This window comes from Apium graveolens, chromosome 9 (genome assembly GCF_009905375.1).
Source record: "Apium graveolens cultivar Ventura chromosome 9, ASM990537v1, whole genome shotgun sequence".
Taxonomy (NCBI): domain Eukaryota; kingdom Viridiplantae; phylum Streptophyta; class Magnoliopsida; order Apiales; family Apiaceae; genus Apium; species Apium graveolens.
The window spans coordinates 255,490,913-255,563,001 of record NC_133655.1 but is presented as its reverse complement, the minus strand read 5'-3'; the positions used below and the strand labels follow the sequence as shown (position 1 = coordinate 255,563,001).

Below are 72,089 nucleotides of genomic sequence, written 5' to 3'. Positions count from 1 at the left end.
CTCGAAACGGAGAAGAGAGACATACGCTTTTGTTCAAGGAGCGAGGGTTCTTGCTCTTTTTCAACACACTTTATTTTTTGCTTTGTTCTTTATTAATAAAATTATTTGAGGGACTCCTTTCTTCTCTATCTTTAGTAGTTTATGTTTATTATGTCTAATTTCAGTTAATTTTTAATTAATTAATTGGTCAATTAATTCGAAAATTAATTGATTAATTAATTTAATTAATTATTAATTGATTATTAATCAATTATTTAATTAGATTTAATTATTTAAAAATGATTTAAAAATTCCGAAAAATAGTTTCGAGCTTTAAAATATTATTCTAAATTATTTCCAAAGCTCGATAATTATTATAAAATTGTTTCGAAGCCAGAATTGGCCAACCGAACCCTGTTTATTAACCCAAAATTGATCCAACGACCCGTTTTAATTCCGAAAAATGTTTTAAAAATCATTTTAAATACCCGAAAGCCTATTTATGACCCGAGACTTCTTTATACATGACATATCATTGATTACGTGATATATTATGTGTTATATGTGACTTTTTGATTGACTATTGATCTATATATTCAGTGTTTACTTGATTATTGCGTAACTTTCAATCCGATTAATCGGATTTGGGTAAAACGAAGGGTAGATAGAAGTATGTGTTGAATAGAATCCTATGAGTTGATGATTGATAGATGCTTATGATATGTGAGCAGAAGAGGCAAGACGTATGAAAGGGAAACAGGTAGTTGAGGAGTAAGACGATTGTGATTGGAAGCGAGTGCAGAATAGTAAGCTAGTATCAGGCAAGTGTTCTGAACTTTCTCGAGATATTGTAGTACTTGATAATCCTGTGATATTGCAAGTGCTTTGAAGCAGAGAAACCTAAACCCTGATTCCAATTATTGTTCTTGAGCCAGGAACCATATTCTTTCTAAGCCATTGATTATTGTATACCCAAACACGAACCACAAATCTACGATACTACTCCACAAATACATACAAACTAAATACCAAACACTGAACTGAATTACTTATATACTCAGCCCATGATATCTTATGCTTTGAAAGACCAAATCCTTGAAACCTTGAAACATTGATTCCTTTGTTATTTAATTCTTTCATTACCCAGCATCCAAGCTTTAAAATTACCTTGTTGATCCATACAAGTATTGAAATCCTTTCATTGTTAAGTACTCACTGTTGTTAATAATTCTGGTTATTGTTTATTATTGTTCATTTTGTTATTATGTTAGAATTGGATTGTTTTTATAAAATTGTGGACCAGATTCGTGGTCAGACCATATAATGGTCAAGTTAGGCCAATGTGTGCCTTGGATCCAGTAGTTAGAGCAATGCTGTGTGCTTTGCCCGGGGTTAGTGCGTGACTGATCAGCAGCCTAACCTTGGTTTTTAAAGTAAAAGTATAATATCCAATTCTAAATCATAATCCATTGTTCACTTGATATCATAACCATATTCACTTGATGATCATTATTCTCAGTTTTGTCATTGTGACTTGCTGAGCTAGTTAGCTCATTTGTGCAATATTGTTTATATTCTTTCCAGTTAAAAATGAACCAGTTGGTAGCAAGGATCCCCAGTCCAGCGTGAGAGCTAGGGATTAAGGTTGTTGAAGCTGAGCTAGTAGGCTTCTCTTGGAATAATTTAAGTTTGTAAAAGTTTGTAATATGTTTAATACTTAGTTGAGTTTGACTAGTTGGGATTTGATCGGTATGTAATATATTAGATGTGTTTGGCTTGTGTGCATATTTTAACCTGTTGCGATCCGTGGTAGTTGGTAAGTAGGGTCATTGCATATTATTATTTTCTTTATTATTGTTAGAAGCAGGTTATAAATGAGGTGTGTGTGTGGACCCCAAACTTCTGACCCGGGTTTGGAGGGTGCCACACTAGTGCCAAGACCAAAGAACAGATCTGTTGTTGGTACAAAATGGGTATTCAGAAACAAAACTGATAGTGATGGCATAATTACTAGGAATAAGGCAAGGCTGGTTGCAAAAGGATATTCTCAACAGGAGGGAATTGATTATGATGAAACATTTGCACCAGTTGCTAGATTGGAAGCCATAAGGATATTTTTGGCTTATGCTGCTCACAAAAAGTTTACTGTCTTTCAAATGGATGTGAAAAGTGCTTTTCTCAATGGAGAATTGGAGGAAGAAGTATATGTTGAACAACCTCCAGGCTTTGTAGATTCCAAATATCCAGATTATGTCTACAGGCTTGATAAAGCACTTTATGGACTTAAGCAAGCTCCTAGAGCATGGTATGAGACTTTAGCTCAGTTTCTTCTGGAAAGTGGATTTAACAGAGGAACTATAGACAAAACACTGTTCTACCTCAACCATGGAAAGGACTTACTTCTAGTCCAAATTTATGTTGATGATATCATTTTTGGGTTTACAAATGACAGACTTTGCAAGAAGTTTGCCAAACTGATGCAGTCAAGGTATCAGATGAGTATGATGGGGGAACTTAGCTATTTTCTGGGCCTTCAAGTCAAGCAGAATGAAGAAGGCACTTTTATTTGTCAAACTAAGTACACCAGAAACTTGCTGTAGAAATTTGGAATGCAAGATTGTTCAAGTGCATCCACTCCCATGGCCACTGCAACAAAACTGGACAAGGATACTGGTAAATCAGTAGATATTACTGATTACAGAGGTATGATTGGCTCTCTACTCTATCTAACTGCTAGTAGACCTGATATCATGTATGCTACCTGTCTTTGTGCAAGATTTCAAGCTGATCCAAGAGAACCTCACTTAACAGCTGTAAAAAGAATATTCAAGTATCTTAAGGGAACAGCTGATCTGGGATTGTGGTATCCCAGAGAATCAGATTTTAAACTAATAGGTTACTCAGATGCAGATTTTGCAGGTTGCAAAATTGACAAGAAAAGCACAAGTGGAAGCTGCCAATTTCTTGGAGGCAGATTGGTTTCTTGGTTTAGCAAGAAACAAAAGTCAATTTCCACATCAACTGCAGAAGCAGAGTACATTGCTGCAGGAAGCTGTTGTGCACAGATTCTTTGGATGAAGAATCAGTTACTGGATTATGGGTTAACATATTTCAAAATCCCTATTTACTGTGATAGTCAAAGTGCTATTGCTATGACAGGTAATCCAGTTCAACACTCAATGACAAAGCACATCAGCATCAGGTACCACTTCATCAGGGAACATGTGGATGAAGGTACAGTGGAATTGCACTTTGTTCCAACAGATCAACAACTAGCAGATATCTTCACCAAACCATTGTGTGAAGCCACTTTTACAAGATTGGTAAATGAACTTGGCATGGTTTCAGGTTCTTTTTCTAAATCTACTTAGTTTTATTCTGATGCATCAGACTTTTTGATCAGTATTTACAGAAATTACTCTCTTTGTGTATTATGTGCTTAATTGAAAACTTGCTTAAGTACTGACTATTTTCTGATGTAACTTTCTAAACTCTGTTAGTGATATGTCTGTTTATATAACTATTCAATCCTATGAGGATACCTGTGCTAGATACTGACCTAGTAGTCTTTAATAAACTAGGTATTCCATGTTAGAAGTAATTATTTTTGTGGAAATCTATTGACACAAGCAAATTCTGATATTGAGCTTAGTTGAGTTTACTTTGTCTATCTTATTACTAAGTCACAAACTAGAATAATGCTTCTCATCTGTTAAGTTCTGATGCTAGTAAATCTGTTGAATGTCCTAAGTGCTGATAAACATCTCTTATCAAAAGAAAAAGAAAAGAATCAAGGATTAAAATCAGGTACTCCTTTGAGATCTAGAGTAAATGTGGAAGGGACGACCCAAGTGCATTGCTGGTATTAAGTAAATATGCATCAGAAAAAGCAAATTTTCTTGGTGACTTTTCACACTCAATGATTACTGGAGAAATACTCTGATAATAGCATAAATTCTGATAAGCAGTCGTGACTCACTTACACTAAGAAGCCACTGTACAATGGAATTTAAAAAGATGCACAAAATTAGCACAAAATAGTTGAGGTGGACTCAAGCATGAACTCATTCAATAGTAGGTTTCAGAATAATGACAGGTTTTTAGTAAAGTTTTAGTTATGCCTTATTTCTAAGATGTACTAAAGTGAATCAGACTTTACTCTTTGTCTGATATCTAGCTTAATGCACACACTAAACACTCCATATGAATGATGAAAATTACTGTGGTGATCTATGTTATTTTAGATGAACAGTTTATGTGTCACATTGCACAAACTCTGAGGACAAGTTCTAATTGCACGTTCTGATGATTAAGTTCTGAAGAATCTATATCAGAATTTGTGTGAGGACTTACTAAGATAGGCATTCATTTTTCGAGTTAAGAAATCATGTTTTGATAACTGTTAGGTTCTGATATAAGTCTAAGTTCTGATATTAAAATCTGATCCTTTACTTGACTTATTTGTGGATAAAATCTAAAAACAGTCTCATTTTAAATCAGAACATGTTTGGGTAGAATATTAACAGTCAATATCATTAGGGATAGTGGTTCACGTACATGTACAGTAATGTTTACTTGTAACTTGTGCACATTAAACCCTGACTTACACTTCCAATGACTGTTTTTCGTCTTCCCAGTCTAGGGAGACGAGGTAGAATTAACTCTACCTGTTAGCATTAAATTTTCTTGCGTCTCCTGGCATTCTTTTGCTTATATAAACAACCACTTCACATCAACTCTTTTATCACAAACTCACCTTCATTCTCTTTATATCAAAAACACCATGGTCAATTACAACATATTTTTGAACTATGAAACATTCAACATGGAGCTGAGCTGTGAAGCCTGGCAGCAGGAATGGCACGTCACTGCTATTCCTGATGAGATATGGGATTCAGTTCCCCAGGAGATACTCCCCCACCTCCTGTTCTTCTACATGGATTACCATCGCCATCTGGAGCGATTGGAGGAGGAAAGGCTGGAAGCTCTCCGCTAGCAAGAGCGAATCATCAGACTCGCTATTCTGTTTATCGAGAGTAGGAAGAAGGAATGATTTATTTTCTTCTTCCTGTTTTTCTTCATCGTCAGCCTTGCCCTGCTTCTCGAGCTAGGACAAAGGCTGTTGACGTTAGGTGTAATATCCCGTATTTTCAGAATTATTATTATTAATATTTGAATATGTTTATGTGATTTTCTGATTTAGAAAGAATAAAATGGTGGATATTTTATTCCTATTTGACGAGTTTGTGTTATTAATTGGTAATGTGCTAATTGTTGAGTGTTATATCGGTCCTTGTTAATATCTGAAAATATTTCCTTAAATGTATTAATTTCAAAAGTTTATTTGAAAACCGATCATTTATTGATATCGGTAAATTGAGTTCGTTTAGTAATATTAGGGATTGAATGGATATTTTGTCTGCTATGTGTTATATGTAATATTAATTGTGTGGGACTCAGTTGTGATTGAGGATTATTTGTATTATTAATTACTGAGTCGTATCGTTTTGTTTTCGTCTTTAAAAGTGATTTTATTGAAAATCTAATTTCATAAATATTTAAATTATCTTTAAAAAATATTTTTATGACTTTATAATTACAATAATTATTTTTGGGATTTTATAAAATTTAGAAATCAATATTTCATCAATTATTTAGCCCTGTATGATTTTCTGATTGCATTTATTTGTAAAATCCATATTTAATTCCAAAATTCTTCAAAAATTATGAAACTCATATTTATTTAAGTTTGAAATATTCGGAGAATTTTAAAATTATTTTGGAAATTTTTGGGATTAATTTCACCGGCGCATTGATTCGTTTAATTGATAAAAGCGGGTATAAATTGCGTTTCAAAAATTATTTTAAAATTTTGAAATTTATGTTTTTATAAACTTCGGGATATTTGTAACATTTTAAGACTATTTTCGTGATTTTCTGAATTTGTTTCAAGTGCAGCTCGGTTCGTTAAATTGTATAATACGGGTATAAAGCGCAAGTCAAAAATATTTTAAAAATTATGAAAATTTTAATTTACTAGTTTTCTAATTATTCTGAGAATTTTAGAATTTGTTCGGTAATTTTTCTGATTTTATTTATCGGCGCGTTTATTCGATAATTTGAGAAATGCGGGGCAAAACAAATTTTAAAAAAAAAAAAAAAAAAAAAAAAAATAGAAAAACGTGTCAAATCCTAAAACTACCCAGCACCCCCACCCCTGCCACGCCCCCCCCCCCTATTTCCTTACGCATCAGACCCCCACCCCCTGTCTCTCTCTTCTCTGCTTCACTTCTATCTCCTCTGTATATACTTTTTAATTTTCAAAAATTCATATCTTACAAACCGTTCATCCAAATTTCAATTATTATATATATAAACGATCAGCGTTTCGATACCTACGCATAGGTATATATATTGCAAGGTTTTAAGAAGAAAATTTGCAGAGCATATTTCCGTTATATTTCCGTTTTAATTTATTTTCGGGGCGTAGAAAAAGAGTTTGGAGGTGGTGATTACTCCACATGGCATCTCAGCGTGTATATATCTATCGCTATTAATTTCGGATTTTTCTGGAGATATTTTCCGGACATCAGATTTTCTCTTCGGGGTGATCAGAATTTATTTTGGGTAACGATTCCGAAATTACGCCTTCGTACTTGTGTATATTATAGCATGTTAATGTTTATATATTTATTTCATAATTTTTAAAAATTGTTGGAGAAGTCACTTTTGGTCCGAGTTTTGGTTCAGGTGGCCGTGTTATTCATTTCTGGAGTGTTTATACGCGTAAATATAAATTATTGTGTTGATTGTTGTTGGTTGTGTCGATATGATATCGACTGGCAGTCCGAGAAATAGAGGAGGTGCTGTCCAATTTCCAAGAAAATATTATTTTAAATTATTTTACAGGCTTAATAATTCTTATAAAATTATTTCGAGTGTTCGAGCACTATTATTTAGTTATAAATGATTCGGAGACTTGTTTTAATTCCGAAAAATATTCAAAAATTCATATTAAATAAACCGTTCGTCCGTTTAATACGAAACAAACGCGTACAGACTCAGAAAAATATTCCGCTTTCATTAAAAATACTTTCGAGACCCAAATCCTTTTTGTTTCGAAAGGTCGTTTGTTTTACAAGTTATTCTGAGTCGATTATTGATCGAAAAATCATATTTTTAACCTGATTTCAGTTTTAAACATATCGAGTCGACCCTTTTGACGAACTGAGTCATATGTGATATGAATTAAGTGATACAAGAGTTATGTGCTTAGTGCTATGTGAATTATGTGTGTGTGTGGATTAAGAGTCCTGTGTTTGTCTGTTATATTTATATGTGGGCTATCGTATGGGTAGACGATAGGGTTTTGACGCGCCGTTCATCAAGTAATTATCATTTAGACAATTAAAGCTATATCTTTTAATTATAGATGCGGATCTCTCGAGTTGATCGGGACAAGACGTTGGATAAAGAATGAGATGGAATGATATTGGGTATCTGGCTTCTAGCAATCGCAGGAGCAGCATATCAGTCAAGTGTTGAAAAGAAGGACGGTGATGTTTTAAGACAGAATTTCAGAATAGATGCGTGTTTGCGAGTGTGACTAACTGCTAAAAACCCAAAGGCAAGTACCCCTGATTTCACTTATTGTTCAAGTGATGTTTATTTCGAATCACAGTATGCAAGTATCCCTATCATCACTTATTGTTCAAGTGATATTTATTTAAAATCTTATCATGCAAGTATTGCTTTTCCTATTCTCAGTTCAAGATAGATAAATGTTTTATATATCGCTGAATTAAATAATTCTGTTTATGCAAGTACCCTCTGCTATTCTATGTTTAGAATAGATTTACAAATGTTTTGGGTTTTGAGAAAAATGATTTTGTTGCAAGTATTCCTGCCCAAGTGAATGGGGGAATAAAATTATTTCGGGTGTCAAGTATTATGACCCCTTTTCAATAAAAGGTTTTGAGATTTGATGGTTACTGGTAGCGTAAGAGGCCGAGGCACCGGTCCAGCGTGAGCTATTATACAGAAGTGTAATACGGAAGTGTAATATCTTACAAGGCTTGTTATGCCTTTTCTGGCGCCCTATAGGTACCGTATGTCTTCGGGATACGGGTAGTACCTATATTTACGGTATACTGCGGGATACCGGTGCTGTTTCATGACTGATCATCAGGAACAACATAGTGCATAATTTGGTTCCAATCGAAATTATTATATTGATTTTGACATCTTACAAGGAATGATTTATTGAGTATTTTATTTTTGGATAAAAGATGAAATGTGGTTTTGATTCAGTTTCTTATTTTGCTTATACTTACGTTATTGTTAAATATCAAAGGTGGTATTAGTATAGATGATTGATGTTGACTTCAGTATGGGTGTTGTGAGCATCAAAGTTCGTATTGATATCTAATTTGATATAACATCAAAGTAAGTATTAATTTGAAGAGTTCGGTTTTGAATGAGTTTATGATCCACTCTATAATCATTGTTTCATGTTATTGTTGTTTACGATATTTCCGTAAACACTGTTTTACGAGTTTTATTCTCGTCAAGATTCAAAGTAGTGCTGAAGCGTTTCGCTCACAAATATCAAAATGGTTTTGAATACGATTAAGGAATCAATTCTGGGATTCCTCAACTAAAATTTTATGATTCAGCAATTATGATTTCTAAATGATCTGCACTGATGCAGATGTTAGTTTTTTTTATCAAAATGACCCGATATTTACTATAATGAACTTGCTGAGCATTTCTTTCGCTCATACTTGCCTGTTTTTAAATTTAACCTCCAGTGAGGATTAGCTTGCGCTGTTTAGCTGTGTAAATCGAGGAAACAAAGACGAAGCTTTTTGGAAGGTGATTGATCCAGGGTTGCGGGCTAGTGTAAGTTTTATTTTGTAAAGTTGTTTATTATATTATATTATAGTTGTGTATTTTATTTGGGCCTAGTATACTTCATTTCGAAGTTATACTAGTGGGTTTAGTTTTGAGTTGGTATTTGTTGAAAAGAGTTTTAAAAGAAAGTGAAAAATTATTTGTGGAATTTTGATTTCTTATTTCTAGAACTGTAACCTTAAAAGATCTTGGATTAGTTTGGGGTCATAAATGTTAAATATCTTCCGCTGGCATTTATTTATTGATTTAAAAGATTATTTTGGATTGAGGTTTTATAGTGACGACCAAATCCTCTGACCCCGGATTTGGGGGGCGTTACAGGTTGGTATCAGAGCTGAGGTTATAGTAAACTAGAAACGAGAGTGTGTAGGAGTGTGTATAGCTATGTGAGGACGTTTGAGCTCATATCGAGTTCCTGTTGGACTATCAGATATAGTGCCAACGAGTAAGTTAAGATAGGCGCATTCGTTCGAGATGGTTGTGTTGAGCTGGACGGAACTCCGGGAAGCTACAAACTTCTATTGTGGAATCTTCCGAGGCTACTACGATTCGACGACGATGAAGATTATCGATATCCTTGGAACATGAAGAAGCGTCTAGAATCAGATGGCGAGTCAACTGGAGAGTTCAAATTGAAGATAAATATTAAGACTTTGGCAATACCTTTTCTTTCTATAATTCCTTTTGACATCTCTCAAAAGAAGTGATTGTTAGAGGATATATTCCCTAACACTCATTTTCAATCCTATCTGTGTTTTAAATGTGTCAGAGGCTGTCATGAAGCCTATTTTTCAGGTTTTGATAGCTCTGCCAAGTTATGATAATTTAACTTCCACTTTTCTTATTTGGTGGATGGTTTCTTGGTGATGTGACACCACTTGCTCATTTGGTGCCATAATTTTTTTCTCTGGATTTCATTCCTTCAGAAATATCAGCTTTGAAATCTTTTCAGTTTTATTCATTTGATTTTCGATCACTTTGATATTCTTTTATTCTGACTGGGATGAACAACCCTAACTATAGGGGACACAAGGTATCCCTGTCTGTGTGATAGGAGTTGGATGGGATGCCATCACTTGTGTGTGTTGTGAATACATGAAGGTTAACAACCTTTAGTAGTGTCTTAATTTGGACACGCAATACCAAGTTCGTTTGATCATATTGATCTCTCAGTTATTCTTTTATTTCAACAATACTTTTTTTCAAATTCAGATTTTGGTTCCGTTATGGTATCAAATTCTTTTCTTTTTGAAATTCCATGATTTTGTCATCCCAAACATTCGAAGTTATGCCAATCAAGTTAAGCTGAGTTATCCTGGTCAAGTCAAAGCAGGGTTATGTGATGGGATTATCAAGAGCAATACTGGATTGCAATGCGATTAAAATATCAGGGGTGTATAGCAAAGTCAATCTGTTTCTTTATTTCTCTATCTCTCTCTTTCTTTTCTTCCCTCTATCTTTCTCTCTATTCTTCTTTCTCGCAATCAGTAAAGCGATTCTATTGAGGAATTGGTCAAAGGATGTAGACGGAACAGTGGTACACAGTGAAGCTCCTGTAAAAGTTTTATTATACCAGGAATACAAGATTTGTTTAAGATTATGGAAAATTGAGGTTATTTGGAAATGGAAAGTTGGTTAGAAAACCCTAAGTGCTGTCTTCTGCTGATTCCGAGGACGGAATCCTTATAAGGAGGGTAGATTGTAATATCCCGTATTTTCAGAATTATTATTATTAATATTTGAATATGTTTATGTGATTTTCTGATTTAGAAAGAATAAAATGGTGGATATTTTATTCCTATTTGACGAGTTTGTGTTATTAATTGGTAATGTGCTAATTGTTGAGTGTTATATCGGTCCTTGTTAATATCTGAAAATATTTCCTTAAATGTATTAATTTCAAAAGTTTATTTGAAAACCGATCATTTATTGATATCGGTAAATTGAGTTCGTTTAGTAATATTAGGGATTGAATGGATATTTTGTCTGCTATGTGTTATATGTAATATTAATTGTGTGGGACTCAGTTGTGATTGAGGATTATTTGTATTATTAATTACTGAGTCGTATCGTTTTGTTTTCGTCTTTAAAAGTGATTTTATTGAAAATCTAATTTCATAAATATTTAAATTATCTTTAAAAAATATTTTTATGACTTTATAATTACAATAATTATTTTTGGGATTTTATAAAATTTAGAAATCAATATTTCATCAATTATTTAGCCCTGTATGATTTTCTGATTGCATTTATTTGTAAAATCCATATTTAATTCCAAAATTCTTCAAAAATTATGAAACTCATATTTATCTAAGTTTGAAATATTCGGAGAATTTTAAAATTATTTTGGAAATTTTTGGGATTAATTTCACCGGCGCATTGATTCGTTTAATTGATAAAAGCGGGTATAAATTGCGTTTCAAAAATTATTTTAAAATTTCGAAATTTATGTTTTTATAAACTTCGGGATATTTGTAACATTTTAAGACTATTTTCGTGATTTTCTGAATTTGTTTCAAGTGCAGCTCGGTTCGTTAAATTGTATAATACGGGTATAAAGCGCAAGTCAAAAATATTTTAAAAATTATGAAAATTTTAATTTACTAGTTTTCTAATTATTCTGAGAATTTTAGAATTTGTTCGGTAATTTTTCTGATTTTATTTACCGGCGCGTTTATTCGATAATTTGAGAAATGCGGGGCAAAACAAATTTAAAAAAAAAAAAAAAAAAAAAATAATAGAAAAACGTGTCAAATCCTAAAACTACCCAGCACCCCCACCCCTGCCACGCCCCCCCCCCTTATTTCCCTACGCATCAGACCCCCACCCCCTGTCTCTCTCTTCTCTGCTTCACTTCTATCTCCTCTGTATATACTTTTTAATTTTCAAAAATTCATATCTTACAAACCGTTCATCCAAATTTCAATTATTATATATATAAACGATCAGCGTTTCGATACCTACGCATAGGTATATATATTGCAAGGTTTTAAGAAGAAAATTTGCAGGGCATATTTCCGTTATATTTCCGTTTTAATTTATTTTCGGGGCGTAGAAAAAGAGTTTGGAGGTGGTGATTACTCCACATGGCATCTCAGCGTGTATATATCTATCGCTATTAATTTCGGATTTTTCTGGAGATATTTTCCGGACATCAGATTTTCTCTTCGGGGTGATCAGAATTTATTTTGGGTAACGATTCCGAAATTACGCCTTCGTACTTGTGTATATTATAGCATGTTAATGTTTATATATTTATTTCATAATTTTTAGAAATTGTTGGAGAAGTCACTTTTGGTCCGAGTTTTGGTTCAGGTGGCCGTGTTATTCATTTCTGGAGTGTTTATACGCGTAAATATAAATTATTGTGTTGATTGTTGTTGGTTGTGTCGATATGATATCGACTGGCAGTCCGAGAAATAGAGGAGGTGCTGTCCAATTTCCAAGAAAATATTATTTTAAATTATTTTACAGGCTCAATAATTCTTATAAAATTATTTCGAGTGTTCGAGCACTATTATTTAGTTATAAATGATTCGGAGACTTGTTTTAATTCCGAAAAATATTCAAAAATTCATATTAAATAAACCGTTCGTCCGTTTAATACGAAACAAACGCGTACAGACTCAGAAAAATATTCCGCTTTCATTAAAAATACTTTCGAGACCCAAATCCTTTTTGTTTCGAAAGGTCGTTTGTTTTACAAGTTATTCTGAGTCGATTATTGATCGAAAAATCATATTTTTAACCTGATTTCAGTTTTAAACATATCGAGTCGACCCTTTTGACGAACTGAGTCATATGTGATATGAATTAAGTGATACAAGAGTTATGTGCTTATGTGCTATGTGAATTATGTGTGTGTGTGGATTAAGAGTCCTGTGTTTGTCTGTTATATTTATATGTGGGCTATCGTATGGGTAGACGATAGGGTTTTGACGCGCCGTTCATCAAGTAATTATCATTTAGACAATTAAAGCTATATCTTTTAATTATAGATGCGGATCTCTCGAGTTGATCGGGACAAGACGTTGGATAAAGAATGAGATGGAATGATATTGGGTATCTGGCTTCTAGCAATCGCAGGAGCAGCATATCAGTCAAGTGTTGAAAAGAAGGACGGTGATGTTTTAAGACAGAATTTCAGAATAGATGCGTGTTTGCGAGTGTGACTAACTGCTAAAAACCCAAAGGCAAGTACCCCTGATTTCACTTATTGTTCAAGTGATGTTTATTTCGAATCACAGTATGCAAGTATCCCTATCATCACTTATTGTTCAAGTGATATTTATTTAAAATCTTATCATGCAAGTATTGCTTTTCCTATTCTCAGTTCAAGATAGATAAATGTTTTATATATCGCTGAATTAAATAATTCTGTTTATGCAAGTACCCTCTGCTATTCTATGTTTAGAATAGATTTACAAATGTTTTGGGTTTTGAGAAAAATGATTTTGTTGCAAGTATTCCTGCCCAAGTGAATGGGGGAATAAAATTATTTCGGGTGTCAAGTATTATGACCCCTTTTCAATAAAAGGTTTTGAGATTTGATGGTTACTGGTAGCGTAAGAGGCCGAGGCACCGGTCCAGCGTGAGCTATTATACAGAAGTGTAATACGGAAGTGTAATATCTTACAAGGCTTGTTATGCCTTTTCTGGCGCCCTATAGGTACCGTATGTCTTCGGGATACGGGTAGTACCTATATTTACGGTATACTGCGGGATACCGGTGCTGTTTCATGACTGATCATCAGGAACAACATAGTGCATAATTTGGTTCCAATCGAAATTATTATATTGATTTTGACATCTTACAAGGAATGATTTATTGAGTATTTTATTTTTGGATAAAAGATGAAATGTGGTTTTGATTCAGTTTCTTATTTTGCTTATACTTACGTTATTGTTAAATATCAAAGGTGGTATTAGTATAGATGATTGATGTTGACTTCAGTATGGGTGTTGTGAGCATCAAAGTTCGTATTGATATCTAATTTGATATAACAGCAAAGTAAGTATTAATTTGAAGAGTTCGGTTTTGAATGAGTTTATGATCCACTCTATAATCATTGTTTCATGTTATTGTTGTTTACGATATTTCCGTAAACACTGTTTTACGAGTTTTATTCTCGTCAAGATTCAAAGTAGTGCTGAAGCGTTTCGCTCACAAATATCAAAATGGTTTTGAATACGATTAAGGAATCAATTCTGGGATTCCTCAACTAAAATTTTATGATTCAGCAATTATGATTTCTAAATGATCTGCACTGATGCAGATGTTAGTTTTTTTTATCAAAATGACCCGATATTTACTATAATGAACTTGCTGAGCATTTCTTTCGCTCATACTTGCCTGTTTTTAAATTTAACCTCCAGTGAGGATTAGCTTGCGCTGTTTAGCTGTGTAAATCGAGGAAACAAAGACGAAGCTTTTTGGAAGGTGATTGATCCAGGGTTGCGGGCTAGTGTAAGTTTTATTTTGTAAAGTTGTTTATATTATATTATATTATAGTTGTGTATTTTATTTGGGCCTAGTATACTTCATTTCGAAGTTATACTAGTGGGTTTAGTTTTGAGTTGGTATTTGTTGAAAAGAGTTTTAAAAGAAAGTGAAAAATTATTTGTGGAATTTTGATTTCTTGTTTCTAGAACTGTAACCTTAAAAGATCTTGGATTAGTTTGGGGTCATAAATGTTAAATATCTTCCGCTGGCATTTATTTATTGATTTAAAAGATTATTTTGGATTGAGGTTTTATAGTGACGACCAAATCCTCTGACCCCGGATTTGGGGGCGTTACATTAGGTTTAGCAGTTTAGGACAATCTTGTAAAAGTTTTGATGTAATTTAAATTTCATGAATGTATTCTATTAATATATTAATGAAATTTCTTTTTTTTGCAAGTTCTTGTCTCTGAGATGTTCTGTAATGCATTGATAAATCCTGATAAATATTCATATTCTGATGACCATTTCATATTTTGATTTAAATTAAGTTCTGATTTTACATTATCAGTACTTGTTCACTTGATTTATTTTGGTCATTCACACTCGAATTTTTTTTGAATATTGGTGTTGCAGTGAAAAATAATTGAATAAGTGGGAACAGGTTCAATTTTGAATTAAAACTGATTTACCTTGATTAATGGAATTACTTGGTAAGTGGAACGGTTTTTCCTTGAAAAACTGCAAGGGGGTAAGTAATGATTACTATTTTCCCGTGCCCATTAACTATTCATTATTACTGCATGTCTGGCAGGTGTCCAACGGTTACATTTTTTTAAAAGCATAAGTAAGACAGAGAGAGGATTTTCTAATTTTTTATTCACTTTTATACTTTATCTCTATATTTGCTTTTACTCTCTTTCTTCTCCTGACATTGGTTTTTCATGTAGGCATTTTATCAAACACCTAACAGGCACTCTTAAATCTCGATTATTTTCATGGCACCTAAGGATTTGATCATTGATGGAGCTAAATTTGTTCCAAATAACTATGCTGCAATTCTTGATAATGCTGAAGCTCCGTCTGAGTTGCATTTTGTGCAAGATCTTCTTGCACACAGTGAAATTGGGTATGCATTGACCCAACCTTCGACCATTTCGAGCCAACAAGTTCTGACATTTTGGAGGACTGGAAACTTTGATAATGGTGGTCCAAATGGTACTCCTAGTATTGTTTTCGAAGTGGATGATTCTACATATGGGGTAACTCCTGGTACAATTCGCAAGGCCCTACATCTACCAGAAGGATGTACTTTTTCAACCCCGGAGGAATCAGCTCTTAAAGAGTTCATGGCTAGTTTGGGGTATGAGCAGAGTTTGGCAAAACTTGGGCAGTTGAAACGGGCTCATATCAAAAAGGAATGGAGCTTCTTCTTTGACTGCATCACTAAAGCTTTTGGGAATAAGTGTTCAAATTTTGATGTTATCCCTATAATGAGTCAGCACATCGGGTATGCTATCATTAACCAAACTCATTTTGATTTTGCAAATGCTGTGATAGGTTTTATTGGGGATAGGATGACAGAAGATAGGAATGTTGTCTACTTTGCTAGATTTTGTCAGCTTATTTTTAACCATTGTTGTGCTGATGAACCCCAACCTACCACTGACTTAACTCCATCTTTCATAATTGCAAAACGAGCCTTTAATGATTTGGTAAATGCTGATGTTAAGAAAAAGGTTGTTAGACCTTTACAGATTCCTCAATCTGTAAAACAGATCTTAGTAAATGCTGATCCTGACATCTACAGATCTGTTTATCCTGATGTGCAACCAACCACCACATCTCAAACACCACAACAACCATCAGAACATACCACTCATACTACTCAACCTACCCTCAGGACATATCTCAAATCATATCTTTCCACTTCACAGACATCACAACCTTCATCCTCAGCACCTACCGTGAAGCCTTCATCTTCCAAGCCTAAGAGGACAAAGACTGTTCCCCAAACACCTCAGAAGAGAAGGAGGATTGTTTTGAGAGATGAATCTGATAGTGAGGAACAGGTTCCTACTTCAGAACCTGTTGATAAAGAAGCTGAGAAAGTTCCTTCTCAGAAAGATTCTGTAATTGGGGGATCTAAGCTTCTCAAAAGGCTTAGAATAATGACTATTGATGAAACTCCAAAGAAATCCATACCTTCAAAGAGATTCAAGAAAAAGAGGGCAAATAGGCCAGTTTCAGATGATGAGGAAGCAGCAGCTAAGAAAGGAGATCAGGAATCTCTGATCTCACAAGAACCAGAATCTGCTAAAGCCACTACTTCTCCATTAACTCCAACTGAGGAAGCTGCTACTGAAAAGGCCAACACACCATCTGTGTCTCCTAAGACTGTATCTCCTGTTGATTCAGGCACAAGTGCTGATATTGATATCCAGAACTTGGTTGTGCCTGAAGTACTTTACTTAGAAGCTCCAACAACAACTAATCCATCAACAACACCTGTTACTGATGCTGCTCAAACTCCAGAATTATCTACTACACCTTCTCTGCATCTAGATGATGATGATCAGAATATAGGTGAGCATCAGGATATGGCTGTTGATCAGAACTTAGATCCATATCAGCAATTAGAGGATGATGCTGAAGCCTCCATTGCTACTCATACTGTTGTTTTATCAGAAGATACTGATTTTGTAAGTTCTGATGCTGCAAATGCTGGAGATACTGGTGATGCTGTTCCAAATGCAGATGCTGATGAAGCACGTCCTTCAGGACATGCACCTCAACAAACTGTTCTTAAATCTGAACTTGTTAAGAAGTTTGTTACAAGAGAAGCACCAGTGCCTTGGAGCGAAACTCCTGCAGGACAGGAGTGGACTAAGGAATGGAACTCGGTTACATGTGCTCCAACTGCACAACATCTGGCTGAGCACTTGACAAAAGCTGATGAGATGTTAAATACTGATGATTTCAAAACACAGCTTAGAGTCACTGCATTGAGTACTAAACATTTACAAGGTCTCCATTCAACTACTCATGCAGAGTTATATCACTTACGGGAAGAATTAATGAAGCAAGAACAAGTTCAGAAGATTGACAAGAAAAAATTCTTCCAACCTACCTTTGACAGAGTTGCTTATATTGAGAAGACTCAAGAGTCACAACAAGCTCAGATTGATGATATTCTGAAAAATCAAGCTTCTCAGCAATCTCAACTTAATGAAATCCAAGCCTCAGTGGAATTGCTTGTCTCGCTTCTCTTACCTGCTGATGCCAAAAAGGGGGAGAAAGTAATTAAGTCCAAATGCAAAACTGATTGGACACTGAAGGGGAAGGATGATGAAAAGGATGATCAAGGAAACCCTGGAATGGGTAGAGGTCATAGTCGAGGTAGAGGTTTCTCATCAAGAAAAGATGAAATCACAAGTCACAGGACAAGTTCTGATACTGGAAAAAGAATTAGTTCTGCTACTGGTAAAATGATAAGTTCTGATGAACTTTTAGATCTTGATGAAGAAATGTCAAGACAGTTATTTCTTCAGGAAAATCCAGGAATGGACTTGGAGAGTTTAATGGAAGAAGAAGCTAGACTGAAATCAGAAAAAGTCACATCTAAATCTGAAGCTTCTGGTAAAAAGACTCTTCCAAAACTCAAGGCCATTGTGATAAAAGAAAGGACAAATTCTGAAGCAACCATGGCTGAATCACAACCGCAGATAGATCCAAGATCCAAGGGTAAAGAAAAAGTTATTGAACCTATCAAGGTTTATGTGCCTCCTGTGGATGAAGAAATTACTGATGAAAAGGATGATCTTGCTCTGACTTCAAGAAAAGTTTTTAAGACAACCTCTGACATGGCTCAAGTTGTTCAGAGTCAAGAGACAGTAAGTTCTGATATTTCAAAGAAGCAAGTAACCTCTGACATAGCTCAAGTTAACTTGATATCAGAAGATAAATCAAAGAAACTCCTACTAGGATTCACTAAAGCAAAACGGACTCAACCTTTGAAGACTGGTGCAAGTGGTTTTGAAGCAAGAGTAGTTACTGGAAAGGAAGCAAGAGATAAAACTGGATTGGGAAGTGCTGATGAAAGAAGAATACAGAACAGTACCAATGATCCAACTTCCTTAAGTGAACCAGGTATTGGAGCAACTCTAGAGAGATTGAATCAACTGGAATCTGTACAAATGGTTTACCATACCTACTTGAAAGAACACATCTTGTTGTACTTCATGACAGATGGTAGGGTTTATCATATAAGGCAAAATGACATTCCATTGAAGTATTTTGAAGAACTGGAGCATGTACTATTCTTACTTCAAGTGAATGACAGATTAACAGAAAGTGTTGCAAACTATTTGAAGGATCAGATTCAGAGACAGAAAAGGCTTTATTCTGTTAAGTCTGACAACACATATCTTCCAAAGTACAGAGATCACAAGGGTGATATAGTTGAAATGAAGCCCAACACTGCTAAGATTATAACTACCTTTCTGGGTTACAGGGCTGTGGAATTCAATCTTGAGTCTGATAAGGCATATTTGATCAGACTGGATCAGGATATAAGAAAAGCTAAGATTAATGATCTCAGGGCTGCAATCTTTCAAATTGGTGAAGATACTGCAGAACTTAAAGATGCTAAAAGGAGGATGATTGATGAACTCAGATATGCTGAGAGATGTTTGTTGAAGAACTATCTCAGAACAACTCCTGACATCAGAGAGATCAGAAGATGAAGCCAAGTCAAGATCTACAAATGCTTAAATTCTGATATTTGTACAGACTGAAGTTGTTATCAGAAGTTAAAGATTGGTAAAGCTTTAAGGACTGTAAGTTGTAGTTATCTAGTCTAATTCTCATGCATTTGTACTTAATGTTTTTGACATCATCAAATATCTGTTAAACTTGTATATTATGCTAATTTACAAGTTGGGGGAGATTGTTAGATATATTTGATAATGTCATGGCTAATATGATTTATGTTTAGTTTTCAGATCTTATTTAAACAGGATAAATCAGTACTTACTGGAAGTCAGGACTTAAGGATATCAGTACTTATATTATCAGGAGATAATCATCAGAAGATGGATATCAGAACTTAAGTACTAAAGGACGTTCAGATAAGGACATCAGCTGATTAAAGGAAAGAAGATCGAGACAAACATAAGAACAGATATGCATGAAGAAGGAATTCTATGAAAAATAGAATACTTGGAAGAAAAGATATCAGATTGATATATTTTAAGAAGCAGAATTATATTCCATATCAATTAGAAATTATCTTGTAACTGTGTAGTATATAAACACAGACATAGGGTTTACACTATAAGAGTTATCATCATCGAAAATATTATTCATTGTAACCCTAGCAGCTCTCGTGATATTGGTTCATCACTGAGAGGTAACAGTTCCACACTGTAACAGAGTTTATTGTTTCAATAAAGTTTGTTTTCTGTTATTTGAGTTATTCAAGTTCGATTTGATTGTACTTTACACTGTATTCACCCCCTCTACAGTGTGTGTGTGACCTAACAAAGGTTATCTCTGTTCAAGTGGTACTGGATGCTCATGACAAGCACAATGTCAAGGAAAATCTGATTCTATTTCTTGAAGATGGAAGGACTATCAGATGTCAGAATCAGATGTGCTAAATAAATCACTGAAAGAACTTCAATTATTTCATTACCTTTTAGAGGTAAAGTCTGATATTACCAGGAGATGGTCAGAATTTATAATGAAGACTATAAGAGATAAAGCTAGAATTTCTGGTTCAAGAGTTACAAAATTCATTCTGAATATTGTTGAAGATGATGGAAGTGAGATTCCAATAAAGAAGGATTCTGCTAAGCTTGAAGTGTTACTGAATGAGAAATGTCTATGCTACAATGAAGATTCTTCTCATCCTAGGGTAATAAGACTGGGTGATGGTATAGAAAGAAACCATATCTCTGCTTTAAGGACTGCAATCTACCAGATTGGAAGTCAAGATGAAGAGATAAAGCAAGTTAAAGCTACAATGTCTCAATTCCTGAGGATTAAAGAAGAAAAGCTGATATCAAGCTTTGTCAAGAATCATTATGGATTCAGATTGACTTAATGAGATTGGTAAAAGCTACAAGGACTGTAAGTTGTAGTTAGTTATCTAGTTAAACTCTTATATGCATTTGTACTTAAATGTTTTTGACATAATCAAATCTATTAACTTGTATATTTTGCATAATTTACAAGTTGGGGGAGATTGTTATATATATTTGAGATGTCATGTCTAATATGATTTGTGTTTAGTTTTCAGAACTTAACAATAGGACAAATCAGGACTTACTGGAAGTCAGAACTTAATATCAAAATTTAAGGTCATATCAGAACTTAAGTACGGGAAGACTTTCATATAAGGAAGGAAGCTGATTTACAGTAGAAGATCGAGACTAAAACAAAAGAAGATATGCATGGAAAGAGTTAGAAGACTGGATGTAGAAGATATCTGATTGATATATTTTAGGAGACAGAATTGTATTCCATATCAATTAGAAGTTATCTTGTAACTGTGTACTATATAAACACAGACTTAGGGTTTACACTATATGTGTTGTTAGGTCACACACACTGTAGAGGGGGTGAAAACAGTGTATAATACAATCAAATCGAACTTTAAAATCTTAAGTAACAGAAAACAAACTTTATTGAAACAATAAACTCTGTTACAGTATGGAACTGTTACCTCTCAGTGATGAACAAATATCACGAGAGCTGCTAGGGTTACAATGAATAATCTTCTCGAATATGATAACACTTATAGTGTAAACCCTATGTCTGTGTTTATATACTACACAGTTACAAGATAATCGCTAATTGATATGGAATATAATTCTGCCTTCCTAAAATATATCAATCAGATATCTTTTCTTCCAAGTATTCCATTCTTCACGGAACTCCTTCTTTATGCATATCTCTTCTTATGTTTATCTCGATCTTCTTTCCTTTAGTCAGCTATTGTCCTTATCTGAACGTCCTTCAACACTTAAGTTCTGATATCTAACTTCTGATGATTATCTCCTGATAATATAAATACTGATATCCTTAAGTCCCGACTTCCAGTATAAGTACTGATCAACGGTTAAGTACTGATTTGTCATGTTAAGTAAGATCTGAAATCTAAACATAAATTATATTAGCCATGACATTATCAAATAAATCTAACAATCTCCCCCAACTTGTAAATTAGCATAATATACAAGTTTAACAGATATTTGATGATGTCAAAAACATTAAGTACAAATGCATGAGAATTAGACTAGATAACTACAACTTACAGTCCTTAAAGCTTTACCAATATTCAACTTCTGATAACAACTTCAGTCTGTACAAATATCAGAATTTAAGCAGTTGTAGATCTTCGACTTGGCTTCATCATCTGATCTCTCTGATGTCAGGAGTTGTTCTGAGATAATTCTTCAACAAACATCTCTCAGCATATCTAAGTTCATCAATCATTCTTCTTTGGCATCTTTAAGCTCTGCAGTATCTTCACCAATTTGAAAGATTGCAGCTCTGAGATCATTGATCTTTGCTATTCTTATATCCTGATCTAGTCTGATCAAATAAGCTTTATCAGACTCAAGATTGAATTCAATAGCCCTGTACCCCAGAAAGGTAGTTATAATCTTAGCAGTGTTGGGCTTCATTTCAACTATATCACCATTATGATCTCTGTACTTTGGAACGTATGTGCTGTCAGACTTAACAGAATAAAGCCTTTTCTGTCTCTGAATCTGTTCTTTCAAATAGTTTGCAGCAGTTCCTGTTATTCTGTCATCCATTTGAAGTAAGAATAGTACATGCTCCAATTCTTTAAAATACTTCAATGGAATGGCATTTTGTCTTATATGATAAACCCTACCATCTGTCATGAAATACAACAAGATGTATTCTTTCAAGTAGGTATGGTAAACCATCTGTACAGATTCCAGTTGATTCAATCTCTCAGGAGTTGCTCCGATACCTGGTTCACTCAAGGAAGTTGGATCATTGGTAGTGTTCTGTATTCTCCTTTCATCAGCACTTCCCAATCCAGTTTTATCTCTTGCTTCCTTTCCAGTAACTACTCTTGCTTCAAAACCACTTGCAGTAGTCTTCAAAGGTTGAGTCTGTTTTGCTTTAGTGAATCCTGGTAGGAGTGTCTTTGGTCTATTTCTGATATCAAGTTAACTTGAGCTATGTCAGAGGTTACTTGCTTCTTCTGAATATCAGAACTTACAATTTCTTGACTCTGAACAACTTGAGCCATGTCAGAGGTTGTTTTAAGAACTTTTCTTGAAGTCAGAGCAATATTATCCTTTTGATCAGTAATTTCTTCATCCTCAGGAGGCACATAAACCTTGATAGGTTCACCAACCTTTTCTTTACCCTTAGATCTTGGATCTATTTGCGGTTGTGATCTAGCCAATGTTGCTTCAGTATGTGTCCTTTCTTTGATCACAATGCCTTTGAGTTTTGGAAGTGGCTTTTTACCAGAAGCTTCAGATTTAGATGTGACTTTCTCTGATTTAAGCCCGGCTTCTTCTTCCATTAAACTTTCCAAGTCCATTCCTGGATTTTCCTGAAGAAATAACTGTCTTGACATTTCCTCATCAAGATCTAAAAGTTCATCAGAACTTATCCTTTTACCAGCAGCAGAACTTATTCTTTTCCCAGTATCAGAACTTGTCCTGTGACTTGTGATTTCAGCTTTTCTTGATGTGAATCTTCTACCTTGACTATGACCTCTACCCATTCCAGGGTTTCCTTGATCATCGTTTCCATCATCCTTCCCTTTCAGTGTCTTGTCAGTCTTGCATTTGGACTTAATTACTTTCTCCCCCTTTTTGGCATCAGCAGGTAGTAGAAGAGAGATAAGCAATTCCACTGAGGTCTAGATTTCATTAAGTTGTGATTGCTGAGAAGCTTGATTTTGCATAATATCATTAATCTGAGCTTGTTGTTTCTCTTAAGTCTTCTCAATATCAGCAATCCTGTCAAAGGTAGGTTGGAAGAACTTTTTCTTATCAATCTTTTGAACTTGTTCCTATTTGATGAATTCTTCCTGAATCTTGTGTAGCGCTGCATGAGTAGTTGAATGAAGACCTTGTAGATGTTTAGTACTCAATGCAGTGACTCTAAGCTGGGTTTTGAAATCATCAGAATTTAACATTTCATCAGCTTTAGTCAAGTGCTCAGCAAGATGCTTTTCAGTTGGAACACAAGAAACTGAATTCCATTCCTTAGTCCACTCCTGTCCTGCAGGAGTTTCACTCCAAGGCACTGGTGCTTCTCTGGTAACAAACTTCTTAATAAGTTCAGACTTAAGAATTTTTTGTTGAGGAACATGTCCTGAAGGACCTGCTGCATCAGCATCTGCAGTTGGAGCAGCATCACCAGTATCTCCAGCATTTGCAGCATTAGAACTTACAGAATCAGTATCTTCTGATAAAACAATAGTGTGAGTAGCAATGGAGGCTTCAACATCCTCTAGTTGCAGATCTGTTCTAAGTTCTGATCAACAGCCAAATCCTGATGCTCACCTAAAGTCTGATCAGCAACATCATGATGCAGAGAAGGTGTTGTTGATAACTCTGGAGTTTGAACAGCATCAGTAACAGGTGTTGTGGAAGGATTAGTTGCTGTTGGAGCTTCTAAGAGAATTACTTCAGGCACAACCAAGTTTTGAACATCAATATCAGCACTTGTGCCTGGATGAACAGGAGACACAGAAGGTGTGTTAGCCTTTTCAGAAACAGCTTCCTTAGATGGAGTTGATGGAGAAGAAGTGACTGGAGCAAATTCCTTGTCTTGTGAGATCAAAGATTCCTGATCCCCTTCCTTAGCTGCTTCCTCTTCATCATCTGAAACTGGCCTTTTTGCCCTCTGTTTCTTGTATCTCGTTGTTGATTTGGATTCCTTGGGAGTTTCAGGAACTGTCATTCTTCTAATCCTTTTGAGAAGCCTAGATCCCCCAATTCCAGAATCCTTTTGAGAAGTCTCTTTCTCAGCTTCACCTACAACAGGTTCTGAAGAAGGAACCTGGTCCTTAGTATCAGATTCATCTCTCAAGGCAATCCTCCTTCTCTTTTGAGGTGTTTGAGGAACAGTCTTTGTCCTCTTTGGCTTGGAGGATGAAGGCTTCACAGTAGGTGCTGAGGATGAGGGTTGATCAGTCTATGAAGTGGAGAGATAGGATTTGAGATATTTCCTGAGGGTAGGTTGAGTAGAATGAGTGGTAGGTGCTGAGGATGATGGTTTTTGAGTGTTTGTTGTTGGTTGGACATCAGAGTAAACATATCTATAAGTATCAGGATCAGCATTTACTAGGATCTGTTTTACAGACTGAGGAATCTATAATGGTCTAACCACTGATTTCTTAGTGTCAGCATTTACCAGGTCATTAAAGTAGCGTTTTGCAACTTTAAAAGGTGGGGTTGAGGAACTGACTGATTGAGGTTCATCAGTACAAAAAGTATAAATAAGTTGACAGAATCTAGCAAAATAGAGAACATTCCTATCCTATGTCATCCTATCCCCAATAAAACCAATTATACCAGTTGCAAAATCAAAATGAGTTTGATGTAAAATAGCATACCTGATGTGCTGACTCAGAATTGGGATAGCATCAAAATTCGAACATTTGTTCCCAAAAGCTTTAGTGATGCAGTGGAAGAAGAAGCTCCATTCTCGTCTGATATGAGCCCGTTTCAACTGCCCAAGTTTTGCCAAACTCTTTTCATACCCCAAATTTGCCATTAACTCCTGAAGAGCTGATTCTTCTGGAATTGAAAAGGTGCAACCTTCTGGGAGATGTAGAGCCTTGCGTATTGTACCAGGAGTAACTGCATAAGAAGAATCACCCACTTCGAAAACAATACTAGGAGTGTCATGTCTACCACCATCATCAAAGTGCCCAGTCCGCCAAAATGTCAGAACTTGTTGGCTCGAAAAGACTGAAGGCTGAGTTAATGCATACCCAATCTCACTGTGTGCAAGAAGATCTTGCACAAAATGCAATTCAGATGGAGCTTCAGCATGATCAAGAATTGCAGCATAGTTGTTTGGAATAAACTTAGCTCCATCAATGATTAAATCCTTAGGTGCCATGTGAAAAATTGAGATTTAAAAGTGCCTGTTAGGTGTTTGATAAAATGTCTATATGAAAAACCAACGTGAGAAGAAGAGAGAAAGAGAGTAAAAGCAAGTAGAGAGAAAAAGTATGAAGGAAATAAAAGATTAAAGAAATCCTCTCTCTGTCGTACTTATACTCTGGAAAAAAAAATGTTACCGTTGGACACCTGTCAGACATGCAGTAATAACGGATAGTTACTGGGCGCGAGAAAACAGTAATCATTACTTGCCCACTTGCCTGTTTTCAAGGAAAAAACCGTTCCACTTACCCAGATATTCCATTAATTAAGGTGAAACAGTTTTAATTCAAAATTGAAACCGTTCCCACTGATTTAATTAATTTTCACTGCAACATTAATATTCTGAAAAGAAATCAAGTTAAAGTGACCAAGATAAATTATATGAGTAAGTACTGATAAAGGAAAATCAGAACTTAAATTAAAACATAATTTATATGGTCTTCAGAATATGAATAATTATCAGGATTTATCAATGCATTACAAAATAACTTAGAGACAAAATCTTGAAACAAAAATAAATTTCATTAATATATCAAAAGAATACATTCATGAAATTGAAATTACATCAGTACTTATACAAGATTTCCCTAAGCCACTAAACCTAACATCAACAGCCTTAGTCCTAGCTCAAGAAGCAGGGCAAGGCTGATGATGAAGAAAAACAGGAAGAAGAAAATAAATCATTTCTTCTTCCTACTCTCGACAAACAGAATGGCGAGTCGGATGATTCGCTCTTGCTGGCGGAGAGCTTCCAGCCTTTCCTCCTCCAATCGCTCCAGATGGCGATGGTAATCCATATAGAAGAACAGAAGGTGGGCCAGTACCTCCTGTGGGACAGAGTCCCATATCTCCTCAGGAATGGTCGTGACGTGCCATTCCTGCTGCCAGTCGGCACAGCTTAGCTCCATATTGAAGTTTTGGTAGTTCAAAAACATGTTGTATCTGACCATTGTGTTTTTGAAATAAAAAGTATGAAGGTAAGTTTGTGAGAAAGAATTTGATGGGAAGGCTGATGTGAAGTGGCTGCTTATATAGGCAAGAGAATGCCAGGAGACGTAAAAGTATTTAATGCTGACAGGTAGAATTAATTCTACCTCGTCTCCCCAGACTTGGAAAAAGAATAACATTCATTGGAAGGAGAAAACATGGTTGAATGCGCACAAGAAACAAGTAAAAGTGGACTGTTCAAGTACGAATACCATTAACCCTAACCATAGTGACTATTAATCTTCCACTTCAACATATTCTAGTTTGAACCGAGACTGTTATCAAATTTTATCCACAGATAAGTCAAGTAAAGAATTAGACTGAATATCAGAACTTAGACTTATATCAGAACTTAACAGTCATCAGAACATAATTTCTTAACTCGAAAAAGGAATGCCTATCTGAGTAAATCCTCATACAAGTTCTGAGTTATACTCTTCAGAACTTAATCGTCAAAATATGCAACCAGAACTTGTCCTCAGAGTTAGTGCAAAATGACACAATGACTGTTTATCTAAAACAACATAGACCACCTCAGTAATTTTCATCATTCAGATGGAGTGATTAGTGTGTGCATTAAGCTAAATTTCAGACAAGGAGTAAAGTCTGATTCACTTCAGTACATCTTAGAAATAAGGCATAACTAAAATTTTGCTAAAGAGCTGTCATTATCCTGAAACCTACTGACGAATGAGTTCATGCTTGAGTCCACCTCAACTGTTTTGTGCTAATTTTATGCATCTTTTTAAATTCTATTTTACAGTGGCTTCTCAGTGTAAGTGAGTCACGACTGATTATCAGAATTTATGCTATTATCAGAGTATTTCTCCAGTAATCATAGAGTGTAAAAAGTCACCAAGAAAATATTTTGCTTTTCTAATGCATATTTACTTAATACCAGCATTGCACTTGGGTCGTCCCTTCCATATTTTTACTCTAGATCTCAAAGGAGTACCTGATTTTATTCTTTGATCTTTTTGCTTTTTCTTTTGATAATTGAGGTTTATCAGCACTTAGTACATTCAGCAGATTTACTAGTATCAGAACTTAACAGATGAGTAGCATTATTTTAATTTGTGACTTAGTAATAAGATAAACAAAGTAAACTCAACTAAGCTCAATTATCAGAATTTGCTTGTGTCATAAGATTTCCACAGAAATAATTACTTCTTACATGGGATCATTTGTTTATTGAAGACTACTAGGTCAGTATCTAGCACAGTTATCCTCATAGGATTGAATAGTTATTTAAACAGACATATCACTTATCAGAGTTTAGAAACATATATCAGACAACAATCAGTACTTGAACGCATATTTCAATTAATCACAGAATACACAAAGAGATTACATTCTGTAAATACTGATCATAAAGTCTGATAATACAGAACGAGACTAAGTAGTTTTAGAGAAAGAACCTGAAATCATTCCAAGTTCATTTACCAATCTTGTAAAAGTGGCTTCACACAGTGGTTTTATGAAGATATCTGCTAGTTGTTGATCTGTTGGAACAAAGTACAGTTCCACTGTACCGTCATCCACATGTTCCCTTATGAAGTGATACCTGATGCTGATGTGCTTTGTCATAGAGTGTTGAACTGGATTACCTGTCATAGCAATAGCACTTTGATTATCACAGTAAATAGGGATTTTGAAATATGTTAACCCATAATCCAGTAACTGATTCTTCATCCAAAGAATCTGTGCACAACAGCTTCCTGCAGCAATATACTCTGCTTCTGCAGTTGATGTGGAAATTGACTTTTGTTTCTTGCTGAACCAAGAAACCAATCTGCCTCCAAGGAATTGGCAGCTTCCACTTGTGCTTTTCCTGTCAATTTTGCAACCTGCAAAATCTGCATCTGAGTAACCTATTAGTTTAAAATCTGATTCTCTAGGATACCACAATCCCAGATCAGCTGTTCCTTTAAGATACTTAAAAATTCTTTTCACAGCTGTTAAGTGAGTTTCTCTTGGATCTGCTTGAAATCTTGCACAAAGACAGGTAGCATACATGATATCAGGTCTACTAGCAGTTAGATAGAGTAGAGAGCCAATCATACCTCTGTAATCAGCAATATCTACTGATTTACCAGTATCCTTATCCAGTTTTGTTGCAGTGGCCATGGGAGTGGATGCACTTGAACAATCTTGCATTCCAAATTTCTTCAGCAAGTTTCTGGTGTACTTAGTTTGACAAATAAAAGTGCCTTCTTCATTCTGCTTGACTTGAAGGCCCAGAAAATAGCTAAGTTCCCCCATCATACTCATCTGATATTTTGACTGCATCAGTTTGGCAAACTTCTTGCAAAGTCTGTCATTTGTAGACCCAAAAATGATATCATCAACATAAATCTGGACCAGAAGTAAGTCCTTTCCATGGTTGATGTAGAACAGTGTTTTGTCTATTGTTCCTCTGCTGAATCCACTTTCCAGAAGAAACTGAGCTAAAGTCTCATACCATGCCCTAGGAGCTTGCTTAAGTCCATAAAGTGCTTTATCAAGCCTGTAGACATAATCTGGATGTTTGGAATCTACAAAGCCTGAAGGTTGTTCAACATATACTTCCTCCTCTAATTCTCCATTGAGAAAAGCACTTTTCACATCCATTAGAAAGACAGTAAACTTTTTGTGAGTAGCATAAGCCAAAAATATCCTTATGGCTTCTAACCTAGCAACTGGTGCAAATGTTTCATCATAATCAATTCCCTCCTGTTGAGAATATCCTTTTGCAACCAGCCTTGCCTTATTCCTTGTAATTATGCCATCACTGTCAGTTTTGTTTCTGAATACCCACTTTGTACCAACAACAGATCTATTCTTTGGTCTTGGCACTAGGGTCCAGACTTTGTTTCTTTCAAATTCATTCAACTCTTCCTGCATTACTTGCACCCAATCAGCATCTTGAAGAGCTTCTTCCACTTTCTTTGGCTCAGTATGAGAGAGAAAAGAATTGTAAAGACATTCATTTGAAGTACTTGTTCTAGTTCTGACACCTGCATCAGGATTTCCAATTATCAAATCAGGTGTATGTGATTTTGTCCACTTCCTTGCAGATGGAAGGTTTTCTTTAGAATGGGATGCTCCCCCATGATCCATGCTATCTTCATTTTCATTTTCTGATGCTCCCCCTGAAACTATGCTCTCTGAGTTGGATTCTTCAGAATTTAGATTTTCAGCACTGGCAGAACTTGGCTTATCAGAACTTGACGAATCAGAACTTGAAGAGCCAGATGTATGTTCTGATGTTTCTTGAGATGTGATAAGATCTTGAGTATGCTCCCCCTGCATAGGTGCATCTTCCTTTGACGTAGTCACCACAGTTTCAATAACATCAGAGTTTAATCCATCAGAGTTTACAGTATCAGGACTTAGACTGTCAGGATTTTCAGTATCAGAATTTGAGTCTTCATTTTCAAATCTCAGCTGATCATGATCAATGAAATCTTCAAGACCAGTAATCTTCTTGTCATCAAAAGAGACATTGATAGATTCCATAACCACTTTTGTTCTCAAATTATAGACTCTGAAGGCTTTTGTGGAAAGTGGATATCCAACAAAGATTCCTTCATCAGCTTTTAGATCAAACTTGGATAGTTGTTCAGGATGAGTCTTGAGAACAAAACACTTGCATCCAAATACATGAAAGTATTTCAGATTTGGCTTCTTTTTCTTCACCATCTCATATGGTGTTTTTCCATGCTTGTTAATGAGTGTTGCATTTTGAGTAAAACAAGCAGTCTGCATAGCTTCAGCCCAGAAATAGGTTGGAAGCTTTGCTTCTTCAAGCATTGTACGTGCAGCTTCAATGAGAGTTCTATTCTTCCTTTCTACAACTCCATTTTGCTGTGGAGTTCCAAAAGCAGAAAATTCCTGCTTTATTCCATGGTTTTTGCAGAACTCTTCCATTATCAAATTGTTGAACTCAGTGTCATTATCACTCCTTAAAATTTTCACAGAATCTTTGACCAATTTATCCAGATGTTTGACATGATCAATCAAGATAGATGCAGTTTCACTTTTTGTGTGCAGGAAATACACCCATGTATATCTGGTGAACTCATCCACTATGACCAATGCATATTTCTTCTTTGCAATAGACATGACATTCGCTGGACCAAATAGATCAACATGTAGTAGATGATAAGGATCAAGAATTGATGATTCAGTCTTGCTCTTAAAAGAAGATTTTCTTTGTTTGGCTTTCTGACAGGAATTACAAAGGCCATCAGGAGCAAATACTGACTTTGGCAGTCCTCTCACAAGATTTTTCTTGACCAGTTCATTTATATTGTTGAAATTTAAATGAGAGAGTTTCTTGTACCAATTTCAGCTTTCTTCAATTGATGCTCTACTCATCAGACAAATTGCAGAACCATCAGTACTTGTTGAAAGCTTAGCTTCATAAATGTTACCACGCCTGTATCCTTTCAGAACAACTTTGCCTTGAGATTTACTCACAATTTCACAGTGTTCTTCAAAGAAATCAACATGATAACCTCTGTCGCAGATTTGACTTACACTCAGCAGATTGTGTTCAAGTCCTGAGACCAGAGCTACTTCTTTAATTATGACATTTCCAAGATTGATATTGTCATATCCCAATGTTTTTCCAATGTTGCCATCTCCATAAAAAACACTTGGGCCAGCTTTCTCCACAAAGTCTGATAGCAGGGCCTTATTTCCAGTCATATGTCCTGAACATCCACTGTCCAGAACTAGAATATTTTTCCTGTTGCCCTGCAATCACAAAGACCACTAATTATTAGTTTTAAGGACCCAGACTTTCTTGGATCCTTTGGCCTTATTAAGTTTGTTAACATTTGCAGCAGATTTAGCATCAGAGTTTATGTTAACATTTTTCTTATCAGAACTTACACTATCAGACTTTGAATCAGAATTTACACTAGAAGGAACAATGGAAACTTTCTTCAAAGAAGGTTTTATTTGATTATAATCATAGTACAAACTATGATATTCCTTACAAGTATAAATGGAATGCCATAAACTACCACAATGAAAACAAGGATTTTGTGGTTTGTATCTAACAGACTGACTCTTAACTCCTGATTTTGAAGGTAAGGAGTTAATATTCTTATTCTTCCTGCAAAAAGAAGCCAGATGGTTAGAACTTCCACAGTTATGACATGTTTTCCTAGGAGCATCAGGAACAAGTTTATAATCATTGCTTTTATTTACACCTTCCTTTCCATTCCTATTTTTCCTAGGTGATTTTACCTTGTTTGCATTCTTAACACCTTTCAGCTTATGCTTAAGCTGCTTCTTTGTCATTAAGCCTATGTTCACTTCAGCTGTCTTTTCCTGTTTTAGTTTGTCAGAAGTTAATTCCTCTTTAACTTCTGATTTCTTATTTTCAGACTTTACAGTTACAAACTTAACAGGTTTTAACTTTGGCTTTTACTTAACAACAGGCTTAATTTCTTCAGTTCCTTTATCATTCTTATCTTCTCCATAACCTAAGCCCTCTTTCCAGTTTCCACTACTCAGCAAATTTTGAGTTATTTTTCCATAGTTAGTCCAAGTCCTGATAATCTCTCTTTCCTTTTCTAACTCAGTTTTTAGAGATTCATTCATTTTTAGCACTTCATCCCTAACATAAAAAGCACCATCTCTATCCTTCTGAGTTTGATGGAACATGACTAACTCTTTTTCTAAGAAATCATTTCTTTTCTTAAAAGCAAGATTTTCAGAAGTTAATCTTTCACATGTTAAAGTTTGATCTCTATAACTAACAAACATGGTTTTAATATATCTTCTCAACTCATTAATATCATCAGTATGAAAAGCATAAGTAGTCTGAGGTACCTTTGTTTTAGCAGCTTCAGAACTGCTCTCAGCACTTTCTTTATCAGCATTTGCCATCAATACATAGTTCTCCTCACTTTCAGAGTCTGAGGTGTCTGTCCAGCTTTTCTGCTTTGTGACAAGAGCCTTGCCTTTGTCACCCTTTGCCTTCTTGCAATCAGGAGATATGTGGCATTTCTCACCACAGTTATAGCATTTAACATTGGTATAATCTCCTCTGTCAGACTTTCCTCCTCTGCCTTCAGATCTTCTGAAATTCTTCTTATCTGAACTTATGCCTTTCCTGGAAAACTTCTTTCCCTTCCTGAACTTCCTGTATGCAATCTTTGTGATTCCTTTCACCATAAGACCGCACAGCTTCATCATCTCATCATCAGCATCAGTCTCAGGCAAGCTTTCAGAATCTGAGTCATCATCACTTTCAGAACTTGATGACTCAGTTTCAGACTTTATGAAAAGAGCTTTACACTTGTCTTTCCTTGAGGAAGCTGTTTTGGGGGATTCTTCTTCAGCCTTAAGAGCAACTGTCCTTGACTTTCCTCCTTTCCTCTTGCTTCTTTGTTCCATCTCAAGTTCATGAGTCTTGAGCATTCCATAGATTTCATCAAGAGTTGTTTCATCAAGATTGTAGTTGTCTCTTATTGTCGTTGCCTTCAAATCCCAGCATTCAGGAAGAGCTAACAAGAATTTAAGGTTTGAATCTTCAAGATCATACTCTTTATCAACCAATGACAAATCATTCAAAAGTTTGACAAATCTATCATATAAATCATTCAATGACTCATTAGTCTTTGAGTCAAAATGTTCATACTCTTGAGTGAGTATTGTCTTCCTGTTCTTCTTAATTGTGTCAGTTCCCTGACACCTTATTTCCAGAGCATCCCATATCTCCTTAGCAGTCTTGCAGTTGATTACCCTGTTTGACATTACATTATCAATGGCACTATGCAGTAAGTGTCGTACCTTAGCATCCTTAGCAATTGATGTTATATCTTCAGCAGTATAATCACTCTTCTCCTTTGGTACGGTCTTTGTTGCTTCACCTGCAACTGCAACAGCGAGCTTGGTTGGTTTGTGAGGCCCTTCCTTGATTCTATCAAGGTATTCTGGATCTGTTGCTTCCAGGAACATGATCATTCTCACCTTCCATATGGGATATTCAGATGGTCTCAGTATGGGAACTCTGATAGTCTCATACCGACTCTGAATTTGTGTCTTTGGTGGTTCCTCAGTTTTGGTAGGCTTAGTTGGAGTTTCTGTGTCAGACATGATTGTGTTTGGATCTTTAACTGTATGTGTGTTAACAGATAGGCTCTGATACCACTTGTTAGGTCACACACACTGTAGAGGGGGTGAATACAGTGTATAATACAATCAAATCGAACTTTAAAATCTTAAGTAACAGAAAACAAACTTTATTGAAACAATAAACTCTGTTACAGTATGGAACTGTTACCTCTCAGTGATGAACAAATATCACGAGAGCTGCTAGGGTTAAAATGAATAATCTTCTCGAATATGATAACACTTATAGTGTAAACCCTATGTCTGTGTTTATATACTACACAGTTACAAGATAATCACTAATTGATATGGAATATAATTCTGCTTCCTAAAATATATCAATCAGATATCTTTTCTTCCAAATATTCCATTCTTCACGGAACTCCTTCTTCATGCATATCTCTTCTTATGTTTATCTCGATCTTCTTTCCTTTAATTAGCTATTGTCCTTATCTGAACGTCCTTCAGCACTTAAGTTCTGATATCTAACTTCTGATGATTATCTCCTAATAATATAAATACTGATATCCTTAAGTCCTAACTTCTAGTATAAGTACTGATCAACGGTTAAGTACTGATTTGTCCTGTTAAGTAAGATCTGAAATCTAAACATAAATTATATTAGCCATGACATTATCAAATATATCTAACATGTGTTATCATTATCGAGAAGATTATACATTGTAACCTAGCAGCTCTTAGTGATATTTGTTCATCACTGAGAGAGAATTGTAACAGAGTTTATTCAATATACTTGATCTTTGTTACATACTTGTGTTAAATCGATTTGATTGTATAAACACTGTATTTAACCCCCTTCTCCAATGTTGTGTGACCTAACATGAAGTTTTATTAGAAACACTTTCGGTAGAAAGCTTGTTGCCTCCACTATATTAAGAAGTAGACTTGGTGGTTCCTAGAATCCATACCGAATCCATACCTTTTTCTGAGCAATTGGCTGGGACTGCTCTGGCCAGCTTCAAGGCTTGCTCCAAGGTAGTAGGCTGTAAAAGCCTTATCATACTTCTTATGTCCACATGCAATCTTCCAATGAAGTATTCCTAGTTAGGCTAGGAATCTTAGTCAATAGTTGTCCTCTGCATTTTTTAAACTCATCAAAGTACACCTCAACAGTAGTAGTTTATTGTAACTTCTTGAATCTGTCAAAGACAAGCTCAATATCTACTTCTCAAAATCTGGCAGTAAAAGCCTGTGTGAATTTCTGCCAAGTCACTCATGTTCTTCCCACCATAAAGGACTTATACCAAGACTTTGGAGTGCCAGTCATGTGCATAGCATCAATGGATGCTCTTCTAGTCCGACTAACTTCAAAAATGGAGAAATACTCTTCACAATCCATCAACCATTCCATAGCATCTCCATCTTCCTTAAGTGATGTAAAGGTGAGCTTCAAAGGCTTCAAACTGCTAAAATCAGAAGCTGAGCCTTGGAACTCTCATTTGGCTTCTCCATTTCTGATTTCCTTATTGTACCAGGCATATTTCTGCCTTAATTTAGCAGCATGCTCAGGATCTCTGAATACACCTCTCTGTTGTGAGTTATTTAATGCTTCCTTCATGAAGGCACTTTCATTCTTCATATCAACATCTTCCTCAACCTCCTGAGATTTTATCAATGTACTCATCCCAATCAATATCCTTTCTAATTGACTCTGTAGTTTTCCAAACTTCTCCTTAGATCTTTTCACATATCCTTAAAACTCTTGTTGCATCATTCCCACAGCTCCTTGCTGGGATGTTTCTCCTACTTTTCTGTTTTTCTTATTGTAAACCATTTCTACAACTTATATCTCAATCCACTCAAGATAGAATCAGTCACACAAGAATATAGAACAAGTACTCTTAGTTTACTGAGTCAGTTCACCAGATCTACCGAGTCAATCTCCAAAATAATAATTACTCTACTATTTTTGGAGTTTTCTTGTAGAATAAGCAAAAATAGCAACTAAGTCTAGTAAAACGAACTGAAACTACTTGAAACTAACAACGGTTCTTACTACTACAACTACATATATGCGGAACAAATAGAAAAACAGAGAAGGTGATCTGGCCATAACTATTTTCTTAAAACCAGGGGATATTATATGCTTTATATCAAAATTTACATTTATTCACCATTAAATTTTTTGAAAATATATGAAAGTGCCCCTATAAAATTCAATATCATAAGAGTATTTTTTCAAAATTTGTTTAATGTCCCCATAAAAATATATTTCTGGATCCGCCTGAGGACAATTGTATGAAATCAACAAACTATGGTGATGATGTGTTTAGTTGCCTAGCCAAAGCAGAACAGGTTCAGTTCAAAAGAATGAAGTAAGTCACTTTGGAACCATTTGATGTAGACAGAAAGAATGGAGTAAGTCACTTTGGAAACATTTGATGTAGACAGCCATGCAGAGGCGGATCTGGGGGGGGTCCAGAGGGGTCCCTGGCCCCCCCTAAATTTCCAAATATAAGTTGGTAGTATGCACAATTCATCACTTGTGACTGTAGCCTGGCTGGTTGTTGCTGTTTTGATTCTCATGGAAAACCAGGGTTCGAACCCTATCTTTCTAACTTTCCTTCCTAAATTGTGTTTTGGCCTATATGCCTCTTCTATATTTACCTTTTTTTTATGCAAGTCTGTATATAAATCATGGGGAGCAGTTGATGATGCATCTTGGTGAACCCTTGATGGATACAAATCATTCTTAGAACCTTACAATTTTTTATTAATGGTTTTCTAATTTTACCAAGTTTTACTAATATAAAAGATTTTACACTTGAAAGTTTGACCCGAAAATTTTTTTGGACCCCCCTTAAAAAAATTCCTGCGTCCGCCACTGCAGCCATGCTTATGTTAGTGGTGTTTTTCGCAGATTGCTGAGATAGAACCAAGTTGTCTAATGAGCAACAAGTTTTGGACATTACAAGATTCGCATAGGGGAAATGGGAGACGGCCTATTACTCTTTATGAAAAGCATAAGAACCTGCCCGTATTTATGTTGTTTGATCGTCATGCGGATACGTTCTCTTTCGAGCTCATGATGTGCATAAAGTTGAGAGAAATTTATGTAGCCACTGAAGAGTATATCAAAAGCTTCGATAAATACTTTCAGTTTGTTGCTTGTCATACTTTCGATTCTAGTGATGACGTTCTCATGTACCTCATCACCCATTGCAACGACACACTGCCTAAGAAATTGTTAGCGCTCCTGGTGCTACATCTTCCCAGCGATGTAGATGGAGGGTGAGGAACATTGTTGTACACTTGCACTTCCTAACCCATTAATAGCGGAGTACTTAGTATTGCCAGCTGCTTGCTCAAAAAGTCCGTTTCACGTCGAAATTACACGTGTGTGGATGAATATTGACCGATTCTTCAAGAATTACATCAAGCCAGGGGACTTGGAAAAAGCCCAACGAGATCGATTTGCAACAGGAAAAAGCTTAATTCATCAGACAAAGAAAAGTTAGCAAAGAAGATAGGTGTTTTTCAGGCTGTTCCGACCTGGTAAAACCCAAAGAGAATGGACGGGGCAAATGCTAAAACTGAGTGATTCATATTAATTTACATTATCTTTAAGAAACCTAAAACCGAGTGATTCGTATTTATTTCATTTTGTTTAAGAAACCTAATATAGTACCAACAAACAAAATGAAGAAAATAATTACAAGGACGAAAAGAGCAGAAAAGGGATGATGAAGTTCGTTCTCAGTGGAGTTTCACCTCATTACTTGACCGCACTTGTATTGATTAATTAGGTGACAATGTTTATATACTGGTATTATGGTGTATCAATCCCCAAGTAAAAACTCCTTGTCTGTCAAAACATCACAGGGATGCATTTTGAACTTTGTTGTCATAGAATGTTCCGAGCGAATAAATTTCACAAGTAAATGTAAGACCAAGATCACATATCAAATATTATGGTTCTATTGATATCTCGAAACGAAAACAGTTGCAATTATTTTGTGGCCTTCGTTAACACATTGCCACAGAATGTTGTTCACTTTCTATTTCTCTAAAGCACACCAATATTCTAGGGTGCATTTGAACCTAATATGTACATGATCAACTTGCAAATTCAGCAGGCTAAATTCGCTGCAGAATTAGCGGAAATGAGTATTTAACAAATAAAAGTTACTATAGTACTAATCTAAGCTTAATGATCTACTCCATCTTCCTTTTAAGTATCCTTCCAGCGACCGGCAGCTACTTGGTTCAGTACTGCTGAATGAGATTGAGTCTTCATCAACATCAAGTAATGCAAGACTTATATGTGACTCCACACTTGACTCTGGATAAACTTCATCATCGTTATTTATCTGATCATCTGAATAATTTTGAACTTCAGATCTAGATTCTAAATCTTTCTCCCCTCTTAAGATCTTCAGAATCTGAAAGCACATCAAGTATATCCCTTCAACATTAATTTGGAAATGTGTAACAAAGATACGCACAAGCTACCTAGAACTAGAAACATATTCCGCAGCATTTTTTACCTGGCTCATTTTAGGACGAAGCCGAGCTGATATTGTGAGACAGAGAACTGCAGCCAGAGCTAACCTTTGAACTTGTTCCTTCTCAACATTTTTATCCAAGTTATCGTCCAATATGCTGATCAGATCTCCACTTTCTAATTTTTGCTTTGCCTGGATAGCAGGAACATAGTTGAGCTAAAATTTCAAAATAAAATCAAGTGTTAGAGTGAGAAGGATTTCTATGCTTCCAGAGGATACGTACCCACATCACCAAGCTTTCTTGACCCTTGGGAGACTCAGAAACAATTGCCTTTTTCCCAGACAGTAATTCTAGAAGAACAACGCCAAAAGAATACACATCTATCTTGTCACTAACTTTCCCATACATAAAATATTCTGGAGCCAGATAGCCGAATGTTCCTACTACATCAGTATGAGTTATGAATGATGCATTTGTAGGTCCCCATATCGCAAGCCCGAAATCAGATATCTAAAGTTAAAAATAATAATTATGCTTTTTGATACTAATTTTTAAAAATTTATAATCGATTTTATAATGAGTTCGGTGAATACCATTGGTTTATAATCTTCGGTGAGTAGAATGTTTGAAGATTTGACATCTCTATGGATGACAGGTTGAGAACACTGATTGTGCAAGTAGTTTAAAGCTTCAGCTATACCAAGAGCTATTCCAAACCTTACTTCCCATGATAAAACTTTGTTCTTGTTACTGAGATTTTCCTCCAGATCTCCTAAAGCCATATAATCATACACGGAATATAAATTCTTTTCTTCCACACAGACACCAAGTAGAGGCGTTATGTTTTCATGATTCAGGGAGGTCATTATATCAACCTCTTGAGAGAAATCTTCCCATGCTTCTTTAGATGATTTAGAAATCTTTACAGCCACCGGTTTGCCATCAGGAAGAATTCCCTTGTACACAGAATTACACCCGCCTCTTCCAATTATATATCCTGCAATGTAGTCACATAAACAAAGATTAGGATTCAAGTCAAATGAGATATAAAATGCCGAGTAGAAATGGACAGAGATATAACCTGAAGAAAATTGACAGGTGGAATTTTTCAGAACATCGTAACTGAACCACTTGGTACCAGATGAGTTTGTTTTGAGAAGCTCGAGAGCTTCTGGTATCTCACAACTACCCTTTGAACTATCATCATAGTCACCGCTGTTCCCTAAGTTGCTGCTGTCTCTTCCTAGAAAAAACTCCATCTTGATTGAATCCAAACTTGAGGCAGACCCTGGTGTTCGTGGCGAGCAAGACCTGTTTGGTAAGCTCATTACCCAGCTGACCACCGACATTTTCCTGGCTTCATGAATTGGCGGACTTGCTATACTAGCTGCTCGGAGTAAAGGCCAACCAGGCCTCTGCTGAACAAGGTCCGAAGAGGTTGAAAGTGCACTCAGAGATTTCCGATGTCCTTCAAAAGATCCCAAGTCTTCATGTTTCGAGTCTCGCCATCCGTCTTCACAACTTGAAATCCCCTCGTGACTGTTCCTTCCTAGTTCTGACAACTCAGAGTCACCATATTCAGATTGCCCATCTCTTGAGGCGGGGGTTTTATTAAAATGAATACTTGGTTTCGGGTCTCTCAGAAAACCCGGCAAGTTACTAGTGGCAGACCTTCTGTAGACAACCTTCCCATTATGGAAGGCCAGGACTTCAGTAGTGATAGGCAGGTTCTTTGCACAATACTTAGCAAGAGAAGCCCAACCCCTGAAAAATAATTTATTTCTTTAGAGCAAAGTAGAGATAATATGTACAACAAATACTGATTCAGGCATTTGATAGAACTCTCTCCTTACCCCAACCTGTGAGGTTTACTAATCCCCACAATTACAGCCATGGCTGCTCGACTTTTTGCTTCTCTCACCAGAACTTTCCGCAACGAAGGCCCTTTCAAGACTTCTCCGGTAAGATCTATCTGAGTAATAACTCCCAAGTAATACATTAAAACTTTTTATAATTGTGCCTTCAAGTCTAACATAAAAAAAAAACAAAATTTTCACATAAGCCCACCTTTCTTTTCATGCACAATCCATCATACTCATCAAGAATATGATCCAAATCCTCTTTCAAACTTGAATCTTGTACTACAATTCGAATAATAAAACTTAATGCAGCTCATAATAAAACTTAATGCAGCTCACAGTAACAACTCAATGAATAAAAGGAGCTGGAATTGCATAATTAAAGTACCCGAATTTCGACAAACATGAAGTGCAATGACACGGTCTCCAGGATCAGCAACTTTCACAAGAGCCCAATCAAGAAGCTCCTTTGTATGTTCATCCAATCGAATTCCAACCAAAACATTTTTGTTGATAACATTCTCTACTGTCATTCTTCTAATTCCCAAATTTCCAAACCATCAAAATTTGCCACACTTTTACTCTCCTTCAACAAATTCTAAAGAACCCAACCAGCAACACAAATTAAATGCTCCACAAAACTCACCTATAAAAACAAGAAAACAAACACCTATCAACAAATTTCAATAAAAATCAAAACTTAATAGTGTCAAACAAAACTAAATAACCCCACAAGAAATCATCAATCAAAAGCTTTAAAAAATTGTTGTTTAAGTTCAGTAGCCTCTTTAACTTGGCCATAAAATCAAGAAACACACACTTCATTAAAAACTTACACATAAAGATCAAAACTTTATAACATTAAAACAAAATCATAAAACCCCACAAACAATTATGAAGCAGAAGCTAAACACATGATGTTCTTTAAGGTGATAAGATCACTACCTCCTCAAATGAAGTGATAAATAGATAAAACATACAATAAATTTATAACTAAGTTGTGACAACATAAAAAGGGCCCACCAAAGGAAACATACCTATAAATTGAACAAATAAGTGATTCAAGCACGTCATCATCTTTTGAAAAGAGGGAGTAAATAGCGCCAAAAGATCAAGAACCTACTTCTTCAACTAATAAATAAAGAATTTAATAATTGAAGGGTAGGTGACATGGTGACAATTAAGCTCACATTGATTAAAAACTGAGTTTTGGGATTTAAGATGAAAATGATTTAAAATGGGGAGGTTTTGTATGGTTAATGAGAATCAATAAAAGCCTGGGGTAATGAATTGTTGGGAGTGTCGGCAAGTGAGAGATTTACCGCAAAATATTGCATGAATATATGGAGTGTGTATACTAAATACTAATCCTATATATAGTGTGTGTATTTTTTGTCAACTTTATAGATACTATATGAGGAAAATGCTTTTATATTTAGGGTGAATGTATATTTCAGGAGTAAAATCCAAGGGCTCGGATTCCCATGCGGATCTGTGGATTGTTTAGTTAGGGAATTGACTCCAAAAATTAGTTTTAAGCTGATATAATTGTATATAATTAATACAAATTTAATGAATTTCAATCTTCTAAAAATTATCAATTTCATCTATTAATTACTTAATTAATTAGTTTAATATGTTTTTTCAATTCAATATTATAATCCGATTAATTATTGTATTTTTTTCTTAAATTAATATATTTAGTTTAATAAATAAATTATTTTATATTTAATTAAACACACCCCATTAATGCCACGATTAATCAATCCGATTAATTACCGTTTATCTGATAATCACTAAAAAGTTATTTTACCGAATTATATTGATTTTCGCTTTTTAAAATAATGATTCCACTTATTATAAATATGAGCAAATTTATAATAAAAATGACCTAATTTAAAATTTGAAGCTTAAATAATAAAACGAGGAATTTATTTATGAATTCCCTTTGATTATTATTTCTTTTGTTGTATGTAATCTAGATATTGTTACTAATTTGAGTCGTTATATAACTCAATTACAGACAATACTCTGCTGAGAGTTTAACAGGTAGATATATCGTTATGTACATGATGTTCTGCTGAAAGTTTAACAAGTAGATATATTGTTAGGGATGAGCAAAAAATCGGAAATTAATTGAACCGAAATGAAATCGATAAAAATCGATAAAAATTGAGCCGGTAAAAATCGAGCTGAAATCAAAACCGAAAAATTATAAACTGAACTGATTTCATGGGTCCGGTTCTGGTTATTAGTTAAAACCGAACCGGAAAAAACCGAACCGAACCGGAAAAAACCGAACTGAACCGATTATTTAAATAATTAATAAAATATAATAATTTATATAAATTTTGAAAAAATCAAATATATAAATATCCTATATATATTCTTTTAATATAACTACGACATAATCGGGAATGTTTGAAGCACCCATTGTTGCTGTTAAGTTAGCTTGGTGGCCTCTGTTATTTCCGCATGGAGCAAGGTAACATTTTACCAGTACAGTGTTGCAGATATATTGCACAAGCCAACCATGAACTGATATTATAAATTTAAAGTATACTAACATTTAGCGAAACAAACAGTAATAAATTAAAATTTTCAAGAATAACATCTTTGCATATCATACATGTAATCAAACAAAATTTGGTAAATGCAAAATTTATTGGTTTTGTAACCGAACTAATGTTTTTTAAACCGAAACTGAATCCAAACCAGCGGTTGCGATTTTAAATTTTGAAAACTGAAGATATAGTTACGATTCCGGTTTTATCCAAAAACCGAGCCGAACTCGGCTCCTGGATATTTTTGACACATTTGAACTGAAAGTTCAGTTTTTTAGCACATTTATTCAAAATATTCCAAAAGTGGCACAGAACGCCACTTCCTCCGGGGTTCAATCCTAGAGGCCCAGAAGAAGTGGCGTTCTTGGGTAATTACCTTCTTTTTTTTTTGCTTTTTTTTCCTCCCGGATTGAATCGCAGTTGTGTTGAATTGTTTGTAAGTATTTGTAAGTGGGAAATATGTAATGGATACCTTATTTTGAGTCTTCATATTAAATTGAAAAAAAATTATTTTGGTGTAATTTTTTTTGTTTGGTAGTCTTGCAAGCCTATTTATAGTAAGTAATTTTTGTTTTTTTTTAAAAAAAAGTGTATGTATGACTTTTTGTGCCCTCAAAAAGGGTACCTTGGTAGTCGGCAACGAAGATATTCAATAAAGACCTAGTTTTGAGTCCTAATATTAAATTGAAAAAAAAAAGTATTTTGCTGTAATTTTTTTATTGGGGAGTCATGCAAGCATATTTATAGTATGTAATTTTTATTTAAAAAAAAAGTGTATATATGACCTTTTGTGGCTTCAAGAAAGGGTACCTTACGAGTTGGCAAAGAAATGTTTTTATAAAAGGGTAGTTTGGTTTTTTTTTGCTGTAATAGAAGACAATAACATCTTTTAGTAAAAGTAACAAGATGAAATCGACTTGTCAACTTTTGTCAACTTTTAGAAGTCCGAATCTTCAGACAAATATGAAAAGTTAAAAGAAGTATTGTGTTTACGTAAAGGAAATGCAGATTTCCTAAATTCACGGGAGTAGGCACATGCAAATTTTTGAAATGATTTGACAAGTCAACTTTTGTTTTGAACTAAATGACACAGGTGAATAATTTCATTTTAAAATTTATAGGTTAAATAATATCAATTATTTCCACATTTGTAACTGCACAACCTAATATTACATATTTACCATGTAATATGCTTATAAATAGCTGCAAAACTATAAGCCATCAACTAAATTTCCCCCTTTGTAGTATATTAGTTTCTAAATTTTGAGGCTGCTACAGTCAGGTCATGGACAAGGGCAAGGGATACGCTAGTTCTGATATTCATGATTACGGGGAAGTTAATTAGTATAAATGGACCGAATCTCAAGCACGGGATGAAGCTCAACAAGCAGAAATTTGGCACGTCAAACGATTTGTGAGAAGAATGCGAGGTATACGGGCCGCACAAGGGCATGCCGTACGTGATAATGAACAGTTCGTTGGATATGGGGAAATGCACTTGAAATTTATGAAATCATAGATCGAGTATGAAGAAAACATTAATAAGAATTTCAACTCTGGTCACATTTCAAATACAGAACATGAGTACGAGTTAAATGAAATGTCTCGACATTAGCACTATATGGAGGACGAGCTTTAGATGAGGAAAAAGGAGTACGAGGATGCATACGCAAAACGTAGGGCTGAAAGGATACGTGAAGAGCACAAGGAGTGGGATGAAAAATATGCGAAATATATCGTCAAACTTGGGGATTTTTCTCAAGGACACGATGATGCTGGTATGGCTACAACTATATGTCATGAAAATCAGGGGCCCCACGCATTGCCATCGCATGATACTCTGTCGAGTACGTACGCCTCGACCCACGGATATGGGGAGGGAGGTCATATGCATACATCCCCTCACATACAAGAGGATGAGGACGTTGATGATGAGTTTGATCAGTATGTAGTAAATCTTGCGGATGACTAAAAAAATTAAGAGATTCATTCATTTTCCAATTTTCAGCTGTAATGTATATCTCTTATTATATGTTTACATAATCAATGTTCCCTTATAATATAATTTGTTCCCAAGATGAATGGAAAATGCACTCGTTATTATAATTTTTTGTTTACTACTTTACAGAAAAATTTGTACTAATTGTGATAATATTCCCAAAGTTGATGACCTTTTTGGAAGTGGTTGTAAATTTATTTTTGGAAAAAGTTTGTTCCACGTATTAGTATTTTTGGAAAAGTAAGTAGCACGTGAATATTACAGGCATGTATTATTACTTGTTGGTAAATTTATGAGTTTTGACTACTCAAAAATGGAAGTATAAAATGATGATAAGGAAAATGACAAGGAAATGAGTTAGGTATCCCGTGAATACACAGTAGAAAGCACATGCAACAGTATGACTGAAGTTTTCACTTTTTAGAGATGAAAGTTAAAGAAGTTACTTTTACGAATGTCAGTCTGCAACTACAAAGTTGGAAGGGTCCTCCACAGATAGGTAGCCACATGCAGACAGTAAAAAAGTAATTGAGTAGTCTTGTCGAATGCAGTAGAAGTTGTAAAAGCTATATGATGTGATAAATGAATGTTAACTGTTTCGAAGCAGTATGAGACGTAAGTAGCACGTGAATGTTACAGGCATGTCTACTTAATTTGTGTGTCCTTGTGTCCTTGTTTATTATGTAAATATGATGTTGTTCGGAAATTAATGTTGTATACTAATAGAAGAGCAATGAGTTATACTCCTGGTGATATTATTTGAGCTACTGGTCGGAAATGGTTTTGTGATGACGATTTTAGATATTCAATGGATCCAAATTTACGTTACTCAAGAGGTTCAGTAATCATGATGCATAGGGAGTGGGAATTGCGTGTAGGGTGTTTGCAAATATGTGTAGCCCAATGTCAAAAATATGGAGTGCAAGTAACTAAACAACGCGCCTTACACATGTAGCGAGACACCACTCAACAACTGGAACTAGCTTTATTCCGTGCAAGAGAGGAAGAAAATCGAATGAGAATGCGTTTAAACCGGATGGATCCAGAAAGAAAATGTAGGGAGTTTGCTCAAGATGGTGACCATCACAACACAAGAATGTATCATCATTTCACTACGAGTCCCGACTATATTTCCGACTTCTACTTGTCCGATGATGAGTAATATTTCTGAATATTGTATTTTGATAGTGTACTTTATTATTTTGAGCTTTTGAAATTATTATTTTATATTTCTGAATGATTTGACTACTCAGATAGTGTGTGAGTGTTTATGATAAATTTAGTATGAAGTACTGTACAAATGTAATGTGATGTAGTTGTTAGCATGCCCTATAAATGTCTTGGGCATTTCAATTGGAAAGCATAAAATGGATAAGGGTAAAAAAAGATCATCATCAAGCACATCTAAGTCCATTTGGCGTCAGCTTAGTATCGCAAAATGCATCGGTTGTAGAAAGAAAATGAAAGAAGATGAGAGTGGCAGAAAGAAGAAGAAGTGCGTGAATCAAAACATTTTGGGCGAGATAAAAGCTGATAAAGAAAAGCTCCGAAAGGCTTACAATGATCGGTCCCTGCCGGAGGAAGAACGCATCTGTCAGATTGATGAAGTGTATAAAAAATATGACAAAATAAAAATCAACCTGATTGAAAGAGCAGATAGTGAAATTGCATGGTATGTTGAAGGTCATCAGGCCTGACGTGACGTTGGAGAAGATGCGGATGAAGAAGAGTGTAATAACCCCAAAATTTTGGACTTTTTGTAACCCTTATGAATAGTGATTTTGCTGATTATGCTGAATAAGAAAACTTTTCATACCACACTTTGTAGGGGTTCTTTTATTGTTATTCTGAGATCTTATTAGTACTCTATACGGTATATAAGTGTATGTAAAGATCGTCAGAATCCAAATTCGAACACTTTGATTTTTCCCGAAAATCCACCATATACGGAAAGAATTGAGTATAAGGTAACAGGATAAAAATGATTTAAATTAAAGGATTATAAGAGAGGATCATAAAAGGAATATAATGTATTGAGAAAGGTTAAGGGAACCCAAGTAATAAGATCCCGGGTATGATCCCTCAAACGATAAACGAAAACGAAATTTAAGCGAACCGTATAACAGATCAGCGATCATTAGCCAAGTAATTAGGAGTTAATCAAAGAGTTTAGTGATGATGATGTCATCACACCAACAAGAAGAAGACAAGTGTGGGAAGATGACATAAGAGGATGACATAAGCATGACACAATGGAAAGGAATTGTTGGTTGATTATAAGCCACACAAATTTTACCATGGTAAAAGGTTAATTAATAACAAAAACAAAGCAACCAAGCAAACACATTCATTTCTCTTCCCCCCATCTCCTTGCTCACGGTTTTTTGAAGAAAAACAAGAAGAAAAATTTCCAAACCAAGCTCCACTCAATCATAATTCAAGAGGTTTGTTTCTTTGGATCCTATATTTCATAACTAAGAAGAGCAAGTAGTTTGAGTGCTTGAATCAAATGTTTTCTATCTCAAACAAATCATTTTAGTTTAGGGTGAATAGTAACTTTCAAGAACAAATTTTTGATTTTTGATTTTATTTGTAAGGTCAAGGTAGCTTAAGCATAGATAAAGGCTTCCATGGGCATTCCAAGGATCTTTCATGGATTAAAAGCTTCAAGGAAGGTATAAAACTTCAAACCTTAGTTTTACTTTGAATATTTAGGAGTGGTTTTGATTAATATAGTTCATGAGAAGCATGATGCTTGTGTGTTTAAAGTTTGGTTGGGTTTGTAGCAATTTGGATGATTGAATCTTGTTTATAGTTAATGAAACTTAAGTATAAGCTTTTAGTTCATGATTGAGAGTAGTATAAATTGGAAATCTTGAGATTTTGGGGCTGTTGTAGTAGATTATGGATGGAATTTGGTTGTAGTAATGATTGTGGGATTGATTGTGGATTGATTTGGAGTTGTACAAATTTGATAATCGCATAAACATAGCCCTCGTAATGCCCGATTTACCTTAGACTGCTTTTGTTCTTAACATCAGGTCCCGTGAACTCACTGTTAGGTTTTGACCATTGCCATGATTAGTTATTTCATATTACGAGCTTCGTTTTGATATGTGGTTCGCTTAAATCCGATGTACGGTTTAGGAGAAACGACCGTTTTAAGTAACGGCATTTCGCGACCGAACCCTTACCCCTCGCCTTACTTTGAAACCTTAGTTAAGGCCCTTAAATGACTAATTGGATTATGAAAAAATTATGTAAAGTGGATTAGGCAGTTGGTAGGGTACTCGCGAAAGAATCGCCTTAAAACTCTTAATGGTTAAATTATTAAAAATGGTGGAGCCGAGGGTACTCGAGCGACCTAAGTGAATCGTTAAGCGCAAAAGCGAACGTTAGGGTCTAATTGGTTAAAGCATAGATTCATAAGCGACTTTGGTTTAATTCCAACTTACATGTGGTTTATAGGTTACCAGACTCATCCCAGGACTTTTACCACCCCCAGTTGCTCAGGCAAGTTTTCTACCCGTTATACCGTTGTTGTGATATAAATATATGTATATGCATTATCTTGTGATAAGTGCATGATTGTTATTAGCAAATTTTGCGATATATTGGAGCATGTTGATATGGTATATATGCATGTCTGTTTCATAATCTTGATATCTAATTGTTGATTTAATTGCTTATAAGTTGCATAATACCTATGCTAGAGATAAGCAGTAGTTGCGTATACCCTTAGTATAGGGGACTGTTATTCCCAGTGGACTAACAATGAGATTTACAGAAGGGGGGTTGAATGTAAATCTCAAAACTTTTTAAAGTTTTGAGCAGCTTCTAAGGCTAAGTGTTTGAGTGATCAAATGTGTATGAATTGCTTGAAGCTAATGTAGATAAATATATATTCAAACACAAATGTAATGAGCACAAAGAACTTATAAACTTTTCTGGTGGATTTTTTGTTCCACCAGAGATGTGTTATTTCAGAAAATCTGTGATTCAAAGAATTAAATCACAGCTGCTTCCTAGTACAAACTAGATGATTTTCTCTTTTGATATTTCTAAACAGCTCAGGAAAATTCATATCTAATTACTAGCTGCTACTTGGTTTATATATATCACCAAGTTTACAAGTGAAGACAAACTGTAAAATACAATTGAAAAGATTCTTCACATGTTTCTTCTTCATTTCTCTATCCAATGCAATCTAGGATAATCTGTAAATCTTTGAATACTTCCTTGTTTGCATCAGAATGGAAATGCTGCATTTTCTTGATTCCTCCTAGAGGCTTCCACATTCCAGTATGTCTCTGTCAACCCATGTGCCTCTGTCAGCTTGTGAATTGTCACCATCAACTGCTAATGAACTAAGCATCCGTTGAAGCTTTCATCCGTTGATGCCTTATCCGTTGAGGCTTTATCCGTTGAAGCTTTATCCGTTGATGCATTATCAGTTGAAGTCTTTATCCGTTGAAGCACTTATCCGTTGATGGATATTATCCGTTGAAGCATTTATCCGTTGATGGATATTATCTGTTGATGGATATTATCCGTTGAAGCATTTATCCGTTGATGGATATTATCCGTTGAAGCATTAGTGACATCCGTTGAAGCTTTGTTTCTTATCCGTTGAAGGTCTTCAATATCCATTGACACTTCTTCACTTATATAAAATTACAAGGCATGAAATATTTACAATTAGCCCTCCTATTTGTACATCCATTAGTAGTCAACATGACTGATTATTTCCTAACAACATCTAAGAATTACAGCTTGAAACCAGAGAGTGAAATGTGCTACAATACTAAACTTATTGCTAAGTAAAGCTACTCCTTCAACGGATAGCCAAGATGGTCTTATCCGTTGAGGCTACAAACACTAGATTTCTACTTAAGTGTTTTGCTTAACTTATCATCAAACTAATACACATATTCCTAACAATCTCCCCCTATTTATGTCTACTAGAACTGTAGGCATAAATTTGGGTTTAGCTTGATGATAACAAAACACTTAACAAATATATAAACTGTAACAAAGCAGAAATTCAAAAGTGCTACAAACATGTATATGCTGAGATGGAATTAAAGAATTACATTATTTCCAAGGGTGCTCCTTTAGCCTAAGCAAATTACTTTCTTTTCCTTTGATCCCTGGTTTTCTTTCCTAGCCTCCTGTCATTCTCCTCTATTTGAAGTTGAAGTTGTCTGTAGAATTCAACTTCATCTTCTTCATTGATATCTAACTTAGATTGCATATCCTTGAGAGTTTCATTACTGGCAATCTTTAGCTGATCTTCAATTCTGAAAAATCTTCTGACTCCTTTGTTGTCTCTGAACTCCATCAACCAATGAGGTGATTTGTGAATTGTAATTCCTCTTTCTTGAATGAGTAAAGTTCTAGGCAAGGCATTGGGCTCCCTCCAAGTTTTCCTTATGTTGGCAATCTTGTTGAGAATCTCAGTCTTGGCAGTCCTGGTAAAGCCAGAATCCTTTTGTATGGCTGAGTAGACTCTAATCAAGGTAGAGTAGCCTTCATTCAGAATTCTGTGAAGAGGCCATGTTCTTTCCCCAGCTCCTTTGTATTTGAACACTAGTCTTTCTGGTAGCTGTCTTTAGGCAGCTATTCCCCTTACATCCTCCAGCTCATCCAGATAGAGTTCAATGTCTAAAAATTCTTTTATGTCACAGATGTGAACATAATCATCTTTAGAGGTTTGAGGTTTAGGCTTAGGCTTCTGTGTGAATTTGATTGAGGCTTTAGAGGGTGTTGATTTGATTCTTCTTTTCTGCTTCTTTGATGGTGGAGAAGAGGTTAGGAAGGTGGGCAATTTGATGGTGTCCCAATCAATTGGTTCCTCTGTAATAACCCCAATTTTTGGAATTTTTGAAACCCTTATGAATAGTGATTTTGCAGATTATGCTGAATGAGAAAACTTTTCATGCCACACTATGTAGGGGTTCTGTTATGGATATTCTGAGATTTTATTAGTACTCTATATGGTATATAAGTGTATGTAAAGATCGTCAGAATCCAATTCCGAACACTTTGATTTTTCCCGGAAATCCACTAGATACGGAAAGAATTGAGTATAAGGTAACAGGATAAAAAGGATTTAAATTAAAGGATTATAAGAGAGGATCATAAAAGGATTATAATGTATTGAGAAAGGTTAAGGAAACCCAAGCAATAAGATCCCGGGTATGATCCCTCAAACGATAAACGAAAATGAAAGTTAAGCGAACCGTATAACAGATCAGCGGTCATTAGGCAAACAATTAGGAGGTTAATCAAGGATGTTAGGGATGATGAGGTCATCCAACCAATGAGAAGAGGGCAAGTAAGAGATGATGACACAATAAGGTGATGCAAGCATGACATAGGGAAGGAGGAGGTGTGGTTGGTTTATAACCACACAAATATAAGGTTATTAAGGTAATTAACCAAAAACAAAACAAAAAACAACCAAGCTAAGCCAAACAAATTAAAAAACAAAAAATCATTTCATTATCATCATCTTGCTCTCGGCTTTTCTTCTTTTTCAAAGGAAGAAAAATCAAAAATCAAGTTCCAAGCATTGTTAAATCACAAGGTAATTATCTAAGGTTCCTTGTACATAGATATGGATATCCTATAAGTTTAAACTTCTAATTCCTTCACAATCTCTTCCAATAAATTAAGGAAGAAGATGGTGAATAGTAACCTTCAAGAAATAACTTTGGTTTTCTTGATTTTTATGAAAGTTCAAGGTAGCTTAAGCATAGATCAAGGCTTCCATGGGCATTCCAAGGATCTTTCATTGATTAAGAAGCTTCAAGAAGGTATAAACTCCAAACCCTAGCTTTAGTTTTGAGTATTTAGGAATGGTTATGAGTAATATAGTATATGTGAAGCATGAAGCTTGTTTGTTTAGAGTTTGGGTTGGAGTGGTAGTGGTATGAATGTTGAATCTTGTTGATTTGTTAAAGGAATTAAGTATAGTTTAAGTTCATGATGAGAATAACATAAATTGGAAGAACTTGAGGTGTTGGGACTGTTGTAGTGTGTTTTGGATGAATATTGATTGTATGAATGAATTGGGATTGATTGGTGGTTGAATTGGAATGGTATAAAATTGGGAAATCGCGTAAACATAGTCGTCGTAATGTCCGATTTACTTTAGACTGCTTTTGTTCATAACATTAGGACCCGAGAACTACCTTCTAGGTTTTGACCATTGCCATGTTTAGATAGTTCATGTTACGAGCTTCGTTTTGATATGTGGTTCGTTTGATTCCGATGTACGGTTTAGGAGAAACGGCCGTTTTAAGTAACGACGTTTCGCGAACGAATCATTACTCCTCGCCTTACTTCAAAACATAGGTTAAAGACCTTAAAGGACTAATTGAAGTATGAAACAATTATGTTAGGTGTGTTAGGCAGTTGGTAAGACACTCGCGAAAGAATCACCTTAAAACCCTTAATGGTTAATTTATTAAAAATGGTGGAGCCGAGGGTACTCGAGCGACTTAAGTAAATCGTTAAGCGCGAAAGCGAACGTTAGGACTCTAAATGGTTAAGGTCTAGTTTCATAAGCGACCGGGGTTTAATTCCGACATATGTTGTTGTTCATAGGTTATCGGACCCACTCTAAGCTTAAGTCTATCCGGGAGCACTCAGACAAGTTTTCTACCCGTTATACTGTTGTTGTGATGTATATGTGTATATGCATGATCTTGTGATAAATGCATATTTGTTATTAGCAAATTCTTGCGATATATTGTAGCATGTGATATGGTATATATGCATGTCTGTTTCGTATTCTTGATTTATATATCTGTTGGTTCAAATGCTTATTCGTTGCATAATACCTATGCTAGAGATAAGTGGTATTTGCGTATACCCTTAGTATAGGGGATCAAAATGTGAACTTTTTCTAAAACCGGGAGGCGAGGCTCCCGAGTATAATATATATTTATATATATATATATATTGATATAATTTTTAAAACTATTAATCGAATAAGGTTTATTCGATAACTTTATTTTATTTAATGAATATTATTACGAATATTCATTCGAGGGCTTATGACTTCTTTATTTTATTAAATGAATATTATTTTGAATATTCATTCGAGGGCTTATGACTTCTTTTATTTTATTATATGAATATTATTACGAATATTCATTCGAGGGCTTATGACTCCTTTATTTTATTTAATAAATATTATTACGAATATTCATTCGAGGGCTTATGACTCCTTTATTTTATTTAATAAATATTATTACGAATATTCATTCGAGGGCTTATGACTTCTTTATTTTATTAAATGAATATTATTTTGAATATTCATTCGAGGGCTTATGACTTCTTTTATTTTATTATATGAATATTATTACGAATATTCATTCGAGGACTTATGACTCCTTTTATTTTATTATTTGAATATTATTTGAATATTCATTCGAGGGCTTATGACTTAGTTTATATTATTTAATGAATATTATGTGAATATTCATTTGAGGATCTATGACTCCGATTATTTGCTGAGTTATGTTCTTTATTTTATTAAAGAATAAGGTGTCGATAATCAAACTTATCTTTGATTATTCAAATAAAGATAGTACTTTCGTATAAGTATATCTTTGGTTATTTAATACTCATTCAAGTATAAGTTTTAAGACTTCTACTTCAATTATTTTTATAAAGATTATTCTTTATGGGAATATTATTTAAATAATAATATTTAGATATTTTCTAATATATCGGGACTGATTTATTTCATTAAATCAGCATTACTCCAAACACTCTTTAAAGTGTTTTCGAGTCTTCAAAATGATTTTTAAAAGTTAGAGCGGATCCCAAAACTCATTTTTATATTTAAGATCTTCCTTTTAAAGGGGATTTAAATACTCGTTCAAAACTTGAGGGATCCGGCTCAGTGGTGTATTTTACATTCGCAACGAGGTTGCTGTTTTGAGAAAACATCTTGATTACTTGCCCATCGTTCGGGAAGTAAGTTCATCTATTTGAGTCGGCATAAGCAACATGGGCTCAGTGGGCGTCCATGAAAGTGTAAGTGGCTCAGTGGGAGTCCATCAAATGCGTAAGTGGCTGAGTGGTAGTCCAGCATAAGGTCCTATTGCGGCCAGGGTGATGACCAGTGGGGAATTCGTCCATCTACTAGTAGAAAAGGTTACTTATTGGTATCTTTGCCTGATCAGCAAGATATCAGGTTTATGCCAAGGTTTTCTCCTTTCCAAATTCATTGGATATTGCAACTCTGTTTATAATTTTCATAACAGAGGTTTTCAAGGAGTGTATGAAATGTATATATATAGGTGTATATATATCGGGATTTAATGAAGTATCTCGTAACTTCATTATTTATAATGATATTCAAAGATTGAATCTATTCAAATCTTGTCTTGTAGTCTCATCTATGTGATGAACTTTTGAACTAATTATAACTTGAACGGTGGTAGTTCAAGTAATATTTGGAAAAGATATAAGTATATTGGGGTATCTTGTAACTTCATATTTTCAACTTATATCTAGTTAATGATTATCTTATGCATATCAAAGATTTTCAGAAAAATGTTGAGACAAGGCTAGATATATGAGATCACCTTGCAACGATATTTTTATACAGTTATAAACTGGAACTCTGTGTATATTATGCATGGAAGAGGACTTCCAAGATTTTGAAAAGTATATATGTATATATACTGAATATTTTGCGACTTCATCGCATTAAGATATCAAACTTGGTTCATTTCTTTTGACCAAGACTTTCATGAGTACTATGAGAAGGCTCATATATTGTTAATCATTATACATATTATTTTGGTGGGCTTGCTGCTCACCCTTGCTTTCTTCTTTCATCACACAACAACAGATAGAAAAGATGAACATGACCAAGCTCCCGATTCGCAAGCGGTTAGAAAACATTCCGCAGTCTTCTGAAAGCGTTGATGCCGCCATAGCTGAGGTAGGAGCTACCAATAGGCTAGGTTTTCAACTATTGATGAACCAGACTTATGTATAATATGAATTGTAATAATGGCAAGGAATATGTAAATTTATTCAGAACCTTTTTAAGGTGTAACGGTTTATAATTGTGGAATATAAGGACTTGTGTTATTTTTGAGTGTTCATCTCTGAGACTATAACTTGTGGTGTGTGTGTTTATTGTGGGGTCACAGTACAGAGTAGTTGATTATTTATTAAGATTGGGTGTTATTAAGGGAAATGGAACTCGTGACAACCCGGATCCCCGACCCCGGATTTGGGGGTGTTACAGAAGTGGTATCAGAGCTAAGCGTTATAAACCTCAGAGATGATGTGACGTTAAGATAATAAGTTCACTAAGATAATAAGAACTCTTGCCAAGTTCATAGTCGGACTACCTAACGTAGTACTGACAGTTAAAACCCTTATGGGAACCCTTATAAATATCGTGATAGTAGCGTAGTTCGTTATCGTATATGGTAGCAGGACTCCGAACCCTGAGGTTGAGAAGTGACAGCACGATGATGTTTTATTACTAATTAGAGATCGGATTGTGGATCCGATAGAGTGTCCTAACGCAGGACCGGATGATGTTCATATTGAGGATGTAATGGTTGAGGATGTTGTCCTAGATGGGATTGTTGCTGAGGAGGATCTCGTGGAAGATCCTAACAAGAATGAATAAAGGACCATTGAGGAATTGATGACCATGGTTAGGGAAACTACCAGAGGTAGGATTGGTCGGTCACTACCGGAGGTTCATTCAAGTTTGTAAAGATAGTAGCCCCTTTAACGCGGCTTACTCGAAGACTGAGAATTTTGAATGGACAGAGAAATACGAGAAAAGCTTTTAACAACTGAAGCAAAGGTTGGTGACGGCCCCTATGTTGTCATTGTCGGATGGAAAAAGGAGATTTTGTGATTTGTATTGACGCTTCGCATAAGGAATTAGGGTGCTTCTTATACAGCACAACAAGGTAATCGCGTACGCGTCAAGACAATTAAGGGAATTTAAAATTCGATATCCCCACCCATGAGCTTGGGCTCATGGCAATAGTTTTGCCCTAAAGATTTGAGGCACTACTTGTATGGAGAGAAGTGCGAGATTCACAAACCATAGGAGCTCTAGTACATTTTTACGTAGAAAGAGCTCAACATACGCCCGAGGAGGCGGTTAGAGCTAATCAAGAATTATGATTGGGAGATTCTGTATAATTCGGGGAAAGCCCATGTGGTGGCTGATGCCCTTAGTAAAAAGGAGAGACTCAAGATGATCATGTCTTTGAGAGAGTTTATAAGAGATTTTGAGAAAATGGAAATAGAAGTGAAGGTAACCGGAGCCGGTACCGAAAAGATGTTTGGGATTGCAATACAGTCCGAATTATCGGAAGAGAACATATTGTGCCAGAAAAAGTGATGAATGAAGGCAGAGAGCTAACAATTAGATAAAAGATTAATACCGTGAAAGATGATAAGGAAATAATGAGGTATTCCTACAGAATTTGGGTTCCAAATGTTCAAGAGCTTAAAGATGAGATCTTAGATGAAAGCTAGTTTGAGGAATAAGATTTAGGGCAAACCCTGAATGTGATAGTCAGGGAGGACGCCATCAAGATAGAAGGAACCCATAACATAATGAAGTGGAAAATGAGGATTTTAACGTATAAGATAACCCTAAGTATGGGAGAAGGATGAAACATTTCATACTAAGGAAACAGAAAGACGAGTAAGGAAAGGAGACCTGAGACGGTACTCTTATACGGCAATTCATGGACCTGTCTAAAAAGAACTTAGACTACTATCCCCAACCACCACCTTGAGGAAACAATGCAGTGAGAAATTCTTTCAGGGCCTTTAAGTCGCTAAGCCCTTAGAGTTCCAAGGAACAAGCTGAACCAGTCGAGGCAAGAACCTCGCTAAAGGAAATATAGGAATCATTTGAGATTCTAAATGATGGACGAATCACAAAAGACTGTTTTGTCACTTACCCTCCTAAGAAAGAGGCCACCCGCTGGTGAAAGACCAAGAAAGGCACAGAGCCAGAGGTTAGAATAAACTGATTAAAAGTTAGTCAATTGTTTTCGGGAAAGTAATTCCCAAAGTTATGGAGATAGTGTAAAATCTTTAGAGCCAGAACAAAGGCAGACAAGTATGATGAATTGTGAATCTAAGTTACAAAAGTTGTCAAGATTCGTTCTAAGGACACGAATCCAGAATGACGGGATGTTTGAAATCAATGCTTATGTTGTGTTGGTTCATGAAATAATGATAAGAGAAAGGAAAATAAAAAGAAATTGAAGTGGAAAGGAATATAAAGGCAATAGAGTTTGAGGAATGATAAGGGAATTGGGTATGAGGAAACCCTAAAGACTCGTAGCAATAGAAATAGAAAAGTATGTAATCGTCAGGATGAGGGTGATTCACCATGAGTTAAAGTTGATGATTGAAGGAATAAGAGATACATATATTTTATCTCCTGTAAGTTGGGAGGATTCAAAGAAACCTTGAGATAGTTCGAAGGATAAATAATGAGACGCGGATAGACTGAGGAGACAATGAAGTAAGAAATTAGGAAAATTGGATGAAGGAAGTGACCTTCAAGAATGTGAAGTGTAAGACCGGTGGCTTGATACCCAGAAAGGGAGACGCCAGGTATGAAAGATATCCCAACATTGAGGTGACTGTTGAGATAAACAACAAAAGTAAATAAGGAATTATTAAGAAGAGGTTCACGTTGAACACGACCAATATCTTCCAGAACATCCTTGTTATCATTACCAAATTAGGCAAGAAAAGCGGATAACCATTTTTTATCTTTTGGAGGCCAGGTGGATTGACCTTAACTTGAATAAGGATGCTATTGTGAAATTCGGTATATACTATCGAGGTGGAAATGATTGAATAAGACACCCTCATCAGGGATATATGACTTGATTTATCCATGGAAGGATGCATGTACTTTTTCTAAAGGTGGAATTAAGGATAAAACATCGGTAACTTAAAATGAATCCCAGGGGAATGCATAAAGGTTGGCATTTCACCATTAATAGGGATAGTATGAGTTTGACAGTATGAATTGGAAAGGATTAAGGTAATAACAACCTTTAAGAATCAGTGGAGAAATTTTTCAGAAGTATATAGACAATGATTCTGGTATTAATAAATAGTATCTTGATATGCCCTGTATCTAGGGAATACAGGAGGAACGATTCGAGGATAACCTTAGAGGTTTTACAAGGAGAAAGGTAATATTCAAAATTCTCAAGAATAAAAATATTGATAAAGGAAATATGACGTAATTATAATGATGCCAAGTGGGGCACGTGTTAAACCACGAGAAAGTATGGATCGAACCAGTAAAGGTCGAAATTGTTCAGGGCAATTAGGGCCTAGGATAAAAGATGTTCTAAGTATGATTGAGAGTCAGTCGTGACAGTGATTAACCTCTAAAGACTGAGGCAATAACTTATGGAAAAATGGTGATATTTTTTTTACTCATCAGATTTTAAGGAAAACATCTTCACACAAGCAGTGATTGGAAATGAGGTAGAAAATTTAGTGAAGGTGGTTAAAATGACATTGATTGTAAGGAAATATTACTATCAAGAAAGGCCAAAGAGGTGGCCGACACTTTAAGTGTAAGAGGACAATTATAGGCGCTCATGCCAGAGGAATATACTGATAATGGTTAAGGCTGTGAAGGTTGTATTATGGTGTGGAAGATTGACATTCCTTCTGATGATTGTGCGATACTCAACCGTGATAGTAGTTGGGTAAAGATTAATTTTTGTAATCATCGTGAGCGGGCTATCTATCTTAGAGGGTCATATCTTAAGATAAGCCAGGACCATGTTACGAAAGGACTAAATAAACCTTTGAGCTTCATGTCTCCTAATAAAGACATATGGTTAATAATGGTATTAACCTGCTATCGTTGCTTTCATTGAAACTCTTCTACAATTTTATCTGCTTCATGTCATATGTACGTCAAGTTCAGGAGTGTTCTTCATGAATCATGAACGGTGATCATGTTACCTCCTTAGAAGAATTCGATACGAGATGTATGGACTCCGTATGGTTAGCTATTAAGACTTCATGGAAAATGAATGACTACAGTAGGTCAACGATGGACCCTAGTAGTGCAGGAATGAATCTGCGGGTAATGAGCCAATTAATTACAACCGTAAGAGTTGTATTGGAATGGATGTTGAGATTAAGTACCACTAATCGGGTTGTGGTGATGTATAAGTTATCATTGATAGACTAATTAAGTCGATTATCTACCTATTGAGTACTTATTCCTTCTTATCAATAGAGAGTCGTAATACTATACGAGGAAGGTTGCAGTGCAAGCATAGAATTTTAGTAACGGTGATGTCTAGAATGAAAACCCAGATTCGATTTTCGATGTCGAGGGAGTTTCAAAGGTGATTGTGTATAAGCTCGAGCAAGAGCATGGGTCCATAGAATGATGGATGGAATAGTAAATATTTAAGCATGTAAAATGCGATGCTATAATACTTGATGTTGATATAAATACACATATGTTTTGTTCTCCTATATCAAACCTCTATAGTTCAGAGGTAGGTTCCAAGCCAGATATTTGGTGGCAGTATATTTTTTTTTTCACATATACAATTCTCTTCAATTCGTTCTTTTCTCTTCTTTTCATTTCATATAAGCTGAGAAGAACAACCCTTCCAGAAGGGGAGGTATTGCCGAATGACTATCTATCTGTGTGATAGAAGCCGAGTAGGATACCATATATTGTTTAATTGCTTGTCAAGTACTAAAGGTTGGCCACCTTCTGTACTAACTATGCAATGTAACAAGTGTTCATGATCATAGTGATCTCTCAATAAATTCTTTTACTTCTATATGAAGGACTAAGCTTTCGAAGATAGAAGCAGCTGAAAAAGGAGTAGTAAAGTTGTGGTGGTATGCGGAATGGAAACACATTCGTGATACTAAGGTTGACGAGGTTATTAAAAGGTTATAGAATGCTAACGAGCAAAAGTATAACCAGTATAATATTAGGAACGGAAGGTAGTAGCGATTACGAACTGGAAAATAATGGGTATTGAGAAGCAAAAGCTCTAATGCTAAAAGCTATAATGAGAGTCTGTGCAATAGACTTGAAAGAAATTGGAATGATCACTTAACACGGATTGAGTTTTCTTACGACAATAGATCTTATGTCATTATCGAGTTGTCGCCTTATGAGAACCTTGAGGGAAGACAATGTCGATCTCCCTTATGTTAGGATGAAGTTGTAGAGCGCAAGATGCTCGGACCCGCAGTAGTCCAAAGGACCAAGGATATAATAGATCTAATCAGAGGACGGCTGGTAGTAACCCAAGATGGACATAGGAAGTATGTTGATTTGACACGAAAGGACAAAGAATAGGAAGTAGGGGACCTAGTGTTGTTAAAGGTATCCCCTTGGAAACCCTTGGAAACAATTGATGAGATTCGGAAAGAAAGGAAAGCTAAGTCCACAATTTGTCGGACCCTTGGATATATTAAGAAGTATTGGGAAGTTAGCATATGAGCTAGCCTTACCCCGGAACATGTAGCAAGTCATAACGTGTTTCACGTATCAATGTTAAGGAAGTGTAATTCGGATGCCAGATAAATAGGGGCATATGAGCGCATAGACATGCAACCAGACGTAAACTATATGGAGCAACCAGGAAGGGTTATAGATTGAAAAAGGAACAAGTGCTTAGGAGAAGGGTTATCAAACTATTCAGAGTTTGATGGAAGAACCACAATGTGGGAAAATTTACTTGAGAGTTAGAAAGTGTAATGCTAAGAAAGTATCCCTATTCATTTTCTATCTGATTCCGGGACGGAATCCTTTTAAGGAGGGGAGACTGTAATAACCCCAATTTTTGGAATTTTTGAAACCCTTATGAATAGTGATTTTGCAGATTATGCTGAATGAGAAAACTTTTCATGCCACACTATGTAGGGGTTCTGTTATGGATATTCTGAGATTTTATTAGTACTCTATATGGTATATAAGTGTATGTAAAGATCGTCAGAATCCAATTCCGAGCACTTTGATTTTTCCCGGAAATCCACTAGATACGGAAAGAATTGAGTATAAGGTAACAGGATAAAAAGGATTTAAATTAAAGGATTATAAGAGAGGATCATAAAAGGATTATAATATATTGAGAAAGGTTAAGGAAACCCAAGCAATAAGATCCCGGGTATGATCCCTCAAACGATAAACGAAAATGAAAGTTAAGCGAACCGTATAACAGATCAGCGGTCATTAGGCAAACAATTAGGAGGTTAATCAAGGATGTTAGGGATGATGAGGTCATCCAACCAATGAGAAGAGGGCAAGTAAAAGATGATGACACAATAAGGTGATGCAAGCATGACATAGGGAAGGAGGAGGTGTGGTTGGTTTATAACCACACAAATATAAGGTTATTAAGGTAATTAACCAAAAACAAAACAAAAAACAACCAAGCTAAGCCAAACAAATCAAAAAACCCAAAATCATTTCATTCTCATCATCTTGCTCTCGGCTTTTCTTCTTTTTCAAAGGAAGAAAAATCAAAAATCAAGTTCCAAGCATTGTTAAATCACAAGGTAATTATCTAAGGTTCCTTGTACATAGATATGGATATCCTATAAGTTTAAACTTCTAATTCCTTCACAATCTCTTCCAATAAATTAAGGAAGAAGATGGTGAATAGTAACCTTCAAGAAATAACTTTGGTTTTCTTGATTTTTATGAAAGTTCAAGGTAGCTTAAGCATAGATCAAGGCTTCCATGGGCATTCCAAGGATCTTTCATTGATTAAGAAGCTTCAAGAAGGTATAAACTCCAAACCCTAGCTTTAGTTTTGAGTATTTAGGAATGGTTATGAGTAATATAGTATATGTGAAGCATGAAGCTTGTTTGTTTAGAGTTTGGGTTGGAGTGGTAGTGGTATGAATGTTGAATCTTGTTGATTTGTTAAAGGAATTAAGTATAGTTTAAGTTCATGATGAGAATAACATAAATTGTGTTAGGTCACACTTTCACTGTAGAGGGGGTGAATACAGTGTTTATTACAATCAAATCAAATTTCAAGAACTTATGTAACAGAAAACAAACTTTATTTAAACAATAAACTCTGTTACAATCTGGAACTGTTATCTCTCAGTGATGAACAAAATATCACGAGAGCTGCTAGAGTTATATCAAATAATATTCTCGATAATGATAACACTTATAGTGTAAACTCTATTTCTGTGTTTATATACTACACAGTTACAAGATATTCGCTAATTGATATGGAATATAATTCTGCTTCCTAAAATATATCAATCAGATATCTTCTATTCCAAGTATTCCATTCTTCACAGAATTCCTTCTTCATGCATATCTCTTCTTATGTTTATCTTGATCTTCTTAACTTTAATCAGCTACTGTCCTTATCTGATCGTCCTTCAGCACTTAAGTTCTGATATCTATCTCCTGATAACATAAGTACTGATATCCCTTAAGTTCTGACTTCCAGTATAAGTACTGATCAGTTAAGTACTGATTTGTTCTGTTCAAATAAGATCTGAAATCTAAACATAAAACATATTAGCCATGACATTATCAAATATATCTAACAATCTCCCCCAACTTGTAAATTAACAAAATATACAAGTTTAACAGATATTTGATGATGTCAAAAACATTAAGTACAAATGCATGAGAAATAGACAAGATAACTACAACTTACAGTCCTTAAAGTTTTTACCAATTCAGCTTCTGATAACAACTTCAACCTGTATAAATATCGGAATTTAAGCAGTTGTAGATCTTCGACTTGGCTTCATCATTTTCTGATCTCTCTGATGTCAGGAGTTGTTCTGAGATAATTCTTCAACAAACATTTCTCAGCATATCTGAGTTCATCAATCATTCTCCGTTTAACATCTTTAAGCTCTGCAGTATCTTCACCAGTTTGAAATATTGCAGCTCTGAGATCATTAATCTTTGCTTTTCTCAACTCCCGATCTAGTCTTATGACATAAGCTTTGTTAGACTCTAGATTGAATTCAAGCCCCTTAATACCAAGATATGTTCTGATCTGTGCAGTATTAGGCTTCATATCAACAATATCACCATTGTGATTTCTGTACTTTGGAACATATCTGCTGTCAGACTTAACAGAATAAAGTTTTTTCTGTCTCTGAATCTGTTCCTTTAAGTAGTTTGCAGCAGTCTCTGTTATTCTGTCATCCACTTGAAGTAAGAACAATACATGCTCCAATTCTTCAAAATACTTCAACGGAATGGCATTTTGTCTTATATGATAAACCCTACCATCTGTCATGAAATACAACATGATGTATTCTTTCAAGTAGGTATGGTAAACCATTTGTACAGATTCTAGTTGATTCAATCTTTCAGGAGTTGCTCCAATACCTGGTTCACTCAAGGAAGTTGGATCATCGGTAGTGTTGTGTACTCTTCTTTCATCAGCACTTCCCAATCCAGTTTTATCTCTAGCTTCCTTTCCAGTAACTACTCTTGCTTCAAAACCACTTGAAGTAGTCTTCAAAGATTGAGTCTGTTTTGCTTTAGTGAATCCTGGTAAGAGTGTTTTAGATTTATTTTCTGATATCAAATTAACTTGAGCACTGTCAGAGGTTACTTGCTTCTTCTGAATATCAGAACTTACAATTTCTTGACTCTGAACAACTTGAGCCATGTCAGAGGTTGTTTTAAGAACTTTTCTTGAAGTCAGAGCAAGATTATCTTTTCCATCAGTAATTTCTTCTTTCTCAGGAGGTACATAAGGCTTGATAGGTTCACCAACCTTTTCTTTACCCTTGGATCTTGGATCTATCTGTGGTTGTGATCTAGCAAATGTTGCTTCAGTTTGTGCCTTTTCTTTAATCACAATACCTTTCAGTTTTGGAAGTGACTTTTTACCAGAAGCTTCAGATTTAGATGTGACTTTCTCTGATTTAAGTCTGGCTTCTTCTTCCTTTAAACTTTCCAAGTCCATCCCTGGATTTTCTTGAAGAAATAACTGTCTTGACATCTCTTCATCAAGATCTAGAAGTTCATCAGAACTTATCCTTTTACCAGCAGCAGAACTTATTCTTTTCCCAGTATCAGAACTTGTTCTGTGACTAGCTTGTCTTGATGTAAACCTTCTACCTTGACTATGACCACTACCCATTACAGAGTTTCCTTGGTCATCTTTTCCATCATCCTTTCCTTGCAGTGTCTTGTCATCCTTGCATTTGGACTTAATCACTTTCTCCCCCTTTTTGGCATCAGCAGGAAGTAGAAGAGAGATAAGCAATTCCACTGAAGATTGGATTTCTGTCAGTTGTGATTGCTGAGAAGCTTGATTTGTCAGAATTTGATCAATCTGAGCTTGTTGCTTCTCTTGAGTTTTCTCAATATAAGCAATCCTGTCAATGGTAGGTTGGAAGAACTTTTTCTTATCAAGTTTCCAAACTTGTTCCTGTTTAATAAAGTTCTCCTGAATCTTGTGTATTTCGGCATGAGTAATTGAATGAAGACCTTGTAGATTTTTAGTACTCAATGCAGTGACACGAAGCTGAGCTTTGAAATCATCAGAATTTAACATTTCATCAGCTTTAGTAAAGTGCTCAGCAAGATGTAAAGCATTTGGAACACATGAAACTGAGTTCCATTCCTTAGTCCACTCCTGTCCTGCAGGAGTTTCACTCCAAGGTACTGGTGCATCCCTGATAACAAACTCCTTTAGCAGTTCAGACTTAGGAAGAGTCAGTGGAGGAGTATGTCCTGAAGGACCTGCTTCATCAGCATCTATAGTTGTAGCAGCTTCACCAGTATCTCCAACATTTGCAGCATCAGAACTTACAGAATCAGTATCTTCTGATAAGACAACTGTATGAGTAGCAATGGAGGCTTCAACATCCTCTAATTGCTGATCTGATACTAAGTTCTGATCAACAGCCATATCCTGATGCTCACCTAAAATCTGATCATCATCTTGATGCAGAGAAGGTGTTAGTGATAACTCAGGAGTTTGAACAGCATCAGTAACAGGTGTTGTGGAAGGATTATGTGCTGTTGGAGCTTCTAAGAAAAGTATTTCAGGCACAACCAAGTTCTGAATATCAATTTCAGCACTTGTGCCTGGATCAACAAGAGATATAGAAGGTGAATTAGCCTTGTCAGATACAGGTTCCTGAGATTGAGTTGATGGAGAAGAAGTGACTGGAGCAAATTCCTTGTCTTGTGAGATCAGAGATTCCTGATCCCCTTCCTTAGCTGCTTCCTCCTCATCATCTGAAACTGGCCTCTGTGCCCTCTGTTTCTTGTACTTGTTGATTTGGATTCCTTGGGAGTTACAGGAACCGTCATACGTCTAAGCCTCTTGAGAAGCCGAGAACCCCCAATTTCAGAATCCTTCTGAGAAGTTGCCTTCTCAGCTTCATATATCATAGGTTCTGAAGATGGAATCTGATCCTCAGAATCTGATTCATCTCTCAAAGTAATCCTCCTTTTCTTCTGAGATGTTTGAGGAACAGTCTTTGTTCTCTTTGGCTTAGAGGATGTAGGCTTCACAGTAGGTGTTGAAGAAGAAGGTTGAGCAGTCTGTGAAGTTGAGAGATAGGATTTGAGATAAGTTCTGAGTGTAGGTTGAGTAGAATGAGAGGTAGGGACTGAGGTTGATGGATTTTGGTTATGGTGAGTTGGTTGAACATTTGAGTAAACAGATTTGTAAGTAGCAGGATCAGCATTTACCAGAATCTGTTTCACAGACTGAGGGATCTGTAATTGTCTCACCATTGATTTCTTTGTGTCAGCATTTATCAGGTCGTTAAAGTACCTTTTTGCAATCTTAAAAGGTGGGGTTTGAGTGCTGACTAACTGGGGTTCAGCAGTACAATATGTATAAATAAGTTGACAGAATCTAGCAAAATAAACAACATCTCGATCCTCTGTCATCCTATCCCCAATAAAACCAATTATTCCAGTTGCAAAATCAAAATGAGTTTGATGGATAATAGCATACCCGATGTGCTGACTCAGAATTGGGATGGCATCAAAATTTGAACACTTGTTGCCAAAAGCCTTGGTGATGCAATCGAAGAAGAAACTCCATTCTCTTCTGATATTAGCCCGTTTCAACTGTCCAAGTTTCGTCAGACTCTTTTCATATCCCAAATCAGTCATTAACCCCCGAAGTTCTGATTCCTCTGGTATAGAGAAGGTACAATCTTCTGGAAGATGTAATGCTCTTCGTACTGTACCAGGAGTGACTACATAGGAAGTATCACCCACTTGGAAGATAATACTGGGAGTTCCTCGTTTACCACCATCATCAAAAACTCCAGTCCTCCAGAACCGCAGAACTTGTTGACTTGAAAATAATTCAGGTTGAGTTAAGGCGTACCCAACCTCACTATGTGCAAGAAGATCTTGCACAAAATGCAATTCAGATGGAGCTTCAGCATGATCAAGAATTGCAGCATAGTTGTTTGGAACAAACTTTGCTCCATCAATGATTAAATCCTTTGGTGCCATGTGAAAAAAAATATTGAAATTCAAGTATGCCTGTTAGGTGTGTGAGATAATGTCTGTATGAAAAAAAACGTGAGAAAGAATGAGAAAGAGAGTAAAAGTAAGAAGAGAGATAAAGTATAAAGAAAGTAAAAGATTAAATAAATCTTCTCTCTGTTGTTCTTATACTCGAAGTAAAATGTTACCGTTGGACACCTGTCAGACATGCAGTAATAACGGATAGTTACTGGGCTCGAGAAAACAGGAATGATTACTTATCCAGTTGCCTTGTTTCTAGGAAAAACCATTTCAGTTATCAAGAGACATAGTTTTAATTCAAAATTGAAACCGTTAGCACTGATTGAATTATTTTTCACTGCAACATTAATATTCTGAAAATGAATCACGTTAAAAATGACCGAGATAATTTCGATGAATAAGTGCTGACAAAGAATCAGAACTTAAATAAAGGCAAAATTTAAATGGTCATCAGAATATCAAGCAGGATTTAACAACACAGATAAAATAACTCAGAGACAAAATCTTGAAGTAAAAACAATTTTCATTAATATATCAAGTCAATACATATATGAAATAGAAATTACATCAATACAAGATTTTCCCTAAGCTTCTAATCCTAACGTCAACAGCTTTAGTCCTAGCTAAGAAGCCTGACAAAGCTGAGGATGAAGAAGAACAGGAAGAAGACGAGATTAAGTCATCTTCCTCTTCCTATCTTCGACAAACAAGATAGCGAGTCGAATGATTCGCTCTTGCTGACGGATACGACGAAGGTGAAGGTCTCTTCGAACGGCCACCAGATCACGTTTGATAACCTCTGGAAATTGAATCCAGAGATTGTGAGGGATGTTGGTAATAGGGTAGGGAGTTGGAATTCCATTCAAAAAGACATGCACAGTCTCATCACCGTAATTGTAGAACCAGCCAAATTCAGCCATTTGTGATAGTAAATGAAAAACAAGACTGAATTTGTGATACAAGTGGGATGAGAAGAATAATGTGAAGTGGCTGTTTATATAGGCAAGAGAATGCCAAGAGACGCAAAGATATTTAATGCTGACAGGTAGAAGTAATTCTACCTCGTCTCCCTAGACTTTGAAAAAGAATAACAGTCATTGGAAAAGGAATGTGCACATGTAACAAGAGTGAACTGTTCAAGGACGAGTGCCATTATGTTTTAACCATAGACTATTAATCTTCCACTTCAACATTTCGAAATTAATCTGAGACTGTTACCAAATTTTATTTACAGATAAGTCAAGTAAAGGGTTGGACTGAAAAATCAGAACTTAGACCTATACCAGAACTTAACAGTCATCAGAACATAATGTCTTAACTCGAACAAGGAATATCTATCTTAGTAAATACTCATACAAGTTCTTAGTTATGAACGTCAGAACTTAATCATCAGAACGTGTAACTAGAACTTGTCCTCAGAATTTGTGCATTAGTGACACAATGACTGTTTATCTAAAATAACATAGACCACCACAGAAATTTCATCATTCATATGGAGTGGTGTGTGTGTGCATTAAGCTAAATAACAGACAAAGAGTAAAGTCTGATCTACTTCAGTACATCTTAGAAATAAGTCATAATTAAAATTTTGCTAAAGAGCTGTCACTATCCTGAAACCTACTGATAAATGAGTTCATGCATGAGGCCACCTCAACTGTTTTTGTGCTAATTTTATGCATCTTTTGAAATTCTATTTTACAGTGGCTTCTCAGTGTAAGTGAGTCACAACTGTTTATCAGAATTTATGCTATTATCAGAGTATTTCTCCAGTAATCATAGAGTGTGAAAAGTCACCAAGAAAATATTTTGCTTTTCTAATGCATATTTACTTAATACCAGCAATGCACTTGGGTCGTCCCTTTCACATTTTTACTCTAGATCTCAAAGGAGTACCTGATATTATTCTTTTTTTTTTTTTTTTCTTTTGATAAGTGAGGTTTATCAGCACTTAGTACATTCAGCAGCTTTACTAGAATCAGAACTTAAACAGATGAGTAGCATTATTCTAATTTGTGACTTAGTAATAAGATATACAAAGTAAACTTAACTAAGCTCAGTTATCAGAATTTGCTTGTGTCATAAGATTTCCACAGAAATAATTACTTCTTTCATGGGATCATTTGTTTATTGAAGACTAGTAGGTCAGTATCTAGCACAGTTATCCTCATAGGATAGAATAGTTACTGAAACAGACATATCACTTATCAGAGTTTAGAAACATATATCAGACAACAGTCAGTACTTAAAGACATTTATAAATTAAGCACAGAATACACAAAGAGATTAATTCTGTAAATACTGATCATAAAGTCTGATAACATAGAACAAGTTTAAGCAGATTTAGAGAAAGAACCTGAAATCATTCCAAGTTCATTTACCAATTTTGAAAAGGTAGCTTCACACAGTGGTTTTGTGAAGATATCTGCTACTTGTTGATCTGTGGGAACAAAATGCAATTCCACCGTACCTTCATCCACATGTTCCCTGATGAAATGGTACCTGATGCTGATGTGCTTTGTCATAGAGTGTTGAACTGGATTACCTGTCATAGCAATAGCACTTTGATTATCACAGTAAATAGGGATTTTGAAATATGTTAACCCATAATCCAGTAACTGATTCTTCATCCAAAGAATCTGTGCACAGCAGCTTCCTGCAGCAATATACTCTGCTTCTGCAGTTGATGTGGAAATTGACTTTTGTTTCTTGCTATACCAAGAAACCAACCTGCCTCCAAGAAATTGGCAGCTACCACTTGTGCTTTTCCTGTCAATTTTGCAACCTGCAAAATCTGCATCTGAGTAACCTATTAATTTAAAATCTGATTCTCTAGGATACCATAATCCTAGATCAGTTGTTCCTTTAAGATACTTAAAGATTCTTTTTACAGCTGTTAAGTGAGGTTCTCTTGGATCTGCTTGAAATCTTGCACAAAGACAGGTAGCAAACATGATATCTGGTCTACTAGCAGTTAGATAGAGAAGTGAGCCAATCATACCTCTGTAATCAGTAATATCTACTGAATTACCAGTATCCTTATCCAGTTTTGTTGCAGTGGCCATGGGAGTGGATGCACTTGAACAGTCTTGCATTCCAAATTTCTTCAGCAAGTTTCTGGTATACTTAGATTGGCAAATAAAAGTTCCTTCTTCAGCCTGCTTGACTTGAAGGCCCAGAAAATAACTAAGTTCTCCCATCATACTCATCTGATATCTTGACTGCATTAGGTTGGCAAACTTTTTGCAAAGTTTGTCATTTGGAGACCCAAAAATAATATCATCAACATAAATCTGGATCAAAAGTAAGTCCTTGCCATGGTTGAGATAGAACAATGTTTTGTCAATAGTTCCTCTGTTGAATCCACTTTCCAGAAGAAACTGAGCTAAAGTCTCATACCATGCTCTAGGAGCTTGCTTAAGTCCATAAAGTGCTTTATCAAGCCTGTAGACATAGTCTGGATGTTTGGAGTCTACAAAGCCTGGAGGTTGTTCAACATATACTTCCTCTTCCAATTCTCCATTGAGAAAAGCACTTTTCACATCCATTTGAAAGACAGTAAACTTTTTGTGAGCAGCATAAGCCATGAATATCCTTATGGCTTCTAACCTAGCAACTGGAGCAAATGTTTCATCATAGTCAATTCCCTCCTGTTGAGAATATCCTTTTGCAACCAGTCTTGCCTTGTTCCTTATAATTATGCCATCACTGTCAGTTTTGTTTCTGAATACCCACTTTGTACCAACAACCGATCTATTCTTGGGTCTTGGCACTAAGGTCCAGACTTTGTTTCTTTCAAATTCATTCAACTCTTCCTGCATTGCTTGCACCCAATCAGCATCTTGAAGAGCTTCTTCCACTTTCTTTGGCTCAGACTGAGAGAGAAAAGAATTGTAAAGACATTCATTCGAAGTACCTGTTCTAGTTCTGACACCTGCCTCAGGATTTCCAATTATTAAATCAGGTGTATGTGATTTTATCCACTTCCTTGCAGATGGAAGATTTTCTCTAGAACTGGATGCTCCCCCATGATTCATGCTGTCTTCAGTTTCATTTTCTGATGCTCCCCCTGAAACTATGCTCTCTGAGTTGGATCCTTCAGTATTTAGATTTTCAGCACTGTCAGTACTTGGCTTATCAGAACTTGACGAATCAGAATTTGAAGAGCCAGATGTATGTTCTGATGCTTCTTGAGATGTGATAATATCTTGAGTATGCTCCCCCTGCATTGGTGCATCTTCCTTTGACGTAGTCACCACAGTTTCAATAACATCAGAGTTTAATCCATCAGAAATTACAGTATCAGGACTTAGATTGTCAGGACTTGAGGTATCAGAATATGAATCTTCATTTTCAAATCTCAGCTGATCATGATCAATGCAATCTTCAAGTCCAGTGATCTTCTTGTCATCAAAAGAGACATTGATAGATTCCATGACCACTTTTGTTCTCAAATTATAGACTCTGAAGGCTTTTGTAGAAAGTGGATATCCTACAAAGATTCCCTCATCAGCTTTTAGATCAAACTTGGATAGCTGTTCAGGATGAGTCTTGAGAACAAAACACTTACATCCAAATACATGAAAGTATTTGAGATTTGGCTTCTTGTTCTTCACCATCTCATATGGTGTTTTTCCATGCTTGTTAATGAGTGTTGCATTTTGAGTAAAACAAGCAGTCTGCACAGCTTCAGCCCAGAAATAGGTTGGAAGCTTTGCTTCTTCAAGCATTGTTCGTGCAGCTTCAATGAGAGTTCTATTCTTCCTTTCAACAACTCCATTTTGCTGTGGAGTTCCAGGAGCAGAAAATTCCTGCTTTATTCCATGATTTTTGCAGAACTCTTCCATTATCAGATTCTTGAATTCAGTGCCATTATCACTCCTCAAAATTTTCACAGAATCTTTGATCAATTTATCCAGATGTTTAACATGATCAATCAGAATAGATGCAGTTTCACTTTTTGTGTGCAAGAAATACACCCATGTGTATCTGGTGAACTCATCTACTATGACCAACGCATATTTCTTCTTTGCAATAGACATGACATTCACTGGACCAAATAGATCAACATGAAGTAGATAATAAGGCTCAAGAATTGATGATTCAGTCTTGCTCTTGAATGAAGATTTTCTTTGTTTAGCCTTCTGACATGAGTCACAAAGACCATCAGGAACAAACACTGATTTTGGCAGCCCTCTCACAAGATCTTTCTTGATCAGTTCATTTATCTTGTTGAAGTTTAAATGAGAGAGTTTCTTGTGCCAATTCCAGCTTTCTTCAGTTGAGGCTCTACTCACTAAACAGATTGCAGAACCATCAGAACTTGTTGAAAGCTTAGCTTCATAAATGTTACCACGCCTGAATCCCTTCAGAACAATTTTTCCTTTAGATTTACTAACTATTTCACAATGTTCTGCAAAGAAATCAACATGATAACCTCTGTCACAGATTTGACTTATACTCAGTAAGTTGTGTTTAAGTCCTGAGACCAGAGCTACATCTTTAATGATGACATTCCCAAGATTGATATTGCCATATCCCAAAGTTTTTCCAATGTTGCCATCTCCATAAGAAACACTTGGGCCAGCTTTCTCCACAAAGTCTGATAGCAGGGCCTTATTTCCAGTCATATGTCCTGAACATCCACTGTCCAGAACTAAAATATTTTTCCTGTTGCCCTGCAATCAAAAAGACCACTAATTATTAGTTTTAAGGACCCAGACTTGCTTGGATCCTTTGGCCTTTTTAGGTTTGTTAACATTTGCAGCGGATTTAGCATCAGATTTTATGTTAACAGTTTTCTTATCAGAACTTATACTACCAGACTTTGAATCATAACTTACACTAGAAGGAACAACAGAAACTTTCTTTAATGAAGGTTTTATTTGATAATAATCATAGTACAAACTATGATATTCCTTACAAGTATAAATGGAATGCCATAAACTACCACAATGAAAACAAGGATTTTGTGGTTTGTATCTAACAGACTGACTCTTAACTCCTGACTTTGTAGATAAGGAGTTAATATTCTTATTCTTCCTGCAAAAAGA

The 72,089-nt window shown here is 35.5% G+C and overlaps 1 protein-coding gene across 3 annotated transcripts; it reads right to left on the bottom strand.

Annotated features, from left to right (window-relative positions):
• Positions 1–37,530: 37,530 nt before the first annotated feature.
• LOC141684385 (protein kinase STUNTED-like) lies at positions 37,531–41,261 on the bottom strand. 3 transcript variants are annotated; one of them, XM_074489311.1, is made up of 9 exons: positions 40,973–41,261; positions 40,324–40,581; positions 40,144–40,217; positions 39,930–40,048; positions 39,158–39,840; positions 38,670–39,073; positions 38,359–38,586; positions 38,118–38,267; positions 37,531–38,012 (listed from the first exon to the last, which is right to left on the bottom strand). In XM_074489311.1, exons 2-9 carry the CDS (start codon positions 40,466–40,468, stop codon positions 37,767–37,769), a joined length of 2,049 nt encoding a protein of 682 aa, XP_074345412.1. In that variant the 5' UTR covers positions 40,469–40,581; positions 40,973–41,261; the 3' UTR covers positions 37,531–37,766. The 3 variants fall into 3 exon arrangements, with proteins under 3 accessions (XP_074345412.1, XP_074345413.1, XP_074345414.1); XM_074489312.1 differs by lacking the exon at positions 40,973–41,261 and adding an exon at positions 40,772–40,886; XM_074489313.1 differs by lacking the exons at positions 40,324–40,581; positions 40,973–41,261 and having other exon boundaries at positions 39,930–40,044; positions 40,144–40,179.
• Positions 41,262–72,089: the final 30,828 nt, after the last annotated feature.

Excerpts from the sequence above, each read along its gene's own strand:
- LOC141684385 (XM_074489311.1), bottom strand. The coding sequence starts at position 40,468 with ATGACAGTAGAGAATGTTATCAACAAAAATGTTTTGGTTGGAATTCGA. Across the intron at positions 39,841-39,929 it reads AGTAAACCTCACAGGTTGGG|GGGTTGGGCTTCTCTTGCTA; the intron begins GTAAGGAGAGAG and ends ATTATTTTTCAG. Across the intron at positions 39,074-39,157 it reads CACCTGTCAATTTTCTTCAG|GATATATAATTGGAAGAGGC; the intron begins GTTATATCTCTG and ends ACTACATTGCAG.